Consider the following 72,089-nt stretch of genomic DNA (forward strand, 5'->3'; position numbering starts at 1 on the left):
ACACATTTATTTACTCATTGTCAACCCTCGGGTTTTGACCATTTTATCTAAAAAAATTATTTAACAAATAATAATTCATTGCAATTCAATACAAAATATTTAAGAGTACAAACAATTTGCTACATACAAGGCCACATCCACCAGAAAACAGACAGCTTCACGTAGATGTTATATTTGTTGGAAAAACGTCTTCACGAGTTTAATATTTGATTTATATACCAATATAATACTCTTAAAAATATAAGAACTTATCAAAGTTTGCCAAGCATGGATAGTAGCAGCATTGACTGTGGTTAGAGAATATTTCAGAAGCGAAAGGAAGGATCAGGGGAAAGCCCTAAGCCATTATGACTATATAGCACTGGGAAAGTAATCAGGATGAGGATTTGGGATGGGACGGGGAGGAAGGAATGGTGTCAAACCACTTGTGGACGGTCGACGACTGAACGCCGACCTGCATGAAGCGAGACTTGAAGAGTGCCTAGATATTCAGGATGTCAATACGAGAGCAGAAAGGCAAGAGATAAGCAATATCAAAGAAGACTGGGAAAGTAATAAGGAATAAAGTAATAAGGTCGTAAGGAATGTACCGACCGGCAACTAAAAGGAAGCGTTGGAAGGCAACATTTCTGATCATCCTGACGACGGGGACATTGTACGAGGTTAGTTGAAGAATGCAGTTCTGTTCTATTAAGTGCCTGATCATCCTGACGACGGGGACATTGTACGAGGTTAGTTGAAGAATGCAGTTCTGTTCTATTAAGTGCCTATGATGTGAGCTAATGTGGCTACTATTAGTGAGTTCAAAAGTAACAATGACTGATTTTTATGCATGCATGTGTACTGTAATTTCATAAACCGGGTCTCTGAATTATATATTGTAAATGCAAAACCTTCAATATTAAATACAAAATTTGTACAATACTGAAATATTGTCCCTTTTTCAAGCTAATAGCATGGCACAGTGTATGAAATGGATCACTCAGTCAATTGGGTTAAGCATGGTTGGGTAAAGCCAGTAACTGGATGGATGGATAGCTGGTGACTGCCTCACAGGCCCTCAATAAGTGTGACCGTTCCTATCCCTACCAATGATACCTGGTTGATACCTGGTTGATGGGGTTCTGGGAGTTCTTCTACTCCCCAAGCCCGGCCCGAGGCCAGGCTCGACTTGTGAGAGTTTGGTCCACCAGGCTGTTGCTTGGAGCGGCCCGCAGGCCCACATACCCACCACAGCCCGGTTGGTCCGGCACTCCTTTGAGGAGTGTTCCAGTAATGGTGTTCCAGTAATGTGTAACTTTGGAAGAGGAGAAAATTCAAATAATTCAGATGGAGTGGGGGGGGGGGGGGGCGGGGAGCCCTCCAAACCTCGAAAGAAAGATTCACAGCATTCGACCTAAAGAACCTTAAGAGTTTGTAAATTAATATTATAAAAATGCTGACACCCTCTTCAAAAATTTCGAATATTTTCCTCATCTTTATCATTTATTAGCCAAGGAATATTATTCTAAAAATGATTCCAAGCAGCATAAATGCTTCAAATCGCATTGAAAAGTATTTAAATATTAAAATGATGTAAATAGGGAGCATATAATGCTAAGCTTCCAATGATGACACAGTGATCCCTAATAACTAAAACACACAAGCAGAAGGAGGAATTTTTAAAACTTACAACTTCAAAAACAACCAATGATCCATTGGTGTTGAAAAAAATACAGAAATGTGCTCTTTTTGCAGACTTGTAGATGGTTGGAATAATTAAATTTAGAAGGCAGTGGATGACAAAACCATTTGTTTGTCGTTACAAAGCATCATACAACAATCTTGAGGTTATCTTGAGATGATTTCGGGGCTTTAGTGTCCCCGCGGCCTGGTCCTTGACCAGGCCTCCACCCCAGGAAGCAGGCCGTGACAGCTGACTAACACCCAGGTACCTATTTACTGCCTGGTAACAGGGGCATAGGGTGAAAGAAACTCTGCCCATTGTTTCTCGCCGGCGCCCGGGATCGAACCCGGGACCACAGGATCACAAGTCCAGCATGCTGTCCGCTCGGCCGACCGGCTCCCGACCGACAATGATTATAAGGAAGACGGGACACCATGAGCGTAGCTCTCATCCATTAACTCCTTAGGTAATTACACTTATATATATACATACACACACACACACACACTTACTATATTCATATATTTTCGATACAGTACTTCTTTCCAACGACGGTAGATTACTTTAGGGTCTATACAACCCTATATATGAAAAAAAGCTAACTTAACTCATTTAAGAGAACTATTATTCAGAACCAAAATAGAAGTATAGAAAATCCCAGTGAGTGTCACTGAGAAAACATTTATAAACCACTTTGTGCCTAACTTTGTGCACAGTCTAGTACAACAATGGCTTAATGACAAATTTTGTAAATATTCAATAATTTATATCTAAATATAATTCATACACCAGGAAAAACAAAAGTAAAAAACTTACCTTTATTATATAAAGCTAATACAGCCATTAATACCTTTATATAAATGAAAATGAAAAATACTGATATATAATTAAACAAAATTCTTATTTTACGTCTACTAGTCAGATGAATGTCGTTTGGAATTCACATTTTTATAGCAATCAATATCTGTCTCAATGAGTCATTACTTACTTCAAACAGTGTACAGTATATATTTAACCAACACAGAAGGAACTTGAATACCCAGCTCCTTCAGTATCTTTTAAATTTACAAAGGTTTAGCATTAAAAATATACAAAAGCAGTCTGAAGTACTTAACTATTTCCTTAATATCAGCAGGTTAGCTAAATTGAACATGTAATAAACGAATCAGATACCCTTAATCTCACTTATGAATGTTAATAAAATATATATGTATAACCCCCTCTCAAGGACTTAAATTACAGTACTGTACTCTAATGGTAAAATGACTAAGGATTTCAGGTGTGATTTTTTTTTTAGTTAATACTTCATCAGAGGTAGAACCAATACATAAATTTCTACTTTCTAAACAATAATGATTCAAATGCCTTCATTATCTAGGGCATCAGACTTAAAGAAATGCAAAAGAATTCTAACTCATATCAATGAGGAAAATGGCACAAATCCAATTTCTTCAGAGCACTGCCAAGCAATGTACACAATACAGTGCTTCACAGTACAGTGAGTACACAATAAAATGCTTCACAGTACAGTGAGTACACAATACAGTGCTTCACAGTACAGTGAGTACACAATACAGTGCTTCAATTCGCCCTGCACAGTACATCAAATGTTGAAAAATATCCCAGTATATTAGACACATTAAACATCATAGTGATCATGGTGGCAATGACCAGTTTATAAACAAGACAAAAAATTCACAGCAATATTCACCCCTAACACATAATATCCATCTTAAAGACCAGGGTCAAGAATGGCACCATTACCATTCATTTAAACATGTACAGCATTACCAAGCCCTCAGCTAACATGGTACAGACATTGACGGAAATCCTGTCTTCTGCCTCCATTTTTATATAGAACGCTTTCACACAAGCGTAGTGTCGTAACGTATACGTGTAATGTCATAACGTACAAGTGTAGTGTCGTAACATACATGTGTAGCATTATAACATGCGTGTGTATGTCACTACATGTAAGTGTCGTAACATACACATGTAGTGTCATATCACACAAGCATGGTGTCAACTTATACATGTAGTGTCAAAGTATATGTGTAGTGTCATAACATACACTTGTAGTGTCATGTGTGTGCATGTGTAGTGTCAAAACATACAAGTGTAGTGTCATAATACACACATGTAGCCTCATAACGTATAAGTGCAGCACCTAAATGTACAAGTGTAACATCATAACGTACAAAAGTATAGTGTCATAACACATACACTTGTAGTGTCATTACACTCACATATAGTGTCATTACGTACTCTCACAATACATGGATTACATAGGGGGGACAGAATGAGCTGAGGTAGTTTCCCTCTGAGATGGTCTTCACTAAAATTTAAACTTTTATTTTTTCACACTAACCATCATGCTTCAGCAACTCAGTACTGCAATATATCTTGATGGAACTTTGGTTACAGAATTTAACCTACCAATAATTGGTTACAAATATCACTTCATATAAATACTGTCCACAAATGCCAAAAATACTCTAAGTAAAAAAATGACACCAGTATTGCCAGCAATTTTTAACATTACAATAAAAAAGTGTTTTTTTTACTGATTTACTGAATGTACATTATATAATGAAACTTATTTTAAACAGTTATCCAAGTAGAAAAAAATATGTTTTTATGCAATCCAGTCCAGCTGTATGTTACCAAACTAGAACCAAACTAATTAATATACTTGCGCTGTCACGGAGCAAGCATTCTACGACGCAGTATAATTAATCCTCTTATACAATCTTTGATTGTGCTCTTGATCAAGCCACTAAAATCTAGGACAAAGACTAAAATCTATCAAGTATTGTCCTCTTGTAAGGTAACATTTCATATACAACAAGTGTACAAATGAAAACGAAAAAAGCACAGTATTGTCTGTAGAGGGTTGAAGCTCAAACATGAAGCACAAAGTACAAAGTAGGCAATTCTGTAATTGTGACACCTACCGTATAACAGCAGACTGCAGTCCATATATTTTGTTCCTCTTTGTGAGAGAAGTTAGTCTCTTTTTATTTTATGGTGACAGCAAATTATTGTTAACAATTTAAACTCACTTTTACAGTCACTACTGCATTAATATTTCATTTCTTGAGTGTATCTTCAGTTAGTATCTTCAATATTATTTCAAACAGACTCATCAATCTGAAAAAAAAGTAACAAAAGTTTATTACACAAGATTTTACTTGTTAATATATTTAGTTCTTCAGTTATGTACAAATAAACTTTTGTATTAGAATGCATTCCGTATGGCCCATCCGTAAACACTCCAAAACAATGGCCAACCCATCATGTGAGGTCCACGGTTAACACCAAAACAATGGCCAACCCATCATGTGAGGTCCACGGTTAACACCAAAACAATGGCCAACCCATCATGTGAGGTCCACGGTTAACACCAAAACAATGGCCAACCCATCCTGTGAGGTCCACGGTTAACACCAAAACAATGGCCAACCCATCATGTGAGGTCCACGGTTAACACCAAAACAATGGCCAACCCATCATGTGAGGTCCACGGTTAACACCAAAACAATGGCCAACCCATCATGTGAGGTCCACGGTTAACACCAAAACAATGGCCAACCCATCATGTGAGGTCCACGGTTAACACCAAAACAATGGCCAACCCATCATGTGAGGTCCACGGTTAACACCAAAACAATGGCCAACCCATCATGTGAGGTCCACGGTTAACACCAAAACAATGGCCAACCCATCATGTGAGGTCCACGGTTAACACCAAAACAATGGCCAACCCATCATGTGAGGTCCACGGTTAACACCAAAACAATGGCCAACCCATCATGTGAGGTCCACGGTTAACACCAAAACAATGGCCAACCCATCATGTGAGGTCCACGGTTAACACCAAAACAATGGCCAACCCATCCTGTGAGGTCCACGGTTAACACCAAAACAATGGCCAACCCATCATGTGAGGTCCACGGTTAACACCAAAACAATGGCCAACCCATCATGTGAGGTCCACGGTTAACACCAAAACAATGGCCAACCCATCATGTGAGGTCCACGGTTAACACCAAAACAATGGCCAACCCATCATGTGAGGTCCACAGGTAACACTAAACCACCAATGGTCAACAAATGGCAGGAGAGAAGACCTAGAGACTAATAAGAGTTCCAAGGGGTTCTAGACAAAGTAGGCAAGTAGGGCAACCCTTAACAGTTGTATAGGATAGGGAGGGTCTAATAGGGATGAGAAAGACCAGTGAAGATTACCTTCCAAAGAAGTCTTCCTATACTGGCAGATAAGAGAAAATTATGGGACATGGAAGATACAGCCAGGTGTTTATTGACCAGGACATGAGTAAGAAAGAGAAAGCTAAGAGAAAGAGAGAGGAGAAGTGAAGGGAAATAGAAAGAGGGACATGAAATGGAGTTGGGAGGGAAAAAGAAGTGTGACCAGGGTGTGCAGAAGATCTTCGGGCACAGCAAGAAATTGGGTCTATTCCCAATGGTGAGGAAAGAACCTAGGAGAATGAGTGCGTGAGACTAGCTGAGACTCTCAAATGCTACCCCTCCAGGATGGAAATAGCCCAAAGAGAGAGAATCTATACACCAAGAGGATACAAAGCAGCCCAGTAGAGACAAGTACAACCTCGATTCAATGAGCTTCATGGGACCAACCCCAATTCTTGAGTTATCTTGAGGTGATCTTGAGATGATCTTGAGATGATGATATTGTGACTTATCGCCTGCATAAATGATGAAAGTTTGTGTACCCAAATATTTTTAAAATCAATAATCATGATTTAATTCCTGTTGAAATAAACTCAGCTTTCTTCGAAGCATATAAGATCAGGGATGACACAAGAGGCAAGCAAAATTCATGAATGTACAAATCCACAAGGGCCGTGACGAGGATTCGAACCTGCGTCCGGGAGCATCCATTTACATTCATGAATGTAAATACTGTACTAACCTGCATACAGAGAGCCACGCTATGCCTCGGTTTCCCCTTTCAATCGAAGGCGGGCAAAATCTTCAAAGATAATGTCATCATCCTGGTCAGCATAGCACGTAGTTCCGTCTCTATGGGAAGAAAATACAAATTCCTTTACAAGAATGGCCGCCATGAGGAAAACTTATACCAGAACAATAATTGAACATCAACAATATATGTCAACCGCATATTTTCATGACATGACAAGAAAAGCTTCAAACATCGTCCTAACTTTCCTGACACAATTTCTCTTAGCGTGTCTGTATCTTGTGCTACTCACATCACTGGTAAACATTTTCTACCTAACAATTCAGTTGGCTGTAGAGATAACAAATAACTGTTGTCTGAATATAATAATTAATATATATGGCACAGTAAGTACATACACAACAAAGTTGTTAATTTAACTTTTTATTTTGTAGGTTCAAAATTAGACTGAATAATCAATATTACATATTAACTTTTTCACTCATGTGTGTTGCAATTAGTCATCAGGAAATAATTAAAACACATAAATTACTGGTTTTGCTCTTAATCCAGTACCCTTTAGGGTCTAGGCATCTAGAGTCCCATTGTAGGTAAACAATCCATTCTGAGCTATCTCACTCAGTTGCTCCCAAAGTAAGATCCTACTGACCCAAGGTTAAAATCTAGCACAGCCAAGGCAGGCCAACATTCTGCATTGATGCAGCTGGAAACGTCTCATTATCCTTGCTGTGTCACACTGATACTAAGATGACAATGAGAGTTCTCAATCTTATCAATCTGCTGTTCCAGTGTGGATTGTTGGCTTACCCTGATTGTGTGTGAACATTTCTCTACTGTTCCAGTGTGGATTGTTGCCTTACCCTTATTGTGTGTGAACATTTATCTGCTGTTCCAGTGTGGATTGTTGGCTTACCCTTATTGTGTGTGAACATTTCTCTGCTGTTCCAGTGTGGATTGTTGGCTTACCCTTATTGTGTGTGAACATTTCTCTGCTGTTCCAGTGTGGATTGTTGGCTTACCCTTATTGTGTGTGAACATTTCTCTGCTGTTCCAGTGTGGATTGTTGCCTTACTGTTATTGGGGAAAATTTTAACCAAATGCCATTGGGAGTTTGCCCAGTCTTAGGGAACAACTAAGATACCCTAGAAAGGACCAATGAAGGATGTATATATATTTTTTTTTTTTTTTTTTTTTTTTTTTTTTTTTTTTTTTTTTTTTTTTTTTTTTTTTTTTTTTTTTGAGATATATACAAGAGTTGTTACATTCTTGTAGAGCCACTAGTACGCGTAGCGTTTCGGGCAAGTCCTTAATCCTATGGTCCCTGGAATACGATCCCCTGCCGCGAAGAATCGTTTTTTCATCCAAGTACACATTTTACTGTTGCGTTAAACAGAGGCTACAGTTAAGGAATTGCGCCCAGTAAATCCTCCCCGGCCAGGATACGAACCCATGACATAGCGCTCGCGGAACGCCAGGCGAGTGTCTTACCACTACACCACGGAGACTGTAATATTGTGCAATTTAATGTTAAGATACAAGACGAAGAAAATGACGAGGAAGTTACTATAAGCAATGCACTCTCACCAGAAAATCATATAAATCTTGTAGCAAGAGAAACTTGTGTGATTGCAAAGTTGAGGACAGCCAGCCATTCAGTACATAGATGAAGAAACAGAAAAAACTAAACAAAATAGTCTATGCAAATTTATAAATGATACAAGAAAGAGAAGTTTTTATGTAACCTGCAATAGACAAACCAAAATGTAGTAATAAACATAATGTAGAAATGATAACAGGAAGTGGGGGCTTCCTGGGGGCTTAACCAAAGTGGGGGCTTCCTGGGGGCGTAACCTAAGTGGGGGCTTCCTGGGGGCTTAACCAAAGTGGGGGCTTCCTGGGGGCTTAACCGAAGTGGGGGCTTAACCGGCTAGGGGAGCCAGTCGGCCGAGCGAACAGCACACTGGACTTGTGATCCTGTGGTCCCGGGTTCGATCCCAGGCGCCGGTGAGAAACAATGGGCAGAGTTTCTTTCACCCTATGCCCCTGTTACCTAGCAGTAAAATAGGTACCTGCGTGTTAGTCAGCTGTCACGGGTTGCTTCTTGGGGGTGGAGGAATGGTCGAGGACCGGGCCGCGGGGACACTAAAGCCCCGAAATCATCTCAAGATAACCTCAAGATAAGTGCATCACAGTGGAAGATTAGAGGGAAGCCCAAGAGTAAGAGACAGTATATGGTAAAGTCACTCGAATAGTATAAAATGGTTTTTATTCAAAATTCAGTACAGACGACAGGGCACCAAAGGCATATTTTCATCCCTGTACCTTCATATAGATAATTTACAGCACACAAAGACTGATCAAAATGTTGACTTGTACCCAACAAGGGGCTTATATGTTGACCAGACCACACACTAGAAGGTGAAGGGACGACGACGTTTCGGTCCGTCCTGGACCATTCTCAAGTCCATTGAGAATGGTCCAGGACAGACCGAAACGTCGTCGTCCCTTCACTTTCTAATGTGTGGTCTGGTCAACATACTCTAGCCACGTTATTGTGACTCATCACCTGCACAAGGAGCTTATACCCAAAAGGGGCCTGACAGCTGAGTCGACAGCGCTTCGGATACGTAGTCCTGAGGTTCCGGGTTCGATTTCCGGTGAAGGCAGAAACAAATAGGCAGAGTTTCTTTCATCCTCATGCACCTATTCACCTAGCAGTAAATAGGTACCTGGGAGTTAGACAGCTGCAAAGGGCTGCTTCCTAGGGGGGGGGGGTGTAACAAAAAGAAGGCCTGGTTGAGGACCAGGCCACGGGGATGCTAAGCCCTGAAATCCTCTCAAGATAACCTGGATTGTACCTGGATGGGGTTTTGGGAGTTCTTCTACTCCCCAAGCCTGGCCCAGGACCAGGCTTCACTTGTGAGAGCTTGGTCCAACAGGTTGTTGCTTAGAGCGGCCCGCATACCCACCACACCCCATACTTTGACTTAATACATCAAAGATTATACCGGCATTTTCCTAGCCCTGCAGTGTACTATGTGGAACCATTTTCATCCTTTCCATGTGCAGATAGAAAAAACTAAAGCAGAATATTTTAGAGTTGTTCAAATGTTACCTGTTAATGACTTGAAGGATCAAAGTCACCGCGGCCTTGCAGTTGGTGGTCTGGTCAACCAGTAATCACAGCCAAATTGATCAGGTATCATTTGAAGTGTTGCATATTATGGCATAAATTAATGTGTAAAGAAAATAAGTGGATAAAATGTTTGAAGTTAACTACCCTATACAGTATATACTTTCTTCTGTGTTCCAAATATAGTGACTTTCCACCCATAGTGGTGGTGCCCAATCATTCACCTTTGATAGTGGCACCCAACCTTCCACCCTTGCATGATAGTGGCACCCAACCTTCCACCCAGGCATGATAGTGGCACCCAACCTTCTGCCCACGGTAGTGTCAGCCAACGTTAGTATTTAAGCAGCAACATTAGTAACAATCTCCAAAAAAGGACCAGAAAATAACTACTGTATTTAGAAACAAATTGAATTTAGTGTTAAGTAGCTCATGCAGACTGCCAAAAACTGTACAGTGAAGCCCGACTTAACGCAACGCACAAAGAATCAGATACTGGACATATCTTGGTTTTATGGAGCAGGTGACCAGAAAACTCAACCTACTTCACGTAACCGGACTGACTTAGCATTGGGACTTGCCGATTTCATATTTCAAGTTTGTTCATTTTTATGGTGTTATATTATACCTCTAGTAGTAATTATTATTATTATTATTATTATTTGCACAATGAAATCACATTAACGTGATGTATCAATCAGAAAATCAGTAGGAGCAATAAGGAGGATTCGAACCTGCTCACTTCATGCTCCCAAGTAAATGCCCTAGACCACTACACCGTGACATGGTCAAAATCATACACTATTATTATCATTAAATGTTGTACTGTACCGGTACTCTAATATAAATTGTAAAATAAAGTTCGTATAAATGTTGTTTTATTTTTTAGGAATGTCATAGCACTACCAAAAGTGGGCACGTTCCAGGCCGGTGCTTTCTTCTCATTACTCAAGAAATGTACACCATTTTATATTAGATATTTCATTATTTGTTAGTAGAAATGTTAGGGAGCACAAGCTCACATTCTACTTAAACTGGATAACAAGGATATGGCTAATGTTATATTATTATAGTTATTATGCATACTTTAAATGCATTGCTTTTATATTATTTGTACATGCAAATTATGTACAAAGTTTTTAAAATTTGTGGCATGGAACCCTAAACACTAACAATCATAGCAAAAAAGAAAAGAAAAAAGCAGTCTTGAGAATAAACAGCAACCTGGATTTGACAGAATGGGTCCAGTACCAGAAAGTCTTTGGAATCGAGGCTACACGGCACACATGCAAATTTAAATGCTTTACATAATACCCACACAAAGCTATCTTCCTGTATATTAATATTGATTAAATCTACTGTGATGCACCCAGCTTGAGAGGCGTTGGGCTTGGAAGAGATGCTTGCATTCGGAGATCCCTCCGAGGCTTGAGGATTCTGTATTTCTGGGTTGATAGAACCCCCAGTTCTGCCACTACCAACCCCAAGCCTGTCTACCAGTTGCTCTAACTTGTCCTTGATAGAACCAAGGAATAACTGCATTCTGAAGAACTTATCAACTCTCACAGGAAGGCTTAGACCCAAGCCTCTGCAGGCACGCCTGTAGTACCCACAGCGTATTAGGTTGCTTTTTATATGTACTACTAAATGTTTCAACATAAACTAGAACATCTTATGATTATAGTAACAACAGAAAGATGAAAACTAAAACTACAGGAGGTAAAATGTTAAAGAAACTAAACATTAAGTTATATAAAAACAGAAAATCTGAGAGAATATCATTTTAATAATCTTGGAAACTTATGAAAGATAAAGATTTTTGTTTGTGAATCAGTGATGTCAGAAAACTATACACCGAGCTCTTAATTAAATTAAAGAATACAAAGTATTAAATAGAGATGGTAGATCATCTACCATCTATCAAATCATCAAGGTAGATGATTTGGAATAGAGAGATATACAGTATATAAATAATCTATAGTATTAAAAAAATTTCAGCAATGTGTACTGTAGTACGATCTGCAGATATATTTTAAAACCTTTGCTAAGAATTTAAACTTTAGGCAAATAAATCAAACACATTCATGACAATTATACTAACGTGTCAAGTTCAATGAGATTTGCATCCACTGGTGGGGCCGACTCAGAGTCCTGCGTGGGAGATGACGTAGCCGGTGCTGCAGGTTTGCTGCTTTCCGACTCCTCTTCTGGCTTCGGATGCATCAGCGTAAATGGCAATTCAGCAACCAGGTCACTAGAAGTGCATATACATATAAATTAGTATGAAAAAAGGAAAATGAATTAAAATGTTAAATGCAATATGCATTTTTTTAAAATGTTATTTATACCATTATGCTTCTAATGGTCACATAATTTAATAATTTTTATACGGATTCTTGTATTCAAATATTAAGATAACATGACATAATTACATCAACTTGCTGGTGAATTCTTACCCTACGAGTGGACCAAGAATGAGCTTCACTTTGACCTTGTACTGCACAATAATACCCAGGTTTTCCTTTTGACAAGAGTCCGTGATACTGGAAAAATATACACAAGCATATACAGTGTAAAAATAATATATATACGCCTGTACTATCTATCAAATTGGCAACACAGTACAGTAATCCTTTTGCAGGTAAAATTACACAATCTTATGAAATCTTATGAAAAATATGAGCAAAAAGCCAGCGTTGAATGTAATGAAACGCCATTTTCTGGATGAGCCTCGGAGACTCCCTGAAGCTGTCCAAACTGACATGTGCAATATTAGTTTGGTGTTATCAGTCACATGAGATCTTTATATCTATGGGAACCACAAGACAGAACCTGGTCTTTGCAGAGAACCGCAAGAGCAATGGCCTATGAGCACTTTACATTTAAAGTATGTCATACCTGCTTGATACCTGCTTGATGGGGTTCTGGGAGTTGTTCGGCTCTCCAAGCCTGGCCCAAGGACAGGCTTGACGTGTGAGAGCTTGGTCCAACAGGCTGTTGCTTGGAGCGGCCCGCAGGCCCACATATCCACCACAGTCTGGTTGGTCCAGCACTCTTTGCAAAAAATGATCTTGTTTTCTCTTAAAGATGTCCACGGTTGTTCTGGCAATATTTCTTATAATCGCTGGGAGGATGTTGAACAACCGTGGACCTCTGATGTTTATACAGTGTTCTCTGATGTGCTTATGGCACCCCTGCAATTCACTGGTTCTATTCTGCATTTTCTTCCGTATCGTTCACTCCAGTATGTTATTATTTTACTGTGTAGATTTGGGACCTGACCCTCCAGTATTTACCACATGTATATTATTTGATATCTCTCTCGTCTCCTTTCTAGTGAGTACATTTGGAGAGCTGAACAACACGTTGCCAACACGTCCGCTGGGAAGCCGACTTCCGCACAGAGTGAGCACCACGTCTCCCAGACAAAGAAGGCCCCGGGGAACACACTGGCTCAGACACTGGCACCAATAGCCCACCTCGACCCAATGAAGCCCGAGCCCTGGCATGCCCCTTCCCCTCCTTAAGAGGTCTGTGAACAACATCCCCCCTCCCCCGGAGTGACAACAAGTTGGATACGGGACTGTAACTGGCCGAATCCACCGACAAAAACTGCAACACAACCTTCCGGGAATAACAGAGGGCAGATTGGAGTTGAAGACTGTAGAGCTAGGGCCCAAACCGAATCCAGAGAGCGAGGACAGTCTGCCGACATGCAAGATGAAAGGTGAAAACTAGAAACACTGCCTCCAGAAGGATTGGCACAAACAGCAGGGCAAATGGCACAGCAGCAGCCAAAACCAGAACCCCAGCCAAAGGCCCCTCACTCAACGCCTCCACATCCTCTGAAAGTCAATCCGAAGGCAGCTCCAGAAGACCGAAGAAGCACAAGACCGAGGCCAAATGACAAACTCTGAAGGTCATGAGCCACCAAAGCAGCCAAAAGAATGGGGGACTTGAGCATTCAACTGCACCAGACCCCATATCACAAGAGTGTGCAGGGGTGAAAAGGCACTCATTAAAGAACTCAAGTGAGCCACCCAAAAACACCTGCAACACAGAAATAACCTCTTGCCACTCAAGCACCAAGCTCCAAGAGAGAAGAAAGGGCATTCTGCCAGCCAGGAAAACTCCGGAACCTCATACTGCACCCAATACAGGGAAGAACCAAACTCAAATGAACAGGATCCATTATAGAGGCTTAACCTGGGTCTTGCAGGAGGCACACACCAAGGGTCTCCCGAACCTCTGCAGGGAAAACATGAGAAGGAATCCTCCAGAAGGACGAATCCAAGGATTCCAAAGGCACCTGGGGAGCCGCACCCAACTTAAACTCATACAGGGAAGGAGGATACGAAAACCCCTGCCCAGAAGGTACGAGGGCCTAAGCAGGGGTCAAAAGAAGCCCAAGCGCTCCACACAGACTCTCCCCCCCTACCGAGCCCCGGGAACCCCCAACAGAGGCTCCGGGGCTGAGCTTTCATTCACGCCCACCACCCACCCCTAAAGAAAGGGCACAGTCCAGAGGAAAAGCTTCAAAGAAGAGACTCTGCTGGGCAATCCACAAGCTTAAGTGGGGAAATCGATCTCAACTACCTCTACACCCGAATCGGAAGGGACAGCCCCCGAAACCACCCAAACCTCAGCCCAAGTTAAATCCCGTCCTGACTCTGAAACCCACAGATGTTTGGGAGCAGGGTGAACCATGCCCACCTGAAAAGGAACTGGGGGTGCGGATGGAACCAAGGCTAAAGCGACCAATTCCTGGTTACTAAACCCAAAACAGAGCAGTTCCAGGGCTTCCAACCAGGCGACCAACCGGGTTCATTGCAACAGAGAGAGACTAGCATGCACAGGCAATGAGTCACAATTATGTGACTGAAGTATGTTGACCAGACCACACACTAGAAGGTGAAGGGACGACGCTGTTTTGGTCCGTCCTGGACCATTCTCAAGTCGAGTGTCTTGATCGACATGACACAATCGACTTGAGAATGGTCCAGGACGGACTGAAACGTCGTCGTCCCTTCACCTTCTAGTGTGTGATCTGGTCAACATACTAGCATGCAACGCAGCCGCCACCTGACCCTAAAATCATCTGATAAAGAAGGGTAGACTGAAGCACAAGCGGGGAACAAGTCCCACAAAACTCCGGGTTGTAAGCAACCAAACAGATCGGCTTACACCGACCCAAGAGGCAGAAAGACGAAGGCATTACGGATGATCGTCACCCTGAGGCAGGGGCAACAAACAAACTTCAACATCGCACATGGCGAGAGAGGACTAGGAAGACACATCCATGGTACCCCCCAAGCCCAATGGGGTGTTCCAGGGCCCATAGTATAAGTAAGCTCTACGGGAAGCCGAGGCATTGGGGTTAGCTAAACAGGTAGTACCTTGTCTATCAAGGCAAACTGGCCACCAGTAGTACCAATGCAACCTCTTGGGCAAAAGAAAAGTACTACCAACACAACCTAGGTGTACCTAATGAGAAGCTAGGCAGACCTCAGTGAACAAAAACAAAAACGCTATAAAGAAAACAAAAACTCCTGAGGCCACACAAACAAACTGGCAGCTAGAGAGAATCGTCGGTCGCCACATATGCAAGCTGCGCCGGCTGCAATGCACCCCGCCCACCAAACTCACTCCCTACCTGGGCCAAAACAGAAAGCCCAAGACCTCCAACGAACCCCCATGGGCGAAGCCTACGCCAAGCCTACGACATTCAAACAGGAGTGAGGCCCAAACACCCCAGGGAATGTAATCCAGGAACACAAGGGTAGTACTTACGGAGCATCTAAGGAAGGTCAACCTAGGTGCATGAAGCACAAAGATACACCTGGCCACCACACCACACACACTCCTGGTACAGCCAAATGGTCAAAATCCAGAACAAGAAAGCAAGGCCAGAGGTGACTTCTGACCATCATGCACATCAGTCGAGAACTGAAGGGTGAGCCACCGGCTATCCCTCCCCTATGGGACACTAATGAGAGGAGATGCTAGTTGGATGATGTGTTGCTTGTTGGTTTGATTTTTTTTGTGGGGGGGAGGGGGGGGAAAGAGTTATTTTGCTCTGTCCAGACATAGGCAGCAATTTTCATCAGCTTGTGGTCTGTTTTGTTTTGCCTATCTTTCTGGGTGCGCTTCCTGGTCAATGGCAAGTATGACATGCTTTAAATGTATAGTACTCATAAGATATATGCTGGTTAACACCGTTAATGTGTGGCCACGTCTGTGGTAGAAAATAAAAATAAAAAATAAAAAAATTGTTCCCTGCGCGCCTCTGAGGGGACCAGGTTCTGAATCGTGGTTCCCGATAGGAATAAGAACCTCTATAACTGATGACCCTAAACTAATATTGTACATGTAAGTTTGCATAGCTTCAGGGAGCAGACGGAGTTTCCCACAGAAAAGTTGTATCCGAGTATGAAAAGACCAGCATTGAATGTAATGAAATGCCTCTTTCTGGGAAGGACTTGTTGGCTCCCTGTTGCTAGCCACACCGAGATAGCTCCCTAAAAGAGAACTGACCGAGCTGAACACAGCAGAAAGTAGGACGACTGAACTCTCCCGAAATACACATCTGAGGACCCTACCAGAAATGCTCAAACGTTGATGGAGGATAGGGGATATCTCTCTCACCCGAGCTGAAAACTCCCCACCGAGGAAACCAGATACAGTACAGTGTACTAGAATGGGTTGAATGGCACCCAAAGACTCCTCTCCAGTCCCAGAATCTGAGATGAAGGCTCCTGGGGCAGAGCCAAGTTCCACACCTGATGCCTGATCAAACAGAAAGGCATCTTCGCACTCTAAAAAGATCTGAACCAATTACAACCCCCATGAGAAATAGAATGTTAAGGAACCCCAGCGGGAAGCAACAGCTGCCAATATAGAAGGAACGATCCCCAAATGACAACAAGCATTTAGCAAAATCGATGGACATCCTTTAAATTCTCAAGGAGTGAGTGGCATCAAGGCATCACAAGGCCTGAAGATAAAGATCAAGATGGACACCCAGGCACTAGGGACACTCCTTGAGGTTACCTTGAGGTGCTTCCGGGACTTAGCGTCCCCGCGGCCCGGTCGTTGACCAGGAGGCCTGGCCTCATTCACTGGAAGAACTGACATCAAATGTAACACACAGCATAAATGCTTCTGTGAAGGGCGTCGGTGGCATCCCAAATGTACAAGCACATGAGCCCTAGCGTACACCTTAATCAATAACCCCAGAATGCTCCCTACCTCAGAGCCTAACAGAAGAGTCAAAGACCCTTGCACTACGGAAAGCGAGGCAACCCTCAAAGATTGCTGGTCTCTATGGGACGAGCACCCGAACCCACTAGGGAAGCAACCCCTGTTAAGGGCAGGGGAGCAACATCAACAAACTCCTAAGGAAGGGCTCCATTAAGCACATGCAGCCCAAGATGAATAGTTTCCAAAGTCTACACAACAAGTGAGGCTCCCAAACACACACATGTAAAGCAAACACTAAATATTGAAATGATACACAAGCATGTGGGCCCTAACAGGAGTGAATCCAAAAGATGGCCAACACTTATCTAGAAAATGTGTGACCCAAAGAACTGGGGATTCAAGTAGCATGTCTGACGTCAGGCGAAGGACTGATCATTAGTGACACGAGGGGCCGACAATGCCCAGCTGTAACTAGGGATGATATGACCTAACTAATGGGTGGATCATTTGCCGAGTTGTTTGCTGCATTGTTTAATGTCTGCTAACCTTGCAGATGTCAGTTTTGTTTCACTTCCTTTCTGGGAATTGGATTCTTTGTTGAGGATAATTATGGATTCCCTGCTCCTCTGTGAGGGGGCCATATTCTGCCTCTGGTCTCCGGTCAGCTATTAGGAATGTCCGGGACAAATGTGACTTGTGTGTGAAGCTAATCTTAAGTGTGGCTAGCAACAGGAAGCCACCATTTGGGCCCCTCCAAAAAACACAAGAGTACACCACATTTACCACCACCAGACAGCTCAAATAAGTTCAGAGTTATGAAATGAAAACAATCAGATCTCAGGAGAGTATTGGTATTAAATAGCAGATGAATAACCAGCAGCAAACACGCCTTCACACCAAAGGAAATGTCAACAAACATAATACTTCTCTAATGCTTTGATTTACTCTACATATTATTACAAAGATAAAAATTGATTAAAAACAATGCTTTGTTCCCACCAGGACTTGGAAAACAATATACTGAACAATAGCTAACAAGGTTTACTATTAAAATTGAACCAAGGTGAAACAAGGGAAATCTGGTAGGTGCAAGAGAAACTTGAACAGCGCAACCTATACCTATAATACGTATAGGTTACCTATAACTATTATAGGTATATACCTATAATAGGTATATACTTATAATAGGTATAGGTTACCTATACCTATAATAGGTTAAGTAATAATTGTAATTACGAAGCAATAAGATGCTTATCTTAACATACTAAGAAGGTTAGGGAAGGTCGGTGTTTTCTATTAAGGTTATCAAGGTAAACTAGTATGTTTAGTATGTCACATATGCACGTATTTAATAAGTCAATATTGACTATACGAAAGTGCGAGAACGGGTTGAACAGCGACACCTATGAAGAGGGCAGCCAAGTTTCTCCAACAATGCAACATGTACACACACAATGATATGAACAAAGTCAATCTGTAAGCAATAAGACACTTTTCTCAGTAGTGTTTTTTATTCAAATTTGTTGTCAAATTTGATTAACTTTTGTTATTCATATACTGTTGAAGTTCACCTGAATTCTTTACCTCTCAAAGTCTCAATAATGAAATACTTTTGCAAATTAAAAAACCAACGTTGAATGTAATGAAACGCCATTTTCTGGGCGAGACCCGGAGGCTCCCCGGAGCTATCCAGGTTGATATGAATATAACAGACTTTGGCATCAGTAATATGAATGAAGTTCTTAGGCCTACCGGAGAGCATGAGCCAGAACCTGGCCCCCTCAGAGAGGCACGAGGAACAATGGCCTAGAGAAACCCCCATGTGGTTGGAAGAATTCTGTCTGCCATCGACTGGGACAGGCACCCAGAAAGGCAAGCGTCCCAAAGCAAACCCCTACTCTGATTAAAATATTGCTACTAAAAGCCATACTAATAGACAAAACTCCTCAAATGAAAACGAATAAACGAGCACAACGTCACCAAGTCACCGTGCCGCTGTCTGTGCAACCTCCCCCTCCCTGGGAGGGGGAAAGGGGGAAGCCCCAGACCCTCATGCCTGCTATCCACCCCTTAGTTCTGAGGCTGGATGTCAAAAACGTGAAAAAGAAAAATCGCTGACTGGAGGGGTGGGGGGGGGTGGGGGGGTGGAGGGTTGTCGAGAGTTCTCCGGGTCTCACGCAGAAAATGGCGTTTCATTACATTCAGAGCTGGTTTTCTGGGGAAGCCCCTTTGTCTCCCCAGAGCTACCTACCAGAAGACAAAAACCAAGAGGGACTTATCCTGGAGGCGATCGGCACTTGCCCCTCAATGCGAAGTTTAGACAACTGGCTGCAACCGCCGATCTAATGCAACACAAGCCCGACTAGGCCCCGGAACATTGACAAGGTATCGTGCAGATAGGACCCTGTTTACCCCCAAAAATCATGTGCCCAAAGTTCAGCCAAAGACATGTTACCGAAGACGGCAGCCAGCGCAGCAGACTTACGAACGTCGTGGGCACAAGGATAGACTGTAGGCTGGCTGAACTTAATAACCTTGCAGACGACCTGAGAGACCGGAACCCTGGAACAGGGAAGAAGAGAAACCGGATAACGATAAAGAAGGGTTAACGGACCGGTCCGATCTGCCAAAAAAGACGGAGTCGCGGGAAGACCCCCGGGTTCGGACACTGAGCAAGCAGCGCTTGAAATCAAGGCTGGACTGGCCACCAAGGAGCCAAGAGAATTACTCATCCCAGTTAAGTCTCCAAGCAAGCTAGGATCTGAACAACAGCTGAACTGGGGATAAAGATACAGGTAACCCCACCTCGATCAGTCCAGCTGCACGGCATCGATCACATCAGCCACAGAACTGCAAGGTGGATAGCCGGTGTTGGGTCTGGGGCTGCTCCTTCCCCCTCCCAGGGAGGGGGAGGGGGTTGCACAGACAGCAGCGCGGTGACGTCATGCTTGTTGGTGCATTTTCATTTGGGGAATGAAAATGAAAGTTCTGGCCACTAGTTCAGCTTTCAGTAGCAATATTTTAACCAGAATAAGGGTGTATGTTGAGACGCTTAATTTTCTGGGTGCCTGACCCAGTCGATGGCAGACAGAGAATGCTTCCAACCACATGGGGGTTTCTATAGGCCATTGCTCCTCGGGCCTCTCTGAGGGGGGGGGGGCAGGTTCTGGCTCGTGGTCCCCGGTTGGCCTAAGAACTCCATTCACATGACTGATACCAAAGTCTAATATATCCAAATCAACCTGGATAGCTCCAGGTAGCCAAAGGGGCCCCCCCCCCCCAGAAATCAAGTGTTAAATGAAATGAAACACTGTTTCTGGAGGGGCCCCTTAGAAGTTCCCTGTAGCTACAGCTCTGGGGCTGACAAGCCATAGAGAATTGTACCTAGTCTCGGACACTTTCGTTATGCAGCCGGACTGTGTGTGAATTCAGCACTTTGCTGGATAGCCAGATGGCAGGGCATTCAAGAGCCCATGTGAAGATTGTTTGTGGTTAAATAGGTAGATATTTTCACCCTTGTCAAGCAAAACTTTTACAACATTTATAGTCTGTTTTCTTGAAGCAGCTGGAGGTACAGAGACTCTTAGTGGGAGATCTACATCTGCTGTTCCAACAAAACAAATCATTGGTGGAGAAAAAAGATGCGAGGAGAAGAAAAAGCACAAAACCCCTCGGTTCAACCTTTACCTCACTCATTGGACGATATGCTCTGAGCAGCATTTTGGAAAGGGTGGTGTGGCAATCGATTGCAGCAAGTCTCTACTTCTGAGTTCCCCTTCATTACATATTTTAAATAGTACTTGTATGTTATTTTTTTTATTTCTTGCCAAATACCTAATGAAATGGAGGGTATTGTTGAGAGGTTATCTTGGATGAATTCGGGGCTTAGCGTCCCAGCGGAACTGAAGTGTGGATGGCCTGCGCAAGGGTCTGGGGCTATCCCCCTCCCGCCACCCGTGGAGGGGGAAGCTGCGCAGACGGCGGCGCGGTGACGTGTGACGTCATACTCGTTAGCTCGTTTCTGTTTGGGGAGTTCTATCCACTCGTTCAGCTTTTTGTAGCAATTTTCACCAGAATAGGGGATTGTTTTGGGATGCCTACCTTTCTGGGTGCCTAACCCGGTCGATGGCAGACATAGAATGCATCCAACCACACGAGAGTTTCTATAAGCCATTGCTCCTCGTGCTTCTGTGAGGGGGGCCAAGTTCTGGCTTGTTGTCCCCGGTAGGTCCACAGAACTCCATACACATGACTGATGCTAAAGTCTGACATTAGCATATCAGCCTGGATAGCTCTGGGAAGCCGACGGGGCTCCCCCAAGGAAAAAAAAGTCAAACGCGATGCTGAGGGTGAAATCCAGCAATTCAGAAAACCTGCAAATCTGGGGCCAGATTCACGAAGCAGTTACGCAAGCACTTACAAACCTGTACATTTTTCCTCAATCTTTGGCAGCTTTGTTTACAATAATTAAACAGTTAATGAGCTCGGAAGCACCAGGATGCTGTTTATAACAATAACAACAGTTGCTTGACAAATTTTCATGCATATAAACTGTTTAATAAATGTAACCAAAGCCATCAAGGATTGAGGAAAGATGAACACGTTCGTAAGTACTTGCGTAACTATTTCGTGAATCTAGCCCCTGATGCCTACAGGGACTTCAATTGAACCCAAAAGCAAACACTGAGGAAGAAATGGAGGGGACTGAAGAATCTGTCATGAGGTGGGTACAACAAACCTGATGCATTTACTGAATAACCCCTTCAGAGGAAACCAATGACCAATCAGGTGAAAGTATTCCCAACTACCAAACTCGTGGTCTTCCTCCCCTAGACACCCCCAGGAATTTGGGGCACAGGGACAGAACTGTGATCCATGCCAGATATAGAAGGCAGAAAAAATCTGCCTCTCAGGGATAGTTACTAAACCTCCCAGAGAGAGAGTACCTCTAGCCAGGCTGGGTCATCACCGGTGAACACCAAGATATGATAACTCTATTCAAGAGCACCTCAAGGTGAACAGTTATCACTGTTACGTGCCCGGTCCTGGCCCGGCGCGTGTGCATTCACTTGTGGATGGCTCGGCACGCACACCGCCCAGCAAACCCCCAATGTCGGCCGGGGTTTGCCTGTGAGCAAAGCCACATTTCAATGTTTATACTCTTTGCAGTTTTCTGACCTTAGTTTTTGTGCTATGTTATATATTTTAGCATCAAATTGTTCACAATAGAATAATGCACATATTGAAACATGTCCCATAATAATCAGACAATAAAGGGATTTTTGGCAAATATTTTGTGTCAATGACAGCGGTAACGTCAATGGCCAGAATACGTGAGTTTGTTAGATGACTGCATGAATGGCATTGACCTGGGAGAGTGTTTTTAATACGAGTCCAAGCAAGAAGTGAGGCACAAATATTCACACATCATGAAGCAAACACCAAAATGGGTCAAAGTTTGACAAGTTTTATGAAGCAAACACCAAAATAAAGTTTTTGTCTTGTGGAGAGGCCCATTTGCCCCCCAACAGGACAAAAACTGAATCTATGATGGCCAACACTTATCTGAAAATCCTAGACCTGAAGAGCTCTGGGGCAGGAAGAGGAGTGTAACAGTAAACATCACAGACATAAGTGGCAGACAATATGACCCGAGATGTCAAGGTTGGTGGATTGAAGATGAAGGTGCATAGTTCCCTGGTGGTGTGCCGGGAGAACTAATAAGAGAATCGCTTCGCCACCAAGCGGTTCGTGGCTCTCAATCCTTCTCTGTCCTGTTCTCTCTGTTTGTTTATTTGTAAGTTTGTATGTTTTTGTTTACCAAGCCTTCTGGTGACCTTTTCTTAGTTAGGGTGATCTATGTTCCCCTACTCTTGTGCCTCTTTAGAGTGTAAAAAAACCAGCGTTGAATGTAATGAAACGCCATTTTCTGGGTGAGTCCCGGAGGCTCCCCAGAGCTATCCAGGCTGAATGGATATGTATAATCTTCTGGCATCAGTCAAAGTGCATGGAGTTCTTGCCTACCGAGGACCACGAGCCAGAACCTGGACCCCCTCAAACAGGCATGAGGCGCAATGGTCTATAGAAACCATTGTGGTTGGGAGCATTCTATGTCAGCTATCGACCAGGACAGGCACCCAGAAAGGTAAGTGCCCCAAAACAAACCCCTATTCTGGTAAAAATATTGCTACCAAAAGCCGAACGAGTGGACAGAACTCCCCAAACAAAATTAGTTAACTAGCATGACGTCATCACGTCGCTGCGCCGCTGTTTTCACAACCCAGCGGCGCGGAGTTGCCACAACCCAGCGGCGCGGAGTTGCCACAACCCAGCGGCGCGGCTGTTTTCACAACCCAGCGGAGTTTTCACGAGATAAAACACCTAAATTATTGGGATCGTCTCAAAGCTCTCCAAATGTACTCTCTAGAAAGGAGACGAGAGAGATACCAAATAATATACACCTGGAAAATACTGGAGGGTCAGGTCCCAAATCTACACAGTAAAATAACAACGTACTGGAGTGAACGATATGGAAGAAAATGCAAGATTGAACCTGTGAAGAGCAGAGGTGCCATAGGCACAATCAGAGAGCACTGTATAAACATCAGGGGTCCGCGGTTGTTCAACGTCCTCCCAGCGAGCATAAGAAATATTGCCGGAACAACCGTGGACATCTTCAAGAGAAAACTGGACGGTTTTCTAAGAGAAGTTCCGGATCAGCCGGGCTGTGGTGGGTACGTGGCCCTGCGGGCCGCTCCAAGCAACAGCCTGGTGGACCAAACTCTCACAAGTCGAGCCTGGCCTCGGGCCGGGCTTGGGGAGTAGAAGAACTCCCAGAACCCCATCAACCAATCAACCAACCAGGTACCCCCCATCCTTCCCCAGGAGGAGGAAGGGGCAGCCCCAGGCACTCCACACTGGAGATCCAACTGGGAGTTCTTGGACTATGTCAAAACACGCAAAAAACACCGCTGACCGGAGGGACGGAGGACCCAGAAAATCGCATTTAATTACATTCAATGCTGGTTTTCTTGGGGGAGCCCCTTCGGCTCCCCTTAGCTACCTCACCAAAGATAAGGAAAAAGAGGGACGGAACCGGGAGGCGGACGCTATGCACCCAACCCAATAACAAAACCACATACCAAACCAAAGGACCCTGCCAACAACCCGGGAGACCCTAACCCCAGAACAGGAAGGAAGGAAACCCTGGCAAACAAACCAAAATGCGCCCACAGCCCCAGAGGCCACAACACGCAGAAAACAGCGAAGAGCCACAACCAAACAACACATGAAGCACCCCCGGCCTGACAACCAAGCCGCAACCCAAGGACACCTCCGGAAAACAGCAGACCCAAACTTCACCCAAAAAGAAAGGGAACTGCAGCAAACAAACAACCGACCACCAAAACCAAACTAGCAGAAAAACACACCAGAACCGAAGGGGCCACCACAACCGAGGAGAAGAGAAACCCCCCGGGCCAACGGCCAGAATGGCACCGGAAGCGCATAAGCATGCCGGAGGTGAAAAAACAAACCAGACAGCTAGCGGAATGGAGCAGAAGAAACAGCAACACCGAACGCAAGCCGGAACGATCCCGCCAGCGCCGCCTGAAATGAGGCGAAAGCATGCGGCACCCATGGAAGGTCCCAGAACAACCCGGAAAGGAAGGACAAGACAACCCCATCAGAGACCATAATACATCTACGCAGTGATAGGAAAAACCAGAAGGACCGCCAGGAACTACACACTGCCGCCGAGACAAAGCAAGCAGGTGGGAGACCAACAACGAAGCCACCAGTGCCCACACAAGAGACAAGAACTCGAGACAAAAAAAACCCGGCCCGAAGATCCGAGGGGAAGAACGAACCAGCCGAGTACAGGGCTCGACTGAACCGCAAAAAGAGGCGGAGCCGCAGGAAGACCCCAGGATCGGACACCGAACAAAGAAGCACCCCAACCAAGGGCAGCAAAGAACCAAAAGGAACAGCCGCCAGATAACAGGAAGAGGCCAACAAGGAAATGAGGACCACGAACTGAAACACGAAGCGAAAAACAGCAACTCGGCAACCCGCAGGAGCAGCTCAAACAGCTCCAGCAGGGAAGAAGGATGGACACGTCATCGAGGTATATAGGAGGAGAACTACTCAGGATGTGTACCACACGAAAACAAAAAGAACGGCCCCGAAAGGAACACAAAAGCATTAGCGAGGACCATAATCCTAGCCCCACCAGCCCCAATGAAAAGAAATCGCAGGGGCAGGAGTTGGGGAACGAAGCAACACCCACCCACAGACAGTGTAAGCATCTCTGATACCACATACAAAAGACCAAACCTGGAGTATGTGGCCCCAGCATAGAGCCCGTACCCCATAGGAAAAAGTGCAGAGGCACGCCACAAGGCGAGCCCCAGAGCTAAGAGGCCAGAGTGGCGAGGACAGGCTGCAGGAATGCAACTCACGAAACGAAGACAGAAGAGGAAGGGGAGACAAGAACACTACCCAAAAATCTCAGAGGAATTGACAGGGTAAAGATAAAGATAAACAGGATAACACGTGCGGTACGCAAAGAAGGGGACATAGGTGGAAATTGAGTACCCAAATGAGCCACAGGGGACAAGTGAAAGAACCCAGCCAGTGTCAGAGCAGATAACAGATGGAAAGCCTGAGCCAGCGATGTGGCGGAGGCAGACACCAGACACAGCGTCAAATGTAAAGATGAAGGAGCCCAATAACTCAGAAACCGGGACACCAGGTGAACGACAGCTGAGAGACAGGACCCAAGAGCCAGAGCACAACCCCCGCAAGCCCAACTAAGGGAGGACCACTAGGAGAGGACAAAAACTGGCAGGGAAAAGAGAGTACAAGGAATACAGAGAAAAGATTCAGGCATCTAAAGATTAACCAAAAGGCACCGAATACCGAGGCTGCATCCCACAGTGTAACTAAGAACAAGATACACCAACCAAGGAAGGCCACAGCAAGATTATGCAAAGTGGCCAAGCAAAACACACAACACCCACACCCCACCAAAATTGAGAACCAGCACCTGGCCAACAATGTCGCCAAACTGCACAATCTCACCTGCAGAGCGGAAACACGACTGTGTCATGACACCGTGGAGCCGAGCAATATACCAGGAGCAACACTAGCGGAGTATGTCCAGAGAAGCGAGCCCAGCAGAAGACGAGGTGCAGTACAGAGGCGGAGGTGGAGCCACACCCAAGCCACTGCACACCCGTAGCAGAGAAAAGAATCGAGGTGAATTTCCCACATAAAATCCAGAACACCCCCAGCATCTAGGGGCAATGACAGGAGAGAGAAGACGACCGAGAAGGCGTAGAAAATCCCTGAGACCGGACGCGGAACACCAACACGTGTACACCTTCCAAAAACAAAACGATCACCCCGGCCCCGGCGCCCGAGGTACGAACCCCACCACCCGCTCTCCGGGTGGCGCGATTCGTACACCAGTCAGATGTACACATATCGTACACACACCAGCAAGGAGTATGTAACAAAAATGAGGCACGTCGAGACAAGGAGAGACAAAGGGAATACAAAATAAGGCGAAACTAGAATCTAAAGAAAACAAGTAGTACGGAAGAGGACCAACGAGTCCAAGAAAGGACTAGAGGGAAGCCTCACCAGAAGTCAACAGATGTTTCCATAATATCGCAAGCATTGAAGAGGGTCTTGAACTCCCGAGAAACTTGAGAAGTAAGCACAAAGGCACGGAGGCACCTATGGGCCCAAAGATACCCCTGAACAAGGGACATGTAGGGAACCTGAGACGAAGGGAACAGTAATGCGACATAACCGCTAAAAAGTGAGAAAAGGGGTGAAAGCACTCCCAGGAACAACGAAACCGACGTACCCGAAAGGACACGGAACCAAACCCGGGAAGGGGTAGACCCGAAAACACCTTGAACGCAGAGGGGGAAGGAATAACCCCCTCTGAGGAACTGCCAGCCCCGCTCCGAGGGTACAAAAAACCCAAAGCAGAGCCAAACGGGGCTAAGGCCCCCAGGCAACCCCTCCCCAACCTCGGGAACCTCCACAGCAGGACCCGGGGCCAAGCTGTCCCCCCCCCAAAGCCCCGGTCTCACAAGAAATAGCCGGGGCAGCCGTAAAACACTGAGGAAGGGAGCCCACTGGTCAGACCCTTATAGCACGGCTAGAGGAACAGGCTCAAAGGCCTCCGTCGCCACCCCAGAAGAGGAAAACCCCTGAGGCCGCCCGAGTCTCAACCCAACTAGACGCTGCCCCAACTCCGAAACTGGCCAACGGTTCGGAGCCTGAAGCAAGGGAAAGGAAGTATGCACAACCGAGGGAAAAGAACCAGGAGGAGCAGACGGAACCAGAGCCAAAGTGACTTCCACCCTCAAGGGACTCCAACAACCAAAATGGGGCAGTCTCGGGGCATATGGGGCTACAATGAACTAAGAGTGTAGCAGCAACCTAAACCGAGCATGCAACGCGGCTGCTGCCTGCACCCACATAACAGTATCAGAGGCCTGGGTGAACTGGAATACGAACAGACAACAAACATCGCACGACTCCGGGTCAAGGAATCCCCGACCCAACAGGCAGCATGGAGGAGGCAGAACCGGTGAGTGTCACCCTGAGACAAGGGGATAGAGTAATCTTCAATCTCACAAGACGCGAGGGGGGAACTCAGGGGTCACATCCATCGGACCACGTAGCCCCCACGGGGTTTCCAAGGGCCTTGGTGTCACGCTAAGGGAAGCCCAGGCAGGGTACTGCGAACCGGCGCCGAAGTCTACCAAACAAACCTCTAAAAGCTTAACCCACGGGATGTGTCCACTCATGGGGGCCTACCGGGAGACGCCATCAAAAAAAAAAGAAAGCACAGAACCCGACCAGCGAAGGGAAGAAAGTGAGACCCCTCCCACCAGACAGAAAAACAAAACAAAACAAAAACCCAGCAAGAGGACAACGTACCCAGGCAGAACAGAGCCGGCTGCTATAATGTTAGAAGACTAGCTGTGCAGCACCCTGAGCCCTACCAGTGATGACAACTGCCCCCTACCCAGGGACACACCAGGGCAAGAAAACCCCAGCAGACCCCAAGGGTGGCCAAGTTCTTACTGGGCATCTAGGGAAGGTAGCCCTAGGAACATGCAGCCCAAGTACCTCAGAATATTACTCCTGGCTCACACATCCCATGGAGAGACAGCCCACGTCACCAGACACAGGACTGAGAAAAAGAATTCTGGAGCCAGAGGCACGTGACTACACTATCAGCCAAGAACTGCCAGTTGGATCCCCAGCGTTGAGGGTTTGAGGCTCCCCTTCCCCGTCCCCCTCCAGGGGAGGGGGGAAGGTTGCGCTGACAGCGGTGCTGTGATGTGATGACGTCATGCTAGTTAGCTAATTTTGTTTGGGGGGAGTTCTGTCCACTCGTTCGGCTTTCGGTAGCAATATTTTCACCAGAATAGGGGTTTGTTTTGGGGCGCCTACCTTTCTGGGTGCCTGTCTCGGTCAATGGCAGACATAGAATGCTCCCAACCACACAGGGGTTTCCACACAGAGGCCATTGCTCCTCGTGCCTCTCTGAGGGGGCCAGGTTCTGACTTGTGGTCCCCGGTAGGCAAGAACTCCATGCACTTTGACTGATGCCAGAAAGTTATACATATCCATTCAGCCTGGATAGCTCCGGGGAGCCGAAGGGGCTTCCCCAGAAAAGTGTTCCAGGTTTGGGTTCCTTGGTTCAAAGTAGACTTTTATGAATGGCATGAGCTTGGTGTGGGCTGAATTGAGTAGAGCTTGCCGGGTCACAAGCACCAAGGGGCCACCAATAGGAACCCTCCTAGAAATATAAATTTTTTACCAGCTTTTCTATCATTGGCAAGAAGAAAATGATCCAAAGTGAACCATAACAAAATGGTGAAGGCACTTCCTATTGACAGTGCACAAATGATTAATTACATATCTATTGCTTCTATGATGAAATATTAATCTGTAACAGAATTGGCAGTGTAATCAGGTTATCTGAAATGCTGCATTAGTTCAAGGAAATCATGGGCCGAGTAGGACTACTAAACTTTCAGTGAATTATAAACATTAAGTGTACATTATAGGGTTCATATTGTTCACACCAACAATGTAATGGTAATGACAAGTTAAGACAATGATTTACATCAATTCAAATACTGGTCAGAAGGGCGAGATGTTTTACATGTAGATTTATATGAAAATACTGTACCAAGTTGCCATACGTACTTAGAGCGAGGACACAGCACAAGTTCCTTGTTACTCACACAGTAGAGGAAGCTAGGTTGGTGTCTTCATCTTTGAGCTTGCCATCAAGGGCCAGCCCCCACTTGTCCTGGTTGTTGCTCAGAAGTGGCGTCAGTGAGAAAACCTTACTGATGGAGAAACCAGGCCCCACAGGGCAGCCTTCCCTGCAACAACACAACCACTCCTCTGTGACCACCACCACCATCACCACCACTTCCTCACTACATCCACCACACCAACAACACCTCAACAAGTCTCATTTTTTATGGGCATATGATGCGTGTGCTTAACTTATTCGCATACTAGATTTACTTTTAGCCAAAATAATGAGCTTTTGAGACCATGTTGATGCTGGGAGTACAGCGATCTACTGCCACTTCAGCCACCACTCCCTGGAGAGGTACGCCACAGGTGCACCTAATAACTATTAGTGATTAGTGGTTAGTGTCTAAGCAGGCACTACTTACATTGATGAGGACGCCAGGTTGGTATCCTCGTGCTTCAGCTGGCCATCTAGAGCCAGACCACGTTTGTCCTTGTTGTTAAGAAGCAGGGGCGTGAGGTGCAGCACTTTAGAGAGGGTAAAGCCCGGCAATACAGGACACCCGTCCCTGTGAACGCACACCAGACACACGTCACCACAGCACCACCACACCAGCTGCCAACTTTACCCTGCACTCATCACATATTTTTATGATGGGCAGGGCAGGCTAATTAAATCAAATTATCAAAGTAATGAGTGTCATATTACAAAATTTTGAAGCTGTAAATTAATCTACTGCAGTAAACTGGATGAAGTCATAAACCCAGCCTGCTCTAAAAGATCAAGTTTTTAAAACAGAGTGGTATTCTCAATTGAAATTAATAAATCGGCTGTAGAAGCAAAATTGGGTTGACAAACGGACGGACGGACGGTATTTGCCGCTGATGGGCACTTCGATAATGAAATCCAGAAGTGATAATTAACTTGGCCTTCACTTGGTGAGCCAGGTAAAGAAAGGCTATTAGATCATATAGAGAATTTATAAACAAAAATACCAAGTGAATAATTTTTGCTTTGGCTCGTCAACAGTAAAGGTGGCAGCCTTAGAACACTGATAAACAAGACACGCTTTCTACACCCATAAAAATGGGTGTAAAGAAAAACTAAAGAAAAAGAGAAAGTAAAACAATCAAACTAATTACAGTAAGACAAAACAGGAAAATTAGAGGATAACAGGAGTATAAGATATTAGTGAGGAAGGGGGACATTACTGGACATGTATCATCATACTGACTAATGGGAAAAATAAGCAAAATGCCAGAGATATATTTAGAGTATTGTACTATAAAATAAGTATTATGCAAGTATAATACTATATACTTTATATACATATGTACAGAATATATGTGGTGCCCTTTAGCCATAGATGTCCAACTAGGCTAACATGATGACAACGATGTTATTGTTTACCTGCTGCATGTTCTCTCACGCCTCGCACCTACATCTCAAGCATTTATTAGAAGTGGCCTCCACTCGCACCTACATCTCGAGCGTTTATTAGAAGTGGCCTCCACTACCTCCACATTCAGCTAACGTGGACTCATCCATGCTTCCAATTTTCATCTGCATGCTCTTAATCAATTCTAACTTATCCTAGCATATATATTAAATAATCTGTCCACTTCGTCTATGTCTCTAATTATTTAGTATGTTGTAAGCAGGTCTCCTCTGGTTCGTCTCGTTTCTAGGATCAAGAGTACAGTTTCTTTAGTGAATCCTCATACGTGGCTCTCTTACATTTTCTACCAGTCTAGTGGTATAACTATAATATTCAGAATTATTCCTTGTTCAAGTTCTTGTGTGTGGTTCTTACACTTGCCTGCTTTCTTATGCCACTGAAATTAGTGTGTGTATGCTTCTGGAGACAGATTTTTAAACTGATTCAAAATTTTAACATGTAATCTGCCTGCCCATTTATTCACTAATAAATTTAGTAACTATAAATCATAGAAACTATGCAGATTTGATAGACATGATTTTTATAATCTGAAGCAATATCATTAAGGTTCTGTCATTAAGATGTCAAACCAACTTTCCTCTTTTTTCATTAAAAATTGTAGTTGTCAAGGTGCATTTTCCAACAACTTCACAAATACTATACAGTTGTTAATGAGTAGTCTACAGGCTAAATAGTTTCCTCTTTGGAAGTGAGACTATACAAATTATGTTGACCAGACCACACACTAGAAATTGAAGGGACGACGACGTTTCGGTCCGTCCTGGACCATTCTCAAGTCGATTGTCGCATTCACAATCGACTTGAGAATGGTCCAGGACGGACCGAAACGTCGTCGTCCCTTCAATTTCTAGTGTGTGGTCTGGTCAACATACTTCAGCCACGTTATTGTGACTCATCGCCTGCATATACAAATTATGATTACTGAATAACCAATTTACTCCACATATTTCATCACAATCGAAGGCAAGACCTTCTATATGCCTACTAATTTGTCTTTGCCAGTACTGTATCTAATAGTTTAGTTTAGTTCATTTATCATGCACCCCATACCCAACTTGTGGGCGGTAGTGGAAAGGGTTACAGAGGCACATAATGGGCTCAGGGACTGAACCCCACAATTCATTTAGCTAAGCAAGTTACAATCTTGATGTTACAATCTTGATCACTGTATCTAATACTGCAGCAGATCTTGACTTTTTCTCGACCTACTTCTATGAATCTTAATTTTGTTTTGGTTATTATATAACTAAGTCTGGAGTATTGAAATTCTTTCCCTTACATATACAAACAGTTTCACAGGACAACCTTGACCAACAAACTCCTGGACTCTGACTACCACACAACTCTTTACTACACAAAACTGATGGAGACATTGATGTGTTACCATCGTACAAAACTACTACAGGGTCAGCTAAGCTCCAACATTAACACAAATAAGAGAGGCTGTATATACGAAACAGTCTGTCCGCGACTTCTTTGTCGTCATCCTGAATAATTATGCTTAATGTGATCAGGTCTCCTCTGGTTCTTTTATGGTGACATGAGGGTTAAGTGTATCTAAATTATGTACGCTAAACATATCTTTGGCTTAATTCCACTGCTCCCTTCAAAAGTAACACATGCTTTGGCAGTCATTACATACACGAAAGATTGTGTCTGCAACAGAGACAAACTTTCTCAACAATTTACCAACTGTAAGCTTAGCACACATCTCTAGCGATAATGGTGAGCAAGAATAATCCAGGTCACACAAAAGGATCTTAACTAAGGCTATGTAATCATTAAGGTTGGCACGTTTTGGTTAATCACTATGTGTTATAAATATATTAAATTACCACATAGATGCATTTGATCACAGGAGGAAATCCCAGGAGCACATTATTACTGCATGCTTTTGAAGGTCAAACATTGGCTATACTACGTAACGACAGACTCTTCAAACACAAGGGTTTCAATATACAGTATAATGCTGTACAGTCATCTCCAGAGGAGAGATGATGATGATGATAATTCATTATTAAAATACCATAATTTAGCTAAGCTTAGCAGAGCTTAGAAACTAACCACTAAATACTTAACTTCGATATACGATAATGATCAGTAACACTAGATGATATAATAGTTCTTAATGACAAAATTAGTTCTTGAAATAATATAGAACAGTAAACAACAAAAGGTAATTACAGTACAATAGTAATATAGTCATTGTATATATATATATATACAGTATACAGAAGAAAAGCTAGAGGAGATACAGTGTACCTTGAAAGATGAATTATGTAATCGGACAACTTGTGTAAACAGGTTAATTATGCACCTAGCAACAGGAGCAACCAAGCCTTCCCTGGGAGTTAAATAAAGCATATACAGCATGAACAGAGTGACTCAATAGACAACTAAGACAACTGCGATCATACTGCGATCATACTGCGATCATACAATAAACTTATTTCAATTTCAATTTCAATTTCAAGACAACTGCGCTCTTCACCCGATTCATGTTCACTCAAGACAAGGTAAATCACAGCTCCGTTACAGCCCTGTATGTTTCCCGACTCGTACTCATTCAGACGAGGGTGATCACCTCCCATAACAGAGCTACAGTGATACAACCTAAAAAGCATCACTACATAGTCTATGATAATAATAGATATCTAATCTCTGTTTTATATCTTAACATGACTACTACTATCACCTACATGATAGCTGGGCACCAATATTTTGGACTGGCGACTTCATGTTACAATCTATCTGCGTAATTGTTCTGTTCGAATAAATGTGCAAGTGCATCGTCTGGAAGTGTACATCTGGCATCGGCAGTTGCCCGAGTAGCCTAATTTACATTGGTGACCTTGAGGCAATTCATGGATGACACACTAGAGGGAAATGTACTATACATGTATGTACATGTACACTGAACATATGTCAGGTAACATACATATATACAATATGGAATGCTGGAAACATTTATGACAAATTCATGATAAGTGTAGTGGTTGAGTAAGAGGAAATGGTCTAGGGATGTAAACAAAATTAAACTCGATCACTAAACATCAGAATTAGAAATTAAACATGGAATGGTTGAGTATAAAGTTGACATGAAGACTAGATTAATATAATTATGCTATAGTGTGATAAAATTGCTTCCATATAACACATAACAAGTTATGCAAATTAAAATAAATACTAATAAGTCAAATAAGGTGCCTGACAAAAAGTCTAAGAATAACAGTGTTTAATTGTTTCAAGAGAATATTAAGATAGTTACAGTTTCTTAAGAGATAAGGAGAACATCAGTTACAGTGAACCAACATCACCTTATCTCCACTCTCATCTTATCTTGTGCTCTAACTACCTCTCAAAACTCATTCAGAAAACCTCACTCTACAAAATAATAATTTCCTTCAAAATCTCAAGACAAAGAAACACGCCTACATAAACATATTCAATAACAAAAATAACTTCCGCAGACTAGAGCAGCAGACTAAGAAGTGCTACATGTTTCACTTACACTTACAACTTGCACAACTTATCAAATGTCTAACTCAGAAACCAGGTTATTACTTTCATGTGATAATTATTTGTCAAACTATTCTATAGCAAATAATTTAAAAGGTAATTTAAAATAAAAAATGGAGCGTTTAGGAAAAGGGGCAGTAATGTACAAGATGCAAATGTTCATCATTTACCCAAAGATGGTCTTATATGTGACATCACAATAATAATAATAATAATAATAAAAATAATAAAAATAATAAAAATAATAATAATAATAATAATAATAATAATAAATCATACTAACGTGCTATATATTAATGAGAAAAAATCAATTGGAGCACCGAGGTGACTGGATCCAGCAATCAAGGTACTGTACTCCGAGCCGTGCACCTTACCCCCTTGAGATTTTGAGAAGCAGGGTAAGATGATGAGATGATCTTGAGATGCATGGTACAGGGTACCCCTGTACCATGACTTGGTAAAAGTTGTACAATGTGGGATTCCACTGAATCCACAGGAAGTCTGGAGACTTCCCACTGAAGCCAGTCCAAGTTTTACATATAACCCCCAAACACGCTTCTGTAGGTAAAGTAGTTCATCAACCATACAAGAATAAGGTGCATGGTTATCTTGAGATGATTTTGGGGCTTAGTGATAGCAGCCCGGTCCTTGACCAGGCCTCCTTTTTGTTACACATCCCCAGGAAGCAGTCCATAGTAGCTGTCTAACTCCCAGGTACCTATTTACCGCTAGGTGAACAGGGGGCATCATGGTGAAAGAATTTCTGCCTATGTGTTTCCGCCTCGAATCGAACCCGGAACCTTAGGACTACAAATCCCGAGAGCTGTCCACACAGCTGTCAGGCTCCTGGGAGTTCCTTCATCACTCGTTCCAGTCACCTCATTGCTCCAATTTTCCCAATTTTCCCAATAATAATAATTTTAATAATAATAATAATAATAATAATAATGAAGTGGAAGATAGCTTTACAAGTAAGAAATGCTGATATTTTAGCAAAGGGCTTTACTTTTATATTATCTAAGTGTAGTTACAGGATGAGAGCTACGCTCGTGGTGTCCTGCCTTCCCAGCACTCTAACCGTCTACCACTCTGTTTGCAGAAGAAAACTTTCCAATAATTTTTCGGCACCCTTTGTTTCCTTAGTTTGAATCTGTGACCTCTTGTTCTTGAAGTTGCCGATTTCTGGAATTCCTCTTTGTCAATTTGGTCGATTCCAAATAATATTTTGCAATTGGTGAAAATGTCACCTCTTTTTCTTCTATCATTTAGCTTTGGCATAGTTAACCCTTAGACAGTGGCTATGGAGAAATGGTCATAACTGCCTATGCAAAAAAAAAAAAAATTCCAACAAATAATTTTTCATTATAGAATTATTAATGTGTAGGCAGAATATAAGAAAACACAAAAGTAAGTCAATATATATAGTTTCATTGGGTGGAGACGCTCTGCAAGGCTGCGTCTGGCACTTGTCAACGCCTGGCGCTCGACTTAGCTGACGCTTCCTGTTTTATTCTCAGATGTTTCACTGATTATTTTATCACTTGTTTTTCTTTAGTTACATCCACAGAGCTATTATATCCATATTTGCATCATACATGTAAAATGAAGACAATAATTGTTTAAATCATTATTTGATGATGACTGCATTCTCCTAGTAACTTTCTTGATGATAACTACATTTTACTTAACATCATGTAATTAATATCTTATAATCTATACCATGTAACTAATTTCACTCACACTTTCCCGTAAAATAAGTTATTTTTGTGTGACTCTTTTCTCAATTTTTTTGGTACTGCCTATTATGTATTTTCTGCATTTATTGTCATCTAATTAATTGCATTACTTTGTTTACTCATGTTTCTTTATGTTCCTGGTTCATTTTTAGTATTGGGTCCCCATTGACCTTACATTACCATACTTACATTACCATTACTCTTATGTTCTGTTATGTTCCAAATATAATGTTATGAGAAAGAGTCCACTTGCTCTTCTAGGCTACACCCTGTATTTCCATTCTGTTATTAATGTAAATGAACTACTGTACTATTAATGGTTATCTTGAGATTATCTTGAGATGATTTCGGGGCTTAGCGTCCCTGCGGCCCGGTCCGTGGTCAGGCCTCCTTTTTGTTACGCATCCCGAGGAAGCAGCCCGTAGCAGTTGACTAACTCCCAGGTACCTATTTACTGCTAGGTGAACAGGGGCTTCAGGGTGAAAGAAACTCTGCCCATTTGTCTCCGCCTCCACCGGGGATCGAAACCGGAACCTCAGGACTACGAGTCCCAAGCACTGTCTACTCAGCCGTCAGGCCCCCATTGCTACAACTACAGTACTGACTCCATATTGCAATGGTCTATGTCTGTCACCGTTAAGTGTCACCTTTTTTGCATTTATTTGTTATTCCCCCCTCACAACCTTTGTAAACATTTGTTGTCTATTTATTTTATGTTTTTGCCTGAAATGCTTTGCATAATAGTGGCTTCATAGATTGTGTAACTGTTGTCCCTACAATTTGTACATTACTCCTTTGTTCTTTGTACAAATATTCTTTTGAATAAAATTTTATTTTATTTGTACAGTACCATGAAATGGTAGCAGGATTTTTTCATGGGTCAAGGTAAACACCTTTACATCCACATAGACTTATTATGTTGACCAGACCACACCCTAGAAGGTGAAGGGACGACGACGTTTCGGTCCGTCCTGAACCATTCTCAAGAGTTGAGAATGGTCCAGGACGGACCGAAACGTCGTCGTCCCTTCACCTTTTAGTGTGTGGTCTGGTCAACATAATTTAGCCACGTTATTGTGACTCATCACCTGCATAGACCTATTGTATCCATATTTGCATCATACATTTAAAACCCAGACAATAATTTGTTAAATCTTCATATGATGATAACCACATTACCCTGTGAATCAACACTTGACAATAACTGCTGTCTAAGGGTTAACACCTCTAGCCTCTCCTCATAACTCTTGTTTTGCAGTTCCGGAAGCCATTTTGCAGCATGACTTTGTACCTTTCCCAGTTTATTCATGTCCTTCTAGAGATATGGGGCCAGATTCATGAAAGCACTTACGCAAGCACTTACGAACCTGTACATCTTTTCTCAATATTTGGCGGCTTTGTTTACAATTATTAAACAGTTAATGAGCTCGGAAGCACCAGGAGGCTGTTTATAACAATAACAACAGTTGATTGGCAAGTTTTCATGCTTGTAAACTGTTTAATAAATGTAACCAAAGCCGTCAATGATTGAGGAAAGATGTACAGGTTCGTAAGTGCTCTCGTGAAGCTGGTCCATGGGCACCATACAACAGCTGTATATTCTAGTTTTGGTCTCACAAAAGCCATGAACAGTTTTTTTAGTATTTCACCATCCATATAATTCAAAGCGATTATGAAGGTGGAAAGTACAGTGTCGGCTTGTAGTACAATGTCCTTTATGTGTTCCTCTGGTGGCAGTCTACTATCCAGAATCAACCCTAGATACCTTTCTTTGTTAGAGTTCTTTAAGTCCTTTCCACATAATTTGTAGGTTGTGTGTTTTCACCTGTTCCATATTCCATAATATGGCATTTATTCAGATTGAATTCCATTAGCTGCATGGTGATCCAAGCACTTATTTTTTCTAGGCAAATTTGAAGAGCATGACAATCACTTGTGTCTCCTATCTTCCATAGTATCTTAGCATCATCAGCAAACATGTTCATATAATTCTGTATTTCTTCTGGTAGATCATTTATGTAGACGATGAACATTACTGGTGCAAGAACTGAACCCTGTGGTACAGTTATTAACACTCCTCCAGTCAGATACTTTGTCTCTGATTGCTGCCCTCATTTTTCTGTCAAAAAAATTTTCATCTATGTCAGAAGTCTCCCTGTCACCCCCTCCAGCATGTTCCAGTTTCCAGAACAGCCTCTTGTGTGGGACTATCAAGAGCCTTTTCTGTGTGGAGCCCCATTCAACTCCCTGAAGCTATCCGAACTGATATTATATATCACTATATTAGTTTTATATATTAGTTCACTATATCACTATATTATATAACACTATATTAGTTTGGGGTCATCAGTCACAGGATTCCTTATGCCTACCAGGAACCATGAGACAGAACCTGGTCCTCTCAGAGAACCACAGGGAGCAATGGTCTATAGTAGTAGTAGTAGTAGTAGGCATCCATCAGTCTCAGGAGACTACGGAGTTGCGCTCTGGTTGTCGGTCTGGAGTGGCCTCACCAGGGCGCAAAGCCAGGGTAGGTTGATACAGCGGGAGAAGCTGTTACCCAGGCAGCAGGTCCCCTCTCTCCACAGCGCTGAAAGTCTCCAATGGAAAGGCAGCCGCCAATACGTTACAGTGGTCTATGAGCACTTTACATTTAAAGTATGTCATAACTGCCATCATCCGAGGAAGGATCCAGAAAGGTAGGTGAATGAAGAGAATGTATGCACTGTATGTTCCCAAAAGATCAAAATACCTTCCCTGGAAAGAAACCAAACAAACAACCCTTCATGTGACTAGCACTTCCACTCGTTAGTGCTACTCAGGGAGCCGGGAGCCCACTAGATCTTGAACTGATATGGCGGCAGTCAGCTCATTCACCTCTGGCCTCAAGTTCTTGTTCTGGATTTTTGCCCTGTGTGGCTGTTCCACCTGTGTGTTCAGCCCATCCTCCTAAGGTTTCCTAACACCAAGAAAATGGTCAAATTAAAGTGTCCTCTCCTAACCTACCAGAGGACCGAAAACAGAAAATGGGACAGTACGTAGCTTTTGCGAGCTGCTTCCATTTTCTAATACAAATATTTTTTACCTTATGTAACGCATATGATTAAAATGCAACGTTCTTTGTAAGAGGACAGGTTGGTGTGTTGGTGTAGTGGCCAGGTGTGTTTAGTATACAGGAGCAGCATGCACCTAGGGTGACTTTCCCTAGATGCTCCATATCTACTGCCCTTGCGTGTCAGGGTAGAAACTATCTAGTTTCCTCTTGAAGATGTCCATTGTTGTTCCGGCAATATTTCTTATGCTCGCTGGGAGTATGTTGAGCAATCGTACACCTCTGATGTTTATACAGTGTTCTCTGATTGTGCCTATGGCACCTCTGCTCTTCACTGGTTCTATTCTGCATTTTCTTCTATATCGTTCACTCCAATATGTTGTTATTTTACTGTGCAGATTTGGGACATGGCCATCCAGTATTTTCCACGTGTATATTATTTGATATCTCTCCCGTCATCTTTCTAGCGACAGACTAGTTGATGGCAATTATGACATTTTAAATGTAAAGTGATCATAGATCACTTTACATTTAAAGTGATCTATGATCACTTACAGCTCCCTACACCTCTGAGAAAACCGGTTCTGGGTCATGGTTCCCGGTAGGCATAAGAACTCCTGTGACTGATGATCCCAAACTAATATAGCACATATCAGTTCGGATAACTTCAGTGAGCCTCCGGGGGCTCACACAGAAAATTGGGTTTCATTACATTCAATGCTGTTTTTTAAGATCCAGATATATGCAGTCAACCCAACCATCTCTTTCCTGTAGAATTGCTGTAGCTCTATCATAAAAACTAAGTAGATTTGTTACACAGGATCAAGTACACACGCTTGTGCACACAAACAAGTAAGACTTGTCTGTGTGCACATGTAATGGTCAAATAATTTGCAGCATGTGCAAAATAGCCCCATTGAAATGCAGAGGTCCAACAGGTACTCAGAGAGAACTCTATCAACCTCAAAGGCCTGAGACTGTTCAACATGCTTCCACTATACATAAGGGGCATAACTGGCCAACCCCTCAAAGGGAATTAGTCAAACACCTCCAAAGGATACTTGTTCAACCAGGCTGCGATTCATGTGTCAGACTGAGAGCAGCCGTGTCCAAAAATCTGGTTGACCAGACCACCAACCAAGAGGCCTAGTTAGAGGCTGGGCCACGAGGGCATTGATCCTCGGAATCACCGCAAGGTAAGATAACTAAGGAAGAGGGGAGTTCGCAGGGGACCAAAGGAGGGGAGTTTCCAAAAGGACCAGAAAAGGAAGGCTCCCAGAGGGAACAAAAGAGGGGGAGTTACCCAGAACAAGGAGATTTTGCAGTGGGAGTATTGGAGGAGAGTTCCAAGACAGAACAAGGATGTAGAATTCAGAGTGGGAACAATGAAAGGGATTTCCCATGTGGAACAAGGGAAGGGAGTTCCCATGTGGAACAAGGGAAGGGAGTTCCCATGTGGAACAAGGGAAGGGAGTTCCCATGTGGAACAAGGGAAGGGAGTTCCCATGTGGAACAAGGGAAGGGATTTCCCATGTGGAACAAGGGAAGGGATTTCCCATGTGGAACAAGGGAAGGGAGTTCCCATGTGGAACAAGGGAAGGGAGTTCCCATGTGGAACAAGGGAAGGGAGTTCCCATGTGGAACAAGGGAAGGGAGTTCCCATGTGGAACAAGGGAAGGGAGTTCCCATGTGGAACAAGGGAAGGGAGTTCCCATGTGGAACAAGGGAAGGGAGTTCCCATGTGGAACAAGGGAAGGGAGTTCCCATGTGGAACAAGGGAAGGGAGTTCCCATGTGGAACAAGGGAAGGGAGTTCCCATGTGGAACAAGGGAAGGGAGTTCCCATGTGGAACAAGGGAAGGGAGTTCCCATGTGGAACAAGGGAAGGGAGTTCCCATGTGGAACAAGGGAAGGGAGTTCCCATGTGGAACAAGGGAAGGGAGTTCCCATGTGGAACAATGAAAGGGAGTTGCCATCTAGAACAAGGGAAGGGAGTTCCCATGTGGAACAAGGGAAGGGAGTTCCCGTGTGGAACAAGGGAAGGGAGTTCCCGTGTGGAACAAGGGAAGGGAGTTCCCGTGTGGAACAATGAAAGGGAGTTGCCATCTAGAACAAGGGAAGGGAGTTCCCATGTGGAACAAGGGAAGGGAGTTCCCATATGGAACAATACATTGAAGAATAAAAATCAATAGGCAGAAACATACACTCAATTCTGAGTATCTACAAAAGTTCAGACATATCTCTACATATGCAGAATGTTCGGTGCAGATACTGTACTTCATATATTCATGAATATACCTGAGCTTATTAAATAATTAGTAAATGATGGTATTACTCTATTTAACAATCTATTCCAAGTATTAAGAACTCCTCAAAGCACACTTTCCATTTTTTTGACTTTGCTGGAGATTTTTCAATCAACATTACTGTGAAGAAAAGAGGTAGTGAGAACAGAAAAAAAATAACAAAGTCAAGATACTGAATTTTAGGTTTAATAATAGACTGGATGAGTGTGTCATACAAGACTACTGTTACTTTGAAATGTAAAAAGTTACAACAAATTTGAAGGAGCAAAAGTATAGGCACTGGATTACTTTCAGATGCCTGCACATATACAAGACCCAGCCATGTGATACTACTACAAGAATGCTAGTGAAGATTAAGCATTAATTTACAGTATTTTCTATTAGTCCAAATTTAATATTACTGGAAAAACTATTATGCAGAACTTTTAAACACCAAAGCTTTCTTGATATGAGCAAATATTTACCAATCATCTTCGATGACACTTATCTACTACTGTATTGTACTTACAAGTAGTTGTTTAGTACTAGTATGACAAAAATAGAATCAGGTAGTTGTTTAAGTACTAGTACGAAAAAAATAGAATCATACTTACTCGCTCTCCGTTTCAGCCACTGTACATTTATACTGAGCCGTTGAAAATAGGCATATGTCCGCAAACTGCCGAACTGAAAATAACAAAACAAGATTTGAGCAAAATTGAAAGTACTTTTGTGAGCAAGTCACCCAAGTGCTATCTAAGGAAAGACCCTCCTTGCACCAACACAGGTTCTTGCTTAGTGAAGACAGCTCTACAATCTGCCACTGTGAATAATACATCTTTTCAAACACTCCCTGAATCATACTGATGCTAAGCAAGTAGTGAATATAACTCAGAATGACTGTTAAAAAATAGAGCAGTCCAAAAATCTTAAAGCTCTTCTAAACATTAAAGGGTAACGTAAGGTGCTACAATTAGCAGTCTATTAAATGACTGGCTGCTCTGTCTAGCTACTACACCAGACCACCGCCAGATGGCAGCACTGAACACACACACACACTCTTTGTGAAACACACACTCTTTGGTCCTCGGGACCAAAGAGCCAGAGCTCAACCCCCGCAAACACAACTAGGTGAGTACACAGGCAACCCAGTTTACTCCCCGAGGGCTGGAAGCAACCAATTCACTTGATCTAAAAAGGGCTCTTAATTTGACTCAAAGCCTGAATACATCACAATGGTTGTGATCCCATAATAATGGTTGTACTCTTCAAATCACTTGTGTTGTCCCGTCTTGAGTACTGTTCAGTACTCACTTCCCCCTTCAGAGCAGGAGAGATTGCTGAAATAGAGGGAATACAGAGAACTTATACGGCACACATAGACGAGATAAAGCACCTAAATTATTGGGATCGTCTCAAAGCCCTCCAAATGTATTCACTAGAAAGGACACGAGAGAGATACAAAATAATATACACATGGAAAATACTGGAGGGCCAAGTACCAAATCTACACAGTAAAATAACAATGTACTGGAGTGAACGATATGGAAGAAAATGCAGGATAGAACCAGTGAAGAGCAGAGGTGCCATAGGCACAATCAGAGAACACTGTATAAACATCAGAGGTCCACGGTTGTTCAACGTCCTCCCAGCGAGCATAAGAAATATTGCTGGAACAACAGTGGGCATCTTCAAGAGAAACCTAGATTGTTTCCTCCAAGGAGTGCCGGACCAACCGGGCTGTGGTAGGTATGTGAGCCTGCGGGCCGCTCCAAGCAACAGCCTAGTGGACCAAACTTTCACAAGTCAAGTCTGGCCTCGGGCCGGGCTTAGGGAGTAGAACAACTCCCAGAACACCATCAACCAGGTATCAACCAACCAGAGGTATGATCTTCAACCACTAAGGCAAGCCTCCATAGGGAGACAGAAACAATATGCACAAAACTTAAATACAGGAATTTAATGCATCTGGGGTACAGAGTGGTAGAAGAGTAAGCTGGGGACATGAACGTCTAACTTTCCTGGACCCAAACCCCACCAGTAAAAAAATGTGATTGTGAAGAGAGCCTGACCCCACATGATACACCAGAGATGGCGGCTGACGAACATCAGCAGGATCTGGGCTCCTGCTTAACAGATGGTTATAAACACGAACAAAGCCACAAGGGCCGTGATGAGGGTTCGAACTTACGCCCGGGATGATCCAAGACGCTGCCCTTAGTCGACTAGGCCACGACATTTCATTTGATGCATCACGCTATTGTGATTTCTGTGGTTATAAACATGATCCGATTAAGCACACACCTGTTGGGACAGGTGTGTGCTTAACACAAGCCAGGCAGTTAGACCCTTAACCAAGCCAGGTACTTAAGTGAAGGAGTAACAAGCAATTTGCTCAGAAATAAATATTTACAAATATTGTAGTCCACAGCTTTGAGAACAGGAAGGTTCAAATAGTGTACAGTATATGAAATTTAGTTTTTATAAATGCAGAAATATTAAATCAGTATCAACATTATCATTCATCACTCCTTAATACCCAAACTCTCCATTAATGGGACAGCAAGGTACCACCAGGATGGACTGGAAAAGAACTGGAAGATAAGATTAAAGTTACATACTGAGATATCTGATTTCCATTATTTTTCAAATTTGTGTACATGTGCAGATGAAGGGAAATTACGAGGAAAGTCCAGTCATAGACGGGACTGACATTAGACACATTAAAGTCAACTGATCTATTACAAGCATTATACATGAACTTAATATTGTACAGTAAAAAAGAAAAATCTTCATATACAGCATTTATTACACAGAAATATGCTCTCAGCTGAGCTGTTCCCCAATCTGTTCTCCCTTCACTTTACTACTCTCTACTTTCTCCCAACCTAACATATGGTGTCTGTGCATGGAGTTCAACTACTGTAAATCACCTGAAGCCCATCATCACCCAGCAAAAATCTGCCATCCGAATTGTAACAAACTCTGTCTTCAGACAACACACAGCCCCTCCGTTTAATTCCCTAAAACATTCTAAGCATACACTCACTCCACACATTCTCTTGTGCTATTTACATGTACAAAAACTCGTTCCTAAATGCTAATCCTGATCAGAAACACTTCTTGTATGTAATAGGACCCAAGAGAACCACACCAGATATAAATCTCTCTTTGATATCACTAGTCAGACTGAACCTGTGCAAACACTCCATGCAAAACAAGGGCCCAGTCTATGGAACTCCCTTCCTGATGAATTAAAAAATTCTCTAACCTATGCTTTACTCAAAAATAAAACCAAAAAGTACAAAAAAAAGTGTGTAGTTTCAAAACGTTATACGACAAAGAGTGCTGGGAAGACGGGACACCACGAGAGTAGTTCTCATTCTGTAACTACACTCAGGTAATTACACTCAGGCATCTACACTCCAGCAATCATCCACAGCAGCAACCCGCTGCTACCTAAGTCCACATACAAAAACTAGTACTGCAGAAAGAATGAAAGATAACACCATACAAGTTCCCTAGCTGCATAACATTCTTTAAAACCATATTTTCAATAAAGTTGCTTCCAATTACAAAGTTACACACCACTTACTTGATACTTTAATTTTCTTGACGCTCTTATTAGAATTATTCTGTATATGGACATTAACGGCTACTGTTTCTCCATGATAATATAACTGGAAAGCAAAATGCAAGATATCAGATGATGATAACAAAGAATATGGCTACTCATCTAACCATGAGATTTTTATTTCAAAGTATCTAAAGAAGTAATCTGCTTGGAAGGGTTATGACAATGTAAAAATAATTATATACATTACTAGAGAATACTAAAGATACACTTCTATACCTCTTTGTCTAAAGATGCTTCGAGATGAAGTTTGTTGGGAGACATCATGAACTCTTTGCTGACCTCAACACTGGGCTGGTCTCCCTGCTTCATGGGAGCATACATAACCTTCCTAATTGCAAGCCGCACTGAATTCCTATAAAGAATTAGCAAGCCTTAGCTATATGTACAGATAGTGTAAATGTAAAGCATATATATATCCTGCTGTTCAACATAGCAGGAACTTTAAGTATACCTGGAGTGTGTTTCGGAAGTTCTTCGACTCCGTCAGCCGAGTGGACAGCACGCTGGACTTGTGATCCTGCGGTCCTGGGTTCGATTCCAGGCGCCGGCGAGAAACAATGGGCAGAGTTTCTTTCACCCTATGCCTCTGTTACCTAGCAGTAAAATAGGTACCTGGGTGTTAGTCAGCTGTCACGGGCTGCTTCCTGGGGGTGGAGGCCTGGTCGAGGACCGGGCTGCGGGGACACTAATAAAGCCCCGAAATCATCTCAAGACAACCTCAAGATAACCCTGAGCCCGGCCCGACTTGTGATAACTTGGTCCAACAGGCTGTTGCATGGAGCAGCCCGCAGGTGCACTTATCCACTACAGCCTAGTTGGTCTGTCACTTCTTGCAAGAACCTTTCCAAGTGCTTCTTGAATACATCCACCTTCGTTCCAGCAATATTTCTAATGCTTGCTGAGTGTGTGATAATCAGCTGTGGACCTCTCATGTTCTGATAGTGATTTCTGGTTATGCCTATGGCACCTCTACTCCTCAATAGTGCTATTCTGCATTTCCTTTACACTCGCTATGCTTTACAAAGAACAGTTCATCAACATGTTGCTCACTATAATTGGGTACAGTTATACCACATCCTTCACATAATATTCAGAGTATGGATCTCTGCAAATTTCAGTAACAAGAAACAATTATTGTTCAGTACAGTATTAGAGAATATGTAACAATAGTGTGGATGAAAATAAATAGTCCAACTCACACACGAAAACATAGGCAAGCGACGGCAGTTGTAACTTTGGCATTTCGTCTTGTCCTGTACTCTTATAGAGTTGCTAATACAGTGCTGTACTGTCACTTTCCTTTCATTTCATGTGTGTGTGTGTGTGTGTGTGGGGAAAGGTTGGATCATTTAGTATTCTGTACTGTAGCAATTTGTTGTATTTTGATGAGGAATTTGTTATATTTGCACACTTTTTGCTTCATGTTTTCTATGAGTAAATCCAAAAGGTAATTTACAAATTTTAGAGAAATTCTTCTTCTATTTGTCAATATATATTTAATGTGTTATTTGTTTTCAAAATAATACACTGTATGAAGATGCAAATAACAGTATGCTATATCAAAATGAATTCTTTGAGAAAACTACTCGAGCATCCCTGAGGCACATACTATATTACAAATAAATACACACTGCTAATCAAACTGAATGGCAAATACAGTATCTACTTGAAATGATATAGTTCAGCCACAGTAGATCAAAATGAGGACATTTGATATATAGTTCAGCCACAGTAGATAATTTTGTCGAGTACGATGAGACCGAAATCATGTCTGCCTCCCCAGACACGTGCTTGACCAACACACCCGCGATGAGCTAAAAGTACAGTATCACGACCACTAGTTCTACTCATCTCGTGAGGCCTTTGGAAGTTACCTAGCAGGTAGCCACAATCCAAGTTTTACATAATACCCCTACTCACACCCTGGGGTACATAATGACATACCACTATAATGCTCAAAAGAGTTTCATAGTGATATGTCATTGTTATTTTGGTTAGTACAGTATATAAAAAAATGTCTAAACATTTAACTGTATCAAGATATATTATGAAGAACAAACTTTTTATTTAACATTTAAAAAAAACACCATCAGCAAATCATTTACAGTTTAATATAGTACTGCATTGACAAATGCAAATGAAAGCAGAATATGGGACTGTTATTTCAAAATTTTAGCCGAGCCTACCTTTTATGAGGTTTGTCATCGACACTGTCCCCAACATATGCCTTAAGTTCATAGTCAACCCCACAGGGTTTGCCCATGTCCCCCGGTGCAGGCTGCAGCGTGACCGACGCTGGGCAGTGAGGGGGAAGCTCAAAGAAGAACGGAAAGGCATTTGGTCCTAATTTCTTGATGAGGCGTTCCTGAAAAAAAATGCCACGAAACTTAGCTTTTCAATTTGGTCCCTGACCAAACTTCTTCACGGAAATTGTTAAGCATATATAAATAATTCACAATACTTAAGCAGGATCATTTAGACCTACAGTTTCTAAAGAAGGTGGGGGATTGTTTATTTTCAAAAAGAGAGGTTGGGGAAAATTGCTTATTTTCATAGATAAGGAGGGGGTATTACTCATTTCTTGGTCGCTGAATGATGGGATGGTTACTCACTCCCATGTGGATAAGGTGAGGAACACTACTCACTCCCACATGGATAAGGTGAGGAACACTACTCACTCCCACATGGATTAGGTGAGGAACACTACTCACTCCCTCGTGGATAAGGTGGGGAACACTACTCACTCCCACATGGATAAGGTGAGGAACACTACTCGCTCCAAAGTGGATAAGGTAGGGAACACTACTCACTCCCACGTGGATAAAGTGAGGAACACTCACTCACTCCCACGTGGATAAGGTGAGGAACACTACTCACTCCCACATGGATAAGGTGGGGAACACTACTCACTCCCACATGGATAAGGTGAGGAACACTACTCGCTCCAAAGTGGATAAGGTAGGGAACACTACTCACTCTCACGTGGATAAGGTGAGGAACACTACTCACTCCCACATGGATAAGGTGGGGAACACTACTCGCTCCAAAGTGGATAAGGTAGGGAACACTACTCACTCCCACATGGATAAGGTGAGGAACACTACTCACTCCCACATGGATAAGGTGAGGAACACTCACTCACTCCCACATGGATAAGGTGAGGAACACTCACTCACTCCCTTAGCATTAGGATACCAAGACAAAGGCATCAAGACACACACAACTTACAGTACCTGTAACCTAGTGAGGGCCCTCTTGCTGGCAGTGTCAAGGGGAAAGATCTGCTCTGACGCTAGGTACAGGTCCTTGCGAAATGTGAGGCCCAAAACATCCAGGTCTTCGCGGCCATACCGAAAGGCAGATAAGACATGTCCATATACCTTTCTGTCCTTCAGATACTCGGGGTCGATCAACACTACACCATCTGCAAAGTCAACACAGTTGGTTAACACTAGTGTGCATGGTAGAAGGCTGTTGCATGCGTGCATGCATGCACGTACACATGTGCGTTTTGATTTTTATGATTAAAGTTAGCATTAGAACGTTTGTGTGGTTAAGCCTATGCCATGTTTCCATGCAAGAGCTCTATGGCTGTTGAGGTTAAGAAATCATGCCCTAGAAATGCACAAAATATCTACTTTTGTTGCAATGTCTATTTCTCTATTGTTTTCCCAGCACTGACTAAAACACTTGATCAATCAAGCTGTTGTAAATCTGCAAAGACTAAACACTAAAAATGACATACTGCATGTTGAGCACAGAAATCATTTCCTATTCTCGTTCTCTCCCCAAATACCTCCCCATTTTCAACGGATTTTGGTGCGGGATAGGTGGGTTGATAGGTTAGGTTGGGGGATAGGTGGGTTGACTGGGTTTGTATGTTTCTGGTTAGGTAAAACAGTTGCATTTGTTACGTAGTGGCAACTCATGAGCCCGGGTTGTCCTATTACAGTACTTCCACTTTATGAAACATCCTACCAACCAAAAATACACATTTTAATATATCTTAAATACATAACCAAAGGCCGAGCCATTGGTGAGACAAAGGTCAATCAACCTCCTAATAGACTGTGTATAAATAGTGGTTGCTTACTGGTAAGACCTATCGTACCTATTGGTCTGGGAGCTTGTCTATTGGTAAGACAACCTACCTATTGGTCTGGGAGCTTACCAATCGGTAAGAATATAAGAAAGAAAAGACTTACCTATCAGTAAGACAACTTACCTTACGAGAAGAGAACATACCTATTGGGTCTACGTGTGTGATGTGGTCAACAAAGTCTCTCTTCCCTAAGTAGACGGTGATTTTTCCATTCGGAGAACTTTTCTTAAATACTCTGAAAGGAGACATACCGATTATATGGCTGCATTATGGCCTTGCAACTGATTGTACGGATGTGTACAATCATCACTTGCAACACATTGTTTGTGAGGTGCTCAATAACACAACATCTTCCAGCAGATGCTCAATAACAGCAGCTTTCATCAGATCAACAATAGTACAGTATCCTATGTGAGATCAATAACAGCAGCTTTCATCAGATCAACAATAGTACAGTATCCTATGTGAGATTAATAACAGCATCCAATAACACAGGATCTTCCATGAGATGAATAACGTCTTTCATGAGATCATTAATTACATCATTAACCTTCACAATTACATATAGTTTAAGAGATCAGTTACACAACATACTTGATGAGATTAATTACACAGCATCCTACAGCAGACATACAAGAAATGTCATGTTTTGACAAAGGATCCCTGTTAATGAGTAATCCCTAACATACTAAAAACAGCAGAGATAGCACCACTCCATAGAGGAGGAAATAAGGCAGAGGCAAAAAATTACAGACTGATAGCACTAACATCACACATCATAAAAATCTTTGAGTGTGCACTGAGAAGTAAGATCACAAAATACATGGAATCACAGCATCTCCATGACCCTGGACAATATGGGTTCAGAACAGGGTGCTCTTGCCTGTCACAGTTGCTGGATACTATGACATGGCATTACATGCCAAGGAAGACAAACAAAATGCTGATGTAATTTACACAGACTTTGCAAAAGCCTCTGACAAATGTGACCATGGTGTTATTGCACACAAAAATGCGTACAAAAGGAATTACCGGAAAAATAGGCAGATGGATCTACAATTTCATGACTAACAGAACCCAATGTGTAATAGTCAACAAAATAAAATCCGGACCATCAACCGTGAAGAGCTCAGTCCCCCAGGGCTTGCTCCAATACTTTTTCTCATCCTCATATCGAACATAGATAAGTACACAATCTATAATAATGTATCATCCTTTGTAGATGACACTAGGATTTTCATGAGAGTAGACAACATAGAGGACATGGCAAACCTCCAATCAGATGTAAATCAGGTCTTTCTATGGGCTACAGAAAATAATATGGTGTTTAACGAAGGCAAGTTTCAGCTCATGCGCTATGGAAAAAATGAAAATATAAAATCAGAAACCACGTACAAAATGCAGTCAAATCATAACATAGAACGAAAAAGCAATGTAAAGGATCTGGGTGTACTCATGTCGGAAGACCTTACCTTTAAAGAACACAATAAAGTAGCCGTCACAAATGCAAGAATTTGTGACGGCAAGACAGGTTTGATAACAAGAACTCTTCACACTAGAGATGCTGTATCGATGATGATACTTTTCAAAACGCTTGTGCTCTCTAGAGTGGAGTACTGCTGCACAATGACAGCACCTTTCAAAGCTGGAGAAATTGCTGACCTAGAGAGCGTGCAGAGATCCTTTACTGCTAGAATCCACTCAGTAAAACATCTAAACTACTGGGACCGACTAAAGAGCCTAAATCTGTATTCCCTTGAGCGCAGGTGGGAGAGATACATAATAATCTATACGTGGAAAATAATTGAGGGGCTGGTCCCAAACCTGCACACAGAAATAACATCACATGAGACCAGAAGACATGGCAGGATGTGCAGAATACCCCCGTTGAAAAGCAGAGGTGCAACAGGTACTCTGAGAGAGAACTCTATCAACATCAGAGGCCCGAGACTGTTCAATACGCTTCCACTACACATAAGGGGCATAACTGGCCGACCCCTCACTGTGTTCAAGAGAGAACTATCAACATCAGAGGCCCGAGACTGTTCAACACGCTTCCACTACACATAAGGGACATAACTGGCCGACCCCTCACAGTGTTCAAGAGAGAACTATCAACATCAGAGGCCCGAGACTGTTCAACACGCTTCCACTACACATAAGGGACATAACTGGCCGACCCCTCACTGTGTTCAAGAGAGAACTATCAACATCAGAGGCCCGAGACTGTTCAACACGCTTCCACTACACATAAGGGACATAACTGGCAGACCCCTCACAGTGTTCAAGAGAGAACTATCAACATCAGAGGCCCGAGACTGTTCAACACGCTTCCACTACACATAAGGGTCATAACTGGCCGACCCCTCACAGTGTTCAAGAGAGAACTATCAACATCAGAGGCCCGAGACTGTTCAACACGCTTCCACTACACATAAGGGACATAACTGGCCGACCCCTCACAGTGTTCAAGACTTTTTTTTTTTTTATTAAATACAGCATTTTACAAAATATGCAGACACCCGCAACTTATAAATTGCAGTATGTACTCTTCAATTACATGAATATAAAATTTATTCACCATCTGGTGCATTGAGTGGATAGTCTTAATACTGGAGATCATAATTGATCACATGGTAGAACGGCAACTGCGGACTTTGGTTTAGAGTACATAACAGACCTTAAGATTATCAGCAAGTAACCAGCAGAGAGGTTACTCCAGACTTTCCAAAGTCCAAAATTGTGAGTGAAGAATCAGCTGGCAGGAGCTTAATATTGAGGTGTGACTACAACAGAATTGAGCCAAAAATGGATAATGGCTTATCAGCCCGTAAAATAAGTCTGTACTGTTTATGAAACATCGTGAAGCTGTGGCTACAGTGCCACTTAATGCACGTAACTGTGAAGAATAAAGGCTACAGTACTTCCCAGTTAAGATGACAATAACAAAAGGATAAAACAAAAGCTCTGTGATATAGGTGTAATGCCATGTGATAGTAGCACTACCTGGAGCACAAGTCACTTGTAGACAATCAAATATTTAAGGTAGTTTTTGCCAAGAGATTTTGTCAAGACTAAAGCAAGTTCCCAGTACTGGACTTGAACATGTCTTGTGTACCGTACTCTTAGTGTAGATTAATGTCTTGAAGTATAATTTGGAATTAAGACGTGTACATAGGCCTTTTAATTTATACTTTCTTGAACAAAGTTCAGTTACAATATTTGCCGAAAGTATACTGGGATTTTGTTTTCTTATGGAAGTCTATCGACTACAATTCTCCCATCCCCATCATTTATCCCACCACCCCCAAATTTATCATCGATGTGGATATCATTCATTACGTATAATTACTGGTACTGTTAAGTTGTGATGTTATGGCTTAAGATTATTGTAGGATGAACCAAAATACTGTCATTTTTATTTCAGGTTTGGGTTGGGTTATTTGTTTCGGCCACATTACTGCAACATTCTCCATCTAATGACGATGTATACATAAGGTGTTGTATTAAGGAATGAAATGGGAAATAGAATACCTGAGAATCTTTTTTTGAGAAAGGTGAAAAAGGATGAAATAAATGGATCATAAAGTTGTAACAGATTATCAGTATCGTGGAAGAGCATGGTACAATATATGAAACCGTGGGGTGGATGGGGTTACAGAGCTTGATTGATTGAAAGATTTGTCTGGTTTTAAAACCTTTGGAGAAACTTGTCCTGCGGCCACCACTTGATGGGGTGTTGGAGGGAGGGAGTAGGACATTGGGAATATATAAACTGTATAGAGGGAATTGTTGAGTTTAGATTTAAAGATCAAATGTAATCAAATATTAAATTTCTTATAAATTTGTATATAGCAATTCCATTTTTATAACAATAAGCAGTATTTTGAATATTACTACATTTTAACTGCAGTTTGTGATATTTCAATTTGCCGTGTACGGTACGGTAAGTTTCTCTACATTATTGTACTGACAATGTACAGAAATGCCAAGTTAGAGTACACTTTATTGAACGTAACAATTTGCCTGTGAGAGGTCAACAAATTGGAGAGATACGTAAGCCTAACAGCTTCTAGACCAGCAAGGTGAGGTTAAGGTGTGATGCACAAATGGAGATGATTAAATATATAACAATTTATATTTCTTTCCCAGTAACAATTAAGCAAGTGGGGTGGCAATACCAAATTTTCCTCGAGTGTGTTTGATGGTTGTGGTGTGTTGACTGTAGACTATCTTATATAAATATGAATATACTTTATATAAATATAAAGTACAGTACAGTATATAAATATACTTTATCACAATTCCTTCAAGGTAATATTGTTGCTTGTTACTTTGGTTTCTGAGGAGTATTGATAGTGGTTCAATTTGATAAAAATAGAGGACTCTCATTCACTGAACATTGTGGTGCATTGAGACAACGGATCGTAACCATTGCTTGGCTTGGTTTTACTTACCAAAATACAAAAAAAAAATGGGGGGAGGGGAGCAACAAAAATGGCTTTAAGAAATGTATTCCAAATGAAAGGGGTAACAGTGAACAGAGGAAAGGAAATCCAGCACCCTATTAAGAGACCAAGATGGCTCAGGAGCAGCATGAACCAACCGGAGTTGAAAGAAGGCACGAGACAACTTCAGAGATGGTGCTGAGAAAACGACGATGCCAAACAACAAGAGCAGTAGCTTTGCCAAGACTAAATAACAACAGGCAGCAGTATTAGATATAAGATACTGATCAACAAATAAGACAAAAAAGACAAAACCACTGAAAGAGAGGAAAAGAGGGGGTGGCAGAGGCAAAAGGAGTGCTAAGAAACGTCATACTGCCACCCCAACGAAATACTGTCGCCCACTCGGGGCGACAGTATGACATATCGAGTATATCATCTCGATCACCTGCACACCATACAAATGGCAATACTCGTGTCAAAGTCCAGATGCGGAGAAAGTCAGTCCAGGGGGTATGTCATCAGGCCAATTTGCTGAAAGAGGCAGAGCAGCAGCAAAAGAAAAAAAAAAAATGCTCAGGTTCAGACACCGAGCCAGAAAACAAGATTGAGGCAGCCACGGAGGACCCAGAAGGATCACCTATCCCGACTACATCTCCAACCTGGACAACACCGGGAGCAACAGGTCGATCGTTGTACCTGAAAGGCATTTATTGCAAGAACCTCATGATTGCAGAATGGAGGCACGTAGAGGAGATGCTGGTTCCATGCCGATGCAAAGGAGTCCATCTCAGGGTGAGCAAACGTCTTGCAGAGTCAACCAACAGAATAATGCATTGTTGATGACAGTGTTCAAGAGAGAACTTGACAAAGACCTCCAAAGGATACCTGATCATCCAGGCTGTGACTCATACGTCAGGCTGCGAGCAGCTGCGTCCAACAGCCTAGTTGATCAGTCCAGCAACCAGGAGGCCTGGTTGACGACCGGGCCGCGGGGACACTAAGCCCCGGAAGCACCTCAAGGTAAGGCAAGGTATGTGCGTTCAATGCCAGGAGTGCACTCTGCGAGTCACAGTATATAAGTCCACTGCCTTTGTCTTTTAAAAATTCAGTGGCAAGGTATATGCCTGCAAGTTCAGTTTGAGTTGTACTTGCCCAGTCATTGACGCGCTTCATTGCTCTATGTACGAGAGAAGATTGTTCAAATATATTACATGCACATCCGGTACATCGTCCACCTTCTTCTACAGAACCGTTCGTATAACTCTGATACACATCGTTACCCATACCCTGAGAACTCTCAGTGATGCTTTTCAGTGTTAACTGTTTTAATAATGTAGAGAAAACTAGATTGTTTTCTTCAAGGAGTGCCGGACTAATCGGGCTGTGGGCCTGCGGGCCGCTCCAAGCAACAGCCTGGTGGACCAAACTCTCACAAGTCAAGCCTGGCCTCGGGCCGCTCCAAGCAACAGCCTGGTGGACCAAACTCTCACAAGTCAAGCCTGGCCTGCGGGCCGCTCCAAGCAACAGCCTGGTGGACCAAACTCTTACAAGTCAAGCCTGGCCTGCGGGCCGCTCCAAGCAACAGCCTGGTGGACCAAACTCTCACAAGTCAAGCCTGGCCTCGGGCCGCTCCAAGCAACAGCCTGGTGGACCAAACTCTCACAAGTCAAGCCTGGCCTCGGGCCGCTCCAAGCAACAGCCTGGTGGACCAAACTCTCACAAGTCAAGCCTGGCCTCGGGCCGCTCCAAGCAACAGCCTGGTGGACCAAACTCTCACAAGTCAAGCCTGGCCTGCGGGCCGCTCCAAGCAACAGCCTGGTGGACCAAACTCTCACAAGTCAAGCCTGGCCTCGGGCCGGGCTTGGGGAGTAGAAGAACTCCCAGAACCCCATCAACCAGGTATGAAGCAGGAATGATCGCTGATGGAGTGATATTCTTGAGGAAGGGAGACCCAGCATGATGCTGTTGATGGCTGAGCGTTTTGTGTTGTTGTTGCCATTTTCTGTGCGGCTACCAAGTTGGGTCAGGTGGATAACCTTGAAAATATTGCTCTGAGTGTATACATAACAGTAAGTCCACCTACTGTCCCCGACCGTCCAAGTGGCTGGGCACCATTCCTTATCACCCCTCCCCCCATCCCATCCCAAATCCTTATCCTAACCCCTTCCCAGTGCTATGTAGTCATAATGGCTTGGATTTTTCCCTGATAATCCACCCCCCATCTCCCTCTTCCTCTCTCAATATTTACCAATTCTCACCACACACACACACACACACACACACACATATTAATAACAAAATTTATTAAAACACAAATATATACAATGGCTTTTACATGCAGTGTTTTACATTTTTCTGTTTTATGAACAGCTAATTTAACAAATTATTTTTTTTTTATAAACCTTACGACATATTGAACTAGATCCTTCTCACTGGGTGAGGACACCAGACACATCCTTGACACTGTCCAAATAGTCCTCTGTTCCCTCCTTGTCTTTAAATATCTGTTCCATAGGCATCTTCGACCCGTCTCTCCCAAGTCCACACTGGGGGCACTTTGCTTCATACCGATCAATTCTCTTGCGATCTTGGTTATAGGCGGAATCCGTGGTGGTGTCCCTGGTGTGGTCCTGTAGGCGGCGTAGCAGGTTGGGGAGGGATGGACGATATTCCTGGTTGGAGTGCGTAGCTTCCTGGAACATCTGAATTAGTAGAGGATGTTTCGTACCTGTCACCTCAAGGATCTTTTGCATTAGCCGGCCGTATGCAAATACATCAGAGGCGAAGGTACTGGGTTGACCAGCCAGGAGTTCGGGGGCATGGAATGGGTAATTCTCGGGGTCACCACCTTCCATGGAGATATTTTCTCCGCTCTTGCAAGAGAGCCCGAAATCAATCACACTAATTTTTGGCCTATGGGGTACGCCTTGAATCATTACATTATCAGATTTGATGTCATTGTGAACATAGCCCTTGGCATGAATCTATAATAGTTGTATGCCAACCTGGAGCCCGATCTTAATAAAATCATACTGTTCATTGCACAAAATCTTGTCTAGGTTGTTGCTTCCTTTATATGTCGTCAGAAGAGCTTGGGGGTCGTGTGACACCCCCAGTAGGAGGGGAGCGCCCCCAGCCCCCTTCAGCTCCGACAAGACACGGGCTTCCCGCAGGAAACTGATAAATGCCTTAGCACCATTAGCTACCTTAAGAGCAGCTGACTCGCCATGCCAATCAACAAGAGACACCGTCCCATAAGCTCCGGATCCCAGTGTTCCTAGCTTCTATCTCAGGAGCTGCGCCACGTCGTCTGACCCAAGACGCTCCATTTTGCCAGACTAACTAGTCACATGGCCAGCTAGTTAAGCAGGTGTTAATATCCTAGATGCCAGACAATATAGTCAAGAGGATCACCAGGGCTGGCCAGAGGGGCAGGGAAGGGAAAATGTTCATGGTCCTCACACCATTTTGATCACCCGTCAACTTCTCTTAGCAACACCGTACACATTATTGACAGGACTTTATCCTCAACTTGTCAAGTGCAGTTTGACGGCGACTGTCAAGATGATTATTAACTGAGGTGGTAACTCAACAGTGACAGTTACATAAGGGTGGTAATAGTGACACAGTTTACATAAGGGTGGTAATAGTGACACAGTTACATAAGGGTGGTAATAGTGACACAGTTTACATAAGGGTGGTAATAGTGACACAGTTTACATAAGGGTGGTAATAGTGACAGTTACATAAGGGTGGTAATAGTGACACAGTTTACATAAGGGTGGTAATAGTGACACAGTTTACATAAGGGTGGTAATAGTGACAGTTACATAAGGGTGGTAATAGTGACACAGTTTACATAAGGGTGGTAATAGTGACACAGTTTACATAAGGGTGGTAATAGTGACACAGTTTACATAAGGGTGATAATAGTGACACAGTTTACATAAGGGTGAGTTAGTGTGATAGTAATTGTGTAAGTAAAAAGGTTTATGAGTGTATATATAGTCAAGATTATTATACTGACAGTGTGGTAGTGATGGTGAGTAGTGTGGTAGTGATGGTGAGTAGTGTGGTAGTGATGGTGAGTAGTGTGGTAGTGATGGTGAGTAGTGTGGTAGTGATGGTGAGTAGTGTGGTAGTGATGGTGAGTAGTGTGGTAGTGATGGTGAGTAGTGTGGTAGTGATGGTGAGTAGTGTGGTAGTGTTGGTGAGTAGTGTGGTAGTGATGGTGAGTAGTGTGGTAGTGATGGTGAGTAGTGTGGTAGTGTTGGTGAGTAGTGTGGTAGTGATGGTGTTGGTGAGTAGTGTGGTAGTGATGGTGAGTAGTGTGGTAGTGATGGTGGTGGTGAGTAGTGTGGTAGTGTTGGTGAGTAGTGTGGTAGTGATGGTGTTGGTGAGTAGTGTGGTAGTGATGGTGAGTAGTGTGGTAGTGATGGTGTTGGTGAGTAGTGTGGTAGTGTTGGTGAGTAGTGTGGTAGTGATGGTGTTGGTGAGTAGTGTGGTAGTGATGGTTGATACCTGGTTGATGGGGTTCTGGGAGTTCTTCTACTCCCCAAGCCCGGCCCGAGGCCAGGCTTGACTTGTGAGAGTTTGGTCCACCAGGCTGTTGCTTGGAGCGGCCCGAGGCCAGGCTTGACTTGTGAGAGTTTGGTCCACCAGGCTGTTGCTTGGAGCGGCCCGAGGCCAGGCTTGACTTGTGAGAGTTTGGTCCACCAGACTGTTGCTTGGAGCGGCCCGAGGCCAGGCTTGACTTGTGAGAGTTTGGTCCACCAGGCTGTTGCTTGGAGCGGCCCGCAGGCCAGGCTTGACTTGTGAGAGTTTGGTCCACCAGGCTGTTGCTTGGAGCGGCCCGCAGGCCAGGCTTGACTTGTGAGAGTTTGGTCCACCAGGCTGTTGCTTGGAGTGGCCCGCAGGCCAGGCTTGACTTGTGAGAGTTTGGTCCACCAGGCTGTTGCTTGGAGCGGCCCGCAGGCCAGGCTTGACTTGTGAGAGTTTGGTCCACCAGGCTGTTGCTTGGAGCGGCCCGCAGGCCCACATATCCACCACAGCCCGGTTGGTCCGGCACTCCTTGGAGAAAACTATCTAGTTTTCTCTTGAAGATGTCCACGGTTGTTCCGGCAATATTTCTTATGCTCGCTGGGAGGACGTTGAACAACCGCGGACCTCTGATGTTTATACAGTGTTCTCTGATTGTGCCTATGGCACCTCTGCTCTTCACTGGTTCTATTCTACATTTTCTTCCATATCGTTCACTCCAGTACGTTGTTATTTTACTGTGTAGATTTGGGACCTGTCCCTCTAGTATTTTCCATGTGTATATTATTTGGTATCTCTCTCGTCTCCTTTCTTGTGAGTACATTTGGAGAGCTTTGAGACGATCCCAATAATTTAGGTGCTTTATCGCGTCTATGCGTGCCGTATATGTTCTCTGTATTCCCTCTATTTCAGCAATCTCTCCTGCTCTGAAGGGGGAAGTGAGTACTGAGCAGTACTCAAGACGGGACAACACAAGTGACTTGAAGAGTACAACCATTGTGATGGGATCCCTGGATTTGAAAGTTCTCTTAATCCATCCTATCATTTTTCTGGCTGACGCAATATTTGCTTGGTTATGCTCCCTAAACGTTAGGTCGTCAGTCATCATTATTCCCAAATCCTTTACATGCTGTTTTCCTACTATGGGTACATTTGATAGTGTTTTGTTCTCTGTATTATGTTTAAGGTCCTCATTTTTACCGTACCTGAGTACCTGGAATTTATCACTGTTAAACATCATGTTATTTTCTGCTGCTCAGTCGAAAACTTTGTTAATATCAGCTTGAAGTTTTTCAATGTCTTCAGCAGAGGTAATTTGCATGCTGATTTTTGTGTCATCTGCAAAGGATGACACGAAGCTGTGACGTATTTTTGTCTATACCTGATATGAGAATAAGGAACAGCAGTGGTGACCTGCGTAAGGAATCATTCAGAATCTTGTATACCACATATGTAAGACCAATCCTGGAGTATGCAGCCCCAGCATGGAGCCCGTACCTCGTCAAGCACAAGACGAAGCTGGAAAAAGTTCAGAAGTATGCCACTAGACTAGTCCCAGAACTAGGAGGCATGAGTTACAAGGAAAAACTGCATGAAATTCACCTCAAGACACTAGAAGCCAGAAGAGTAAGGGGAGACATGATCACAACCTACAAAATTCTCAGAGGAATTGACAGGTTAGATAAACTGGCGTAGAGGGTAGAAGACTCACCTGGTCCCCTGCCGCTTGCTGTTGTCGTCCATCATGTCTCTCGCGTCTCATTGGTTGCTGCTCTCTGCAATATACCAAAAAATCTGTTATTGCAAAACCTGATCCAATCCTAACAACACACATTTTACTATTTAAACATTACCTACAGAGCCTAGTAAGCTACGCCATGCATTAATAATCAGATCATACAGGTTAGAAACCCTTAGGTCATGAGTCTATGCTCATGTATACATTTTGTATGTGTTGTATCTTGTGTCAGTCAGACCGAAGCCAGCTAGTGAGGGGACAGAGACAGGGACGGGAGACAGAGGCAGGGACGGGGGGACAGAGGCAGGGACGGGGACAGAGGCAGGGACGGGGGACAGAGGCAGGGACGGGGGACAGAGGCAGGGACGGGAGACAGAGACAGGGACGGGAGACAGAGACAGAGACAGGGACGGGGGACAGGGACGGGGGACAGAGACAGGGACGGGGGACAGAGACAGGGACGGGGGACAGAGACAGGAGACAGCATCCAGGAACCTCTCATACAGTGACAGATGCTCTCATCTCCACCACATGTCCTCCCACCATCACGGTCTCCTGGGGCTCCTCGCTGCCTTTCCTCCAACTCATGTCCTCTGCCCTCCCCTCTTTTGTTCCCCTTGTCTGGCCTTTCCCCTCCCTCTCCCTCTCGTGCACAGCTGGGGTAAGCGGGTGACCCACTAACCCGGACAGGAATCCGTCCGGACAGGAATGACAGGAATCCATCAAAGCAGAGTGTAAGAATTGAGTGGATTCCTAAAGCACTACAAACACTTGGCCATAGATTATACACCCTTCTCTCTTCGACAAGCACTTATACTATCCACCCTATAAGTAGTTTTCCCTGTGACTGGCACTTGGGGCCAGATTCACGAAGCAGTTACGTTGTAACACTGTAAAAGTGTTTGGTTTAGGTTAATACATACATAGAGTACATGAGTCACAGACAAGGATCGGAGAGGCGCCAGTTGTCTGCCTGAGATCTCACACCTCTAACCGTTAACGACCCCAAGTGACCTGAGGTCAGATCATGAGAATTTCACCTTGCTTCCGCTAAGCTTATAATTGTAGTCTGGTAGCCTTCAAACATGCCGACGTTTAAGGAGTGGCTTGGTAGTGCCGGAGGCTATCTACTTGTGGGCGGAGTTAGCTACTAGGTTCCCCAATATAAACTCGGAGAGCTATCCAGCATGAGGCATTAACAGACAGAACGGCAGTCAGGATTGCAGAAGAGACGGCCTAGCAGGAAGGCTGTCGGCCGGCAGGGCGGGAGTCTCTGTCAACTACAGACCCCCCCCCCTCTATCCAGCTATAGGCAGAGACACTTGGTGAGTGAACAGTAAGGTGACTTGTCGTGTTTTACAAGTGTTGTGTGACGATCAGGGGCAGTCAAGTTGTAGGGTTCTCGAATTCTTGGATGATGACTCACTTTGCATATTAAACTGGAACATTTTAATTGAATTGCTAAATTATGATACTTCATGTGAAATATAATTATGAATTTATTATTTAAATTGTGTTTAACTTTGTTCCCTAGAGATTTTGAGTTGAGGTGAGAAAGCCTCTGTAGTTACTGGTTTCATGGTTTAGAATGAGTACATGATAAAGATGGGAACTACTAATAATGAACTCATGATAACATCTTTTGAGAATATTTTGATACAGACAAGTTCCATTCCTTGTCTTGTATGTAATAGTCTAGAATGGATGGTGGCAGCATTTCGTCTCCTACTATCTACTCTTCTACGTCTACATTCTACCCTTCTACTACTACTTATCTACGTCTCTCCCTCCACCCCTCTCTAAACTCTCACTTTCAGCTAATGACCCTCCTCGCTCCTCCCACCTCTCTGCCTCTCACCCCAAACCCTCACTAATTACTTCACTATTCATTCCTTTCCTCTCGTTTTTCTCTTATACGTTTGTGGCAATGATTCTGTATTCTAGAGTTCTCTCTAGAGTTTCGGGTAGCTGATCCAGTTACGACGCCTTGTAGTCTTAGTACCTAGGTAGTCAAATACCTAGGTTACAAGGTGTTGAACGAGAGAGGTTGCCTTAGGAACTCTGGAGGTGCTCTAGAATAGTTAGCTAACTGGGGACGGGATAACGGACTAGAGAGAGCTGTTTCCCCCGGCCTAGTTAGTTAACTGGGGGGGGTGGAATAATGGACAAGATAGAGTTATTTCCCCCACCCCCCGTTACAACGTGAGTACTTACGAACCTGGAGCTAGATTTACGAAGCAGTTACGCGAGTACTTACGAACCAGGGGCCAGATTTACGAAGCAGTTACGCAAGTACTTACGAACGTGTACATCTTTCCTCAATCTTTGACGGCTTTGGCTACATTTATTAAACAGTTTACAAGCATGAAAACTTGCCAATCAACTGTTGTTATTGTTATAAACAGCCTCCTGGTGCTTCCGAGCTCATTAACTGTTTAATAATTGTAAACAAAGCCGCCAAAGATTGAGAAATGATAGACAGGTTCGCAAGTGCTTGCGTAACTGCTTCGTGAATCTGGCCCCATGTCTACAAGACCTGCACTAGGAGATAACAATCTCCAATCTCACCTACAACGTCGCTTGATTAATGGATTCGACCAATCGGTAATAATGACATTTTCTATGCATCTGCTTTAAAAGATTAGGAGCGTTGCTTGGGCCCGTACGATTTGGATTAGGCAAAAGTGATTAATTTTGTTTACTTGGGCAAACGGACAGAACACTGGACACGTGATCCTGTGGTCCTGGGTTCGATTTCGGGCGCCGGCGAGAAACAATGGGCAGAGTTTCTTTTCCCCCCTGAGGCTCCTGTTACCTAGCAGTAAAATAGGTACCTGGGAGTTAGTCAGCTGTCACGGGCTGCTTCCTGGGGGTGGAGGCCTGGTCGAGGACCGGGCCGCGGGGACACTAAAGCCCCGAAATCATCTCAAGATAACCTCAAGGCGGTCATACAAAGTCTACGGGACCCACTCACCGTGTTTCACTTACTCTTAAGACGTCTCTATAACACTCCTCTAGTGTTCCTCTTACGAAGAACGTCGCTTTTCGCACGTATGGGTTACATAAGTCAAACAATTTTCGTGGTAGAAAATGGAATCGGCAGGCGAAAGAGGACGTACCGTTCCCCGTTTTCTGTTTTGGGTTCTCTGGTAGGTTAGGAGAGACTACTTTAAACTGACAGTTTTCTGGACGTTGGGAAACCTTTGAAGGATACCTGGTTGATACCTGGTTGATGGGGTTCTGGGAGTTCTTCTACTCCCCAAGCCCGGCCCGAGGCCAGGCTTGACTTGTGAGAGTTTGGTCCACCAGGCTGTTGCTTGGAGCGGCCCGCAGGCCAGGCTTGACTTGTGAGAGTTTGGTCCACCAGGCTGTTGCTTGGAGCGGCCCGAGGCCAGGCTTGACTTGTGAGAGTTTGGTCCACCAGGCTGTTGCTTGGAGCGGCCCGCAGGCCAGGCTTGACTTGTGAGAGTTTGGTCCACCAGGCTGTTGCTTGGAGCGGCCCGCAGGCCAGGCTTGACTTGTGAGAGTTTGGTCCACCAGGCTGTTGCTTGGAGCGGTCCGCAGGCCAGGCTTGACTTGTGAGAGTTTGGTCCACCAGGCTGTTGCTTGGAGCGGCGCGCAGGCCAGGCTTGACTTGTGAGAGTTTGGTCCACCAGGCTGTTGCTTGAAGCGGCCCGCAGGCCAGGCTTGACTTGTGAGAGTTTGGTCCACCAGGCTGTTGCTTGGAGCGGCCCGCAGGCCAGGCTTGACTTGTGAAAGTTTGGTCCACCAGGCTGTTGCTTGGAGCGGCCCGAGGCCAGGCTTGACTTGTGAGAGTTTGGTCCACCAGGCTGTTGCTTGGAGCGGCCCGCAGGCCAGGCTTGACTTGTGAGAGTTTGGTCCACCAGGCTGTTGCTTGGAGCGGCCCGCAGGCCAGGCTTGACTTGTGAAAGTTTGGTCCACCAGGCTGTTGCTTGGAGCGGCCCGAGGCCAGGCTTGACTTGTGAGAGTTTGGTCCACCAGGCTGTTGCTTGGAGCGGCCCGCAGGCCAGGCTTGACTTGTGAGAGTTTGGTCCACCAGGCTGTTGCTTGGAGCGGCCCGCAGGCCCACATAACACAGCGGTAACCTCAAACTCAAAGCGGGTCACACAAGATGGAAGGATCTGTGCCATAGGGAAAGAGAACAGAAAAATCTGGTGCTAAAGAAGGGTTTACAGCTGCCCAAACCTGCAGCAGCTGCAGTTGACAGATGGCGCAGCTCATCTTGTGGAAGTCAATAGCCGCCAGGCAAAACAGACAAGTCTATAACAGCTGTTACTAGGGGAAAAAGACGGAGTAACGTCAGTATTTTGACGTTATTTTGACCCATTTTCCCCACACACATGACCCATTCTTCCCCACACACATGACCCATTCTTCCCCACACACATGACCCGCACTGCACCGCCAGAAAACCACACACACCTGAGACATGTGGCTACACACATGACCCCTGTGTAAGGGACTATTTCCTCCTACACTGAATATCTTCTATTATTATTATGGGGGTTCATCAATTACTGACAAGCGTGAGGGACGAGTGACGTGGACCCCAGGCCGTCAGTGACGAGTGACGTGGACCCCAGGCCGTCAGTGACGAGTGACGTGGACCCCAGGCCGTCAGTGACGAGTGACGTGGACCCCAGGCCGTCAGGGACGAGTGACGTGGACCCCAGGCCGTCAGTGACGAGTGACGTGGACCCCAGGCCGTCAGTGACGAGTGACGTGAACCCCAGGCCGTCAGGGACGAGTGACGTGGACCCCAGGCCGTCAGTGACGAGTGACGTGGACCCCAGGCCGTCAGTGACGAGTGACGTGGACCCCAGGCCGTCAGAGACGAATGACGTGGACCCCAGGCCGTCAGGGACGAATGACGTGGACCCCGGGCCACTCGTCCCCTCACAGCAACAGTAGTTCAACTTTATCCTGGCCTTGAAGACGCTACTGGGGGAGTTTCCCCTACCACCCCTTCCCTACCAGAGCCCCCTTCCTTCCCTTTCTCCCTCCTACCTTCCTTCCCTCCCTATTTCCCTCCCTTCCCTACTCCCCTGCCATGAGGCCGGGCGGCGCTAGTGATGGAGGGGACAAACGTGACTCCACAGCCGGCTAGGGGAAGATTATGGAGGGCGGCGGGGAAACTTCCCCGCCGCCTTCCCGCCATACTGAGACCTCTGCTGGCGGCGACGGAGAGGCGGGAAACTTCCCCGCTGCTCTCCCCCGCCTCCTGTGTAAGCTACAGTCCTGGTGTAGCTGCCTAGTGTAGTCTACAGTCCTGGTGTAGCTGCCTAGTGTAGTCTACAGTCCTGGTGTAGCTGCCTAGTGTAGTCTACAGTCCTGGTGTAGCTGCCTAGTGTAGTCTACAGTCCTGGTGTAGCTGCCTAGTGTAGTCTACAGTCCTGGTGTAGCTGCCTAGTGTAGTCTACAGTCCTGGTGTAGCTGTCTAGTGTAGTCTACAGTCCTGGTGTAGCTGTCTAGTGTAGTCTACAGCCTGGTGTAGCTGCCTAGTGTAGTCTACAGTCTGGTGTAGCTGCCTAGTGTAGTCTACAGTCTGGTGTAGCTGCCTAGTGTAGTCTACAGCCTGGTGTAGCTGCCTAGTGTAGTCTACAGTCTGGTGTAGCTGCCTAGTGTAGTCTACAGTCTGGTGTAGCTACCTAGTGTAGTCTACAGTCCTGGTGTAGCCGCCTAGTGTAGTCTACAGTCCTGGTGTAGCTGCCTAGTGTAGTCTACAGTCCTGGTGTAGCTGCCTAGTGTAGTCTACAGTCCTGGTGTAGCTGCCTAGTGTAGTCTACAGTCCTGGTGTAGCTGTCTAGTTTAGTCTACAGTCTGGTGTAGCTGTCTAGTGTAGTCTACAGTCTGGTGTAGCTGCCTAGTGTAGTCTACAGTCCTGGTGTAGCTGCCTAGTGTAGTCTACAGTCCTGGTGTAGCTGCCTAGTGTAGTCTACAGTCTGGTGTAGCTGTCTAGTGTAGTCTACAGTCTGGTGTAGCTGTCTAGTGTAGTCTACAGTCCAGGTGTAGCTGTCTAGTGTAGTCTACAGTCTGGTGTAGCCGCCTAGTGTAGTCTAGTCCTGGTGTAGCTGCCTAGTGTAGTCTACAGTCTGGTGTAGCTGTCTAGTGTAGTCTACAGTCCTGGTGTAGCTGCCTAGTGTAGTCTACAGTCTGGTGTAGCTGTCTAGTGTAGTCTACAGTCCTGGTGTAGCTGTCTAGTGTAGTCTACAGTCCTGGTGTAGCTGCCTAGTGTAGTCTACAGTCCTGGTGTAGCCGCCAAGTGTAGTCTACAGTCTGGTGTAGCTGCCTAGTGTAGTCTACAGTCTGGTGTAGCTGTCTAGTGTAGTCTACAGTCCTGGTGTAGCTGTCTAGTGTAGTCTACAGTCCTGGTGTAGCCGCCTAGTGTAGTCTACAGTCTGGTGTAGCTGCCTAGTGTAGTCTACAGTCTGGTGTAGCTGTCTAGTGTAGTCTACAGTCTGGTGTAGCTGTCTAGTGTAGTCTACAGTCTGGTGTAGCTGTCTAGTGTAGTCTACAGTCCTGGTGTAGCTGTCTAGTGTAGTCTACAGTCTGGTGTAGCTGCCTAGTGTAGTCTACAGTCTGGTGTAGCTGCCTAATGTAGTCTACAGTCTGGTGTAGCTGCCTAGTGTAGTCTACAGTCTGGTGTAGCTGCCTAGTGTAGGCTACAGTCCTGGTGTAGCTGTCTAGTGTAGTCTACAGTCCTGGTGTAGCTGTCTAGTGTAGGCTACAGTCCTGGTGTAGCTGTCTAGTGTAGGCTACAGTCCTGGTGTAGCTGTCTAGTGTAGTCTACAGTCTGGTGTAGCCGCCTAGTGTAGTCTACAGTCCTGGTGTAGCTGCCTAGTGTAGTCTACAGTCCTGGTGTAGCTGCCTAGTGTAGTCTACAGTCTGGTGTAGCTGTCTAGTGTAGTCTACAGTCCTGGTGTAGCTGTCTAGTGTAGTCTACAGTCCTGGTGTAGCTGTCTAGTGTAGTCTACAGTCCTGGTGTAGCTGTCTAGTGTAGGCTACAGTCCTGGTGTAGCTGTCTAGTGTAGTCTACAGTCCTGGTGTAGCTGCCTAGTGTAGTCTACAGTCTGGTGTAGCCGCCTAGTGTAGTCTACAGTCCTGGTGTAGCTGCCTAGTGTAGTCTACAGTCTGGTGTAGCCGCCTAGTGTAGTCTACAGTCCTGGTGTAGCTGTCTAGTGTAGTCTACAGTCCTGGTGTAGCTGTCTAGTGTAGTCTACAGTCCTGGTGGAGCTGTCTAGTGTAGGCTACAGTCCTGGTGTAGCTGCCTAGTGTAGTCTACAGTCCTGGTGTAGCTGTCTAGTGTAGGCTACAGTCCTGGTGTAGCTGCCTAGTGTAGTCTACAGTCTGGTGTAGCTGTCTAGTGTAGTCTACAGTCTGGTGTAGCTGCCTAGTGTAGTCTACAGTCCTGGTGTAGCTGTCTAGTGTAGTCTACAGTCCTGGTGTAGCCGCCTAGTGTAGTCTACAGTCTGGTGTAGCTGTCTAGTGTAGTCTACAGTCTGGTGTAGCCGCCTAGTGTAGTCTACAGTCTGGTGTAGCTGTCTAGTGTAGTCTACAGTCCTGGTGTAGCCGCCTAGTGTAGTCTACAGTCTGGTGTAGCCGCCTAGTGTAGTCTACAGTCTGGTGTAGCCGCCTAGTGTAGTCTACAGTCTGGTGTAGCCGCCTAGTGTAGTCTACAGTCTGGTGTAGCCGCCTAGTGTAGTCTACAGTCTGGTGTAGCCGCCTAGTGTAGTCTACAGTCTGGTGTAGCCGCCTAGTGTAGTCTACAGTCTGGTGTAGCCGCATGAGCTGAGAGTTGTAGGCGTATAACTGAGAGGCATGAGCTACGAGGAAAGGCTACGAGAGCTAAACCTCTCGTCCCTGGGAGACAGAAAAGTAAGGGGAGACATGATCACTACCTACAAAATCCTCAGGGGGAATTGACAGGGTGGACAAAGACGAACTATTTACCACGGGTGGGACACGAACAAGGGGACACAGGTGGAAACTGAGTACCCAAATGAGCCATAGAGATATCAGAAAGAACTTTTTTAGTGTCAGAGTGGTTGACAAATGGAATGCATTAGGAAGTGATGTGGTGGAGGCTGACTCCATACACAGTTTCAAGTGTAGATATGATAGAGCCCAATAGGCTCAGGAACCTGTATACCTGTTGATTGACAGTTGAGAGGCGGGACCAAAGAGTCAGAGCTCAACCCCCGCAAGCACAACTAGGTGAGTACACACAGTCTTCATGCTCCAGGGACGATGTAAAGGTTTCGTAAGGTATTTACTTGAAGAATGACATAACGAGTTATTATAGGACAACGACCTTGTTCTCTAGCGGTGAATAACAGTAAATACTTTGTCTTTTATCTATCTATTGTATGACACAGGAGGTGACACATGGGCCTCGTGTATATTGTATGACACAGGAGGTGACACATGGGCCACGTGTATATTGTATGACACAGGAGGTGACACATGGGCCACGTGTATATTGTATGACACAGGTGTGACACATGGGCCACGTGTATATTGTATGACACAGGTGTGACACATGGGCCTCGTGTATATTGTATGACACAGGAGGTGACACATGGGCCACGTGTATATTGTATGACACAGGAGGTGACACATGGGCCACGTGTATATTGTATGACACAGGAGGTGACACATGGGCCACGTGTATATTGTATGACACAGGTGTGACACATGGGCCACGTGTATATTGTATGACACAGGTGTGACACATGGGCCTCGTGTATATTGTATGACACAGGAGGTGACACATGGGCCACGTGTATATTGTATGACACAGGAGGTGACACATGGGCCACGTGTATATTGCATGACACAGGTGTGACACATGGGCCACGTGTATATTGTATGACACAGGAGGTGACACATGGGCCACGTGTATATTGTATGACACAGGTGTGACACATGGGCCTCGTGTCACGTGTATATTGTATGACACAGGTGTGACACATGGGCCACGTGTATATTGTATGACACAGGTGTGACACATGGGCCTCGTGTATATTGTATGACACAGGAGGTGACACATGGGCCACGTGTATATTGTATGACACAGGTGACACATGGGCCACGTGTATATTGTATGACACAGGTGTGACACATGGGCCTCGTGTCACGTGTATGTTGTATGACACAGGTGTGACACATGGGCCTCGTGTATATTGTATGACACAGGTGTGACACATGGGCCTCGTGTATATTGTATGACACAGGTGTGACACATGGGCCTCGTGTATATTGTATGACACAGGTGTGACACATGGGCCTCGTGTATATTGTATGACACAGGAGGTGACACATGGGCCACGTGTATATTGTATGACACAGGTGTGACACATGGGCCACGTGTATATTGTATGACACAGGAGGTGACACATGGGCCACGTGTATATTGTATGACACAGGTGTGACACATGGGCCTCGTGTCACGTGTATGTTGTATGACACAGGTGTGACACATGGGCCTCGTGTCACGTGTATGTTGTATGACACAGGTGTGACACATGGGCCACGTGTATATTGTATGACACAGGAGGTGACACATGGGCCACGTGTATATTGTATGACACAGGTGTGACACATGGGCCACGTGTATATTGTATGACACAGGTGTGACACATGGGCCACGTGTATATTGTATGACACAGGTGTGACACATGGGCCTCGTGTATATTGTATGACACAGGTGTTACACATGGGCCACGTGTATATTGTATGACACAGGAGGTGACACATGGGCCTCGTGTATATTGTATGACACAGGTGTGACACATGGGCCTCGTGTCACGTGTATGTTGTATGACACAGGTGTGACACATGGGCCTCGTGTCACGTGTATGTTGTATGACACAGGTGTGACACATGGGCCTCGTGTCACGTGTATGTTGTATGACACAGGTGACACATGGGCCTCGTGTCACGTGTATGTTGTATGACACAGGAGGTGACACATGGGCCTCGTGTATGTTGTATGACACAGGAGGTGACACATGGGCCTCGTGTATGTTGTATGACACAGGAGGTGACACATGGGCCACGTGTATGTTGTATGACACAGGAGGTGACACATGGGCCTCGTGTATGTTGTATGACACAGGAGGTGACACATGGGGCGGGAAAGCCCTGATCAATAGAGCTATGAGGGAAGGTTGCGGAAGTAGCCACCATTACTGACCAGCCAAGCAAGGTAATCGATGGGGACACTCACCCTCACTGTCCCTCACTGTCCCTCACACTGTCCCTCACACTGTCCCTCACTGTCCCTCACTGTCCCTCACTCTGTCCCTCACTGTCCCTCACTGTCCCTCACACTGTCCCTCACTGTCCCTCACTGTCCCTCACTGTCCCTCACTGTCCCTCATACTGTCCCTCACTGTCCCTCACTGTCCCTCATTGTCCCTCACTGTCCCTCACTGTCCCTCACTGTCCCTCACTCTGTCCCTCACTCTGTCCCTCACTCTGTCCCTCATACTGTCCCTCATACTGTCTCTCACTGTCCCTCACTCTGTCCCTCACTGTCCCTCACTGTCCCTCACTCTGTCCCTCACTGTCCCTCACTCTGTCCCTCACTCTGTCCCTCATACTGTCTCTCACTGTCCCTCACTGTCCCTCACTGTCCCTCACTCTGTCCCTCACTCTGTCCCTCACTGTCCCTCACTCTGTCCCTCACTGTCCCTCACTCTGTCCCTCACTCTGTCCCTCACTCTGTCCCTCACTGTCCCTCACTCTGTCCCTCACTGTCCCTCACTCTGTCCCTCACTGTCCCTCACTCTGTCCCTCACTCTGTCCCTCACTCTGTCCCTCACTCTGTCCCTCACTGTCCCTCACTGTCCCTCACTGTCCCTCACTCTGTCCCTCACTCTGTCCCTCACTCTGTCCCTCACTCTGTCCCTCACTCTGTCCCTCACTCTGTCCCTCATACTGTCTCTCACTGTCCCTCATACTGTCTCTCAGACCGTCCCTCCCTCCGACCCTCAGCCGGTCGGCCGAGCGGACAGCATGCTGGACTTGTAATCCTGTGGTCCCGGGTTCGATCCCGGGCGCCGGCGAGATACAATGGGCAGAGTTTCTTTCACCCTATGCCCCTGTTACCTAGCAGTAAATAGGTACCTGGGTGTTAGTCAGCTGTCACGGGCTGCTTCCTGGGGGTGGAGGCCTGGTCGAGGACCGGGCCGCGGGGTCACTAAAGCCCCGAAATCATCTCAAGATAACCTAATGGAACTGCTTTTCAATGGAGCAGTGTTGCACATCCTGCCATAGCTTCTTGAGGTTATCTTGAGATCTTATCTTGAGATTATCTAGCTTGTCTAATATGATGTTATTTCTGAGTGCACATTTGGTACCTTCTAGTGTTGACCAGACCACACACTAGAAGGTGAAGGGACGACGACGTTCATATGCATATGAACGACGTTCATATGCATATGTTCATACGGTCGGGGATTGAACGCCGACCTGCATGAAGCGAGACCGTAGCTCTACCATCCAGCCTATGCAACCCGTCCACGGACCAAGTCCATTCCATCCAGCGGTCGACCCCACAGACGCATTCAACAATTTTAACATTCTGTTCATTTAAAAGTGAAATTTTCTCAAATATAAATAGATATTTTATATATATAAACATATTGTGCATATTTAGGCACTGGTTAGGTTAGGTGTTTAGGTTCTGTTGGCGAGTATTTGTAGTACGTGGGTGAAGCATTTACAGCGTTGTGGTTCGAACACAAGTCGTCAGTGAAGCACTTGTTCCAAAAGTGTTCGAACGTCAGCAGTTGTGAGTCGTGTGTAAACCGTTTTCAGTCATAAACACCTGGGGGTTGGCGGCTGGATTAACGAGCTTGGATCTTAGTATGCGAGAACGGGTTGTTTACAACAGCCCGTCCTCCAAAGACCCAAAAGGCCATTCCATCCACCCGCCAACCCCCAGGTGTTTATGACTGAAAACGGTTTACACACGACTCACAACTGCTGACGTTCGAACACTTTTGGAACAAGTGCTTCACTGACGACTTGTGTTCGAACCACAATGCTGTAAATGCTTCACCCACGTACTACAAATAATCGCCAACAGAACCTAAACACCTAACCTAACCTATGCCTATATATGCACAATATGTGTACCATTATCTACAGCATGCACAAACTAGGTTTAGGTCAGGTGTTGTAAAATATTGCTGGACCAACCGGGCTGTGATGGGTATGTGGGCCTGCGGGCCGCTCCAAGCAACAGCCTGGTGGACCAAACTCTCACAAGTCAAGCCTGGC

General features: G+C 44.5%; 1 protein-coding gene across 3 annotated transcripts; it reads right to left on the reverse strand.

Annotated features, from left to right (window-relative positions):
* Positions 1–2,470: 2,470 nt before the first annotated feature.
* On the reverse strand, positions 2,471–59,822 carry krz (beta-arrestin protein kurtz). Of its 3 annotated transcripts, XM_045728406.2 has the most exons (13): positions 59,754–59,821; positions 49,196–49,287; positions 48,184–48,374; positions 47,137–47,315; positions 45,167–45,302; positions 44,909–44,993; positions 41,928–42,000; positions 29,688–29,831; positions 29,241–29,384; positions 12,216–12,302; positions 11,861–12,013; positions 6,618–6,727; positions 2,471–4,816 (listed from the first exon to the last, which is right to left on the reverse strand). In XM_045728406.2, exons 1-12 carry the CDS (start codon positions 59,786–59,788, stop codon positions 6,637–6,639), a joined length of 1,410 nt encoding a protein of 469 aa, XP_045584362.1. In that variant the 5' UTR covers positions 59,789–59,821; the 3' UTR covers positions 2,471–4,816; positions 6,618–6,636. The 3 variants fall into 3 exon arrangements, with proteins under 3 accessions (XP_045584362.1, XP_045584365.1, XP_045584364.1); XM_045728409.2 differs by lacking the exon at positions 29,241–29,384 and having other exon boundaries at positions 59,754–59,822; XM_045728408.2 differs by lacking the exon at positions 29,688–29,831.
* Positions 59,823–72,089: the final 12,267 nt, after the last annotated feature.

The sequence above is a fragment of the Procambarus clarkii genome, chromosome 85 (assembly GCF_040958095.1).
Source record: "Procambarus clarkii isolate CNS0578487 chromosome 85, FALCON_Pclarkii_2.0, whole genome shotgun sequence".
Taxonomy (NCBI): Eukaryota; Metazoa; Arthropoda; class Malacostraca; order Decapoda; family Cambaridae; genus Procambarus; species Procambarus clarkii.

Coding starts and splice junctions, on each gene's coding strand:
- krz (XM_045728406.2), bottom strand. CDS start 59,788: ATGATGGACGACAACAGCAAGCGGCAGGGGACCAG. Junction 45,303..47,136: donor GATGACAAACCTCATAAAAG/GTAGGCTCGGCT, acceptor AATTCTTTATAG/GAATTCAGTGCGGCTTGCAA. Junction 29,832..41,927: donor GTGGCTGAAACGGAGAGCGA/GTAAGTATGATT, acceptor GTGCGTTCACAG/GGACGGGTGTCCTGTATTGC.